Source organism: Phoxinus phoxinus (genome assembly GCF_949152265.1).
Source record: "Phoxinus phoxinus genome assembly, chromosome: 19".
Taxonomy (NCBI): Eukaryota; Metazoa; Chordata; class Actinopteri; order Cypriniformes; family Leuciscidae; genus Phoxinus; species Phoxinus phoxinus.
In genome coordinates this window covers 20,333,540-20,405,628 of record NC_136894.1, presented here as the reverse complement: position 1 = coordinate 20,405,628, position 72,089 = coordinate 20,333,540, and the positions used below count along the sequence as shown (strand labels likewise).

The 72,089-nt window shown below is 38.6% G+C and overlaps 4 protein-coding genes across 9 annotated transcripts; 3 read left to right on the top strand and 1 right to left on the bottom strand.

Moving 5' to 3' along the window:
- The first annotated feature begins 6,986 nt into the window (after window positions 1–6,986).
- On the top strand, window positions 6,987–11,646 carry lye (lymphocyte antigen-6, epidermis). The gene is made up of 3 exons (XM_079589879.1): window positions 6,987–7,239; window positions 9,101–9,211; window positions 10,825–11,646. The coding sequence occupies exons 1-3, from the start codon at window positions 7,185–7,187 to the stop codon at window positions 11,037–11,039; spliced, it is 381 nt and encodes a 126-aa protein (XP_079446005.1). The 5' UTR covers window positions 6,987–7,184; the 3' UTR covers window positions 11,040–11,646.
- An 18,016-nt stretch (window positions 11,647–29,662) lies between these two features.
- Window positions 29,663–45,947, top strand: clic1 (chloride intracellular channel 1). Its single transcript, XM_079590625.1, has 6 exons — window positions 29,663–30,128; window positions 36,960–37,069; window positions 37,400–37,525; window positions 37,655–37,761; window positions 43,803–43,984; window positions 44,066–45,947. Exons 1-6 carry the CDS (start codon window positions 30,090–30,092, stop codon window positions 44,225–44,227), a joined length of 726 nt encoding a protein of 241 aa, XP_079446751.1. The 5' UTR covers window positions 29,663–30,089; the 3' UTR covers window positions 44,228–45,947.
- Window positions 45,948–46,211: 264 nt separating this feature from the next.
- Window positions 46,212–54,467, bottom strand: LOC306986875 (uncharacterized protein). 2 transcript variants are annotated; one of them, XM_079590626.1, is made up of 3 exons: window positions 54,013–54,467; window positions 50,014–50,136; window positions 46,212–46,862 (listed from the first exon to the last, which is right to left on the bottom strand). In XM_079590626.1, exons 1-3 carry the CDS (start codon window positions 54,065–54,067, stop codon window positions 46,648–46,650), a joined length of 393 nt encoding a protein of 130 aa, XP_079446752.1. In that variant the 5' UTR covers window positions 54,068–54,467; the 3' UTR covers window positions 46,212–46,647. The 2 variants fall into 2 exon arrangements, with proteins under 2 accessions (XP_079446752.1, XP_079446753.1); XM_079590627.1 differs by having other exon boundaries at window positions 50,014–50,100; window positions 54,013–54,433.
- Window positions 54,468–55,341: 874 nt separating this feature from the next.
- ddah2 (DDAH family member 2, ADMA-independent) lies at window positions 55,342–68,421 on the top strand. 5 transcript variants are annotated; one of them, XM_079590028.1, is made up of 6 exons: window positions 55,342–55,476; window positions 58,799–59,313; window positions 59,387–59,575; window positions 59,841–59,960; window positions 60,107–60,250; window positions 65,537–68,421. In XM_079590028.1, exons 2-6 carry the CDS (start codon window positions 59,023–59,025, stop codon window positions 65,651–65,653), a joined length of 861 nt encoding a protein of 286 aa, XP_079446154.1. In that variant the 5' UTR covers window positions 55,342–55,476; window positions 58,799–59,022; the 3' UTR covers window positions 65,654–68,421. The 5 variants fall into 5 exon arrangements, with proteins under 5 accessions (XP_079446154.1, XP_079446152.1, XP_079446153.1 ...); XM_079590026.1 differs by lacking the exon at window positions 55,342–55,476 and adding an exon at window positions 57,360–57,597; XM_079590027.1 differs by lacking the exon at window positions 55,342–55,476 and adding an exon at window positions 57,592–57,823.
- Window positions 68,422–72,089: the final 3,668 nt, after the last annotated feature.

Below are 72,089 nucleotides of genomic sequence, written 5' to 3'. Positions count from 1 at the left end.
AAGAGGAGGAGGAGGAAGTAGGAAGCCATGCAAAAACGTATACTTTCTGTCAGGACTTTAGTATTTGAAATGAAAAGTTGATTTTAAAAAAGGAATAAAGAATAATAAGTGTAATATGTTGTAAATCTTTTTTGAAATAAGTTGTTTTTCAAATAAAGTTTTCCAAGTGATATCAGATTGTGTGTTTACATGTTTTTATTGTACTTACCCTGTAACTACATGAAACAAGAGGGTAAGAAGCACCACTTTAATTTACGGCCCGCAATGTCATACTTACCCTGTAACTACATGAAACAAGAGGGTAAGAAGCACCACTTTAATTTACGGCCCGCAATGTCATACTTACCCTGTAACTACAAGAATCAAGAGTATATTTCCTCAGCATTTAAAAAAAAAAAAAAGTTGCAATAGTTTTACTTGCCTTGAAACAACTTAATCAGTGCACCTTTGCAATAAAAACAAATTAGCCTTTATAAATGCACTGATATATAGGCTACCCCGTAATTTGAAAAAAGCCTTTATGTATTTGTATACACTATTATTACAAAAAGGTGCAGTGTATGTAGCCTACTCGCTAAATTGCTCCCAAAAGTAAGATTGTATTATAGTATAAGTACCCCGTAGTTCTAAAATACTTACAGTATAAATAATTTGCCTAAATAAATTTTTTTTTTTCCTGGTTGTTACCTCTTTATTCCAAAACTTTACATTGTTCACCTATATACTTACACGTACGTACTTTATAGGTACACTGTAATTACCGAAAGTTACACTGTAATTTAGTTTTAATTACGCAGTATTTTCCTGGTTGTTACCCCTTTATTCCCAAGACTTTACATATTGTTCCCCTATACTTACACATAAGTACTTTATAGGTACACTGTAATTACCGAAAGTTACACTGTAATTTCATTGTAATTACGCAGTACTTTCCGGGCTGTAATCTAAAGCGTTACCGATTTTTTTTATTAATTTTTTTTTTTTAGGTAAACTGGTTTTACAGTATAAGAGGCAGAACATCCTTAAGACATAACATGCAACGCACAAAACATTAAAACATAAAAACAGGTAATACAAATTAAGTAAAAAACAAGTAACTGAGAAGTGTGCCTAACCAAAGTGCTTATACATTTTGTGCAAATCATTTTATAGTTTGTTTAACAGACTAAATCAGACTAACTCTTTTACGGCCTCTCTATATGCAATCGAGCTCTCCTTCCATGAAATGCGAAATACCTCTCGTTTTGTTTTCTTCCAGTTGCGCTCCATTTTTCTGGCTGCTCTCTTAAGGGCCTGAGTGTGCTCGTTGTGCCACGGCGTTGGACTATGTTCTTTAATCTTCTTTAAGCGCAGCGGAGCAACTGTGTCTAAAGTACTGGAAAAGAGAGAGTTAAAAATGTATGTCACAATATAAAGTTCTTCTAAGTTATCTGGGATGTTTAGATGATGAAACTGATCAGAAAGATTATTAATAAAGCAATCTTTAGTGGCAGAAGTGATAGGTCTAACATATTTGTAACATGGAGTCGGCTTTGCAGCTTCAAGTTTACACGAGACTAGATAATGATCTGAGATGTCATCGCTCTGCTGCAGAATTTCAACAGCATCAACATTTATTCTGTGTGATAGTATTAGATCTAGAGTATGATTACGACAATGAGTAGGTCCTGACACGCGTTGTCTAACTACAATAGAATTCAGAATATCTTTAAATGCCAATCCCAATGCATCTTTTTCGTTATCTACATGTATACTAAAATCACCAACAATTATGACTTTATCTGCAGCCAGTACTAACTCTGATAGAACAGACACAGTCTCTATATTATGATATCTAGGTGAAAGAGTCTCTATGTGGTGGGATTTATCTGACCATGGTGATGTGAGACAGCTAGCAGACGGTCGGTTCAGCCATATTCCTCTTCTTTTCACCGCCCAGAGGCTCTTCTTCAGCTTGACGCAGAGAAAGCCTTCGGTCGTGGTTCAGTCTGCAGGATTGATAATGACTAAAGAAACATTATCAGCAAGATACATTTTTTGTATATATTACCACCCACTGCTATACTAACAACAGAAATAAGCACAGTTATAATAGCAAAATATTAGCTAACAAGCAAAACTTGTTATAATTGAGAAGGTTTAATAAGAGTATTTGGTTTTGGTTACACTTGAATTTGTTGCAAATTAGATGTATAAAATTCTATAAAACACAGTTAATTGTACCCAGCGTATAAGTAGAATGTTACATGAGAGATATAAAGCGAGATAATTTGCGAGAGAGCGAGAAAGTGTAGAGAGAAAGAGAGATGGAAGTTAGAGCTCAGGAGAAAGAGGGTAACACTTTATTTCAATAGTCCACTTTAGACATTCTACTAACTATAAGTAACTTTGCAACTACATGTCAACTAACTGTCATTAGAGTATTAGTAGACTGTCTGCTTAATATTTGCAACACTTTATTTTGTTGGTCCCAGACATTCTACTGACTATAAGTAACTTGGTAACTAAGTCAACTTATTCTCCTATCCCGAACTTTAACACCTAACCATAACCTAAAAGTCTACTGACAGTCTATACACTCTATTAATACTCTAATGACAGTTGACATGTAGTTGAAAAGTTACTTATAGTTAGTAGAATGTCTAAAGTGGACTATCGAAATAAAGTGTAACCAGAAAGGGCAAAGCCCCAAAGAAGAGCGGTTTGCATGGGGAGATGAGCGGTTTGCATGGGGCGGTTTGCATTCAGAAGTGGGTCAAGTGAAGGATGATTAACACCTGTATCTAATTTCAGTAATTGGCGGAGAGACAGAATAAAAGTAGCCCACGGACCTGGGAAAGACCCAAAGAACATGTTTTATGTTGTTTAAAGGACTTTGTTAAGCTGAATGCGCAGGAGCGCTATTTTGGTTTATTTAGCCAGATAGATATAGACTCTGGAAACTCACTGACCTGACTTCTTTGTCCTTTTTATTTGTGAACATTGTTACATTCTCATTTAAATGGGATCCAATTCCATTTGTACTTTACCAACTATCGTAAATTCGGTGCCTATTTTTTTGTACAAATGCACAGTGCTTGCATTTATTGTGCATTTAAATAAAGATACAAAATTACATATCAATTTGTGACTTATTGTGATCTCACATAGCAATAGTCTATACATTTGAGAGACATGTTCTAAAGTGTGACGCATATAACAAATACAAGCAAGGAAAGTTTTAACGCTGCCTTAATCGCCTCCACATTTAACCATTTTGTATTAACTGTTCATTAACTTCTCGCTTATCTACTATTCGCCGTTCACAATCTGCTGAAGCTCCTTTGGCACCTGTACCTTTTCAGCGCTCATTTGACTTGTGTCTGGTACTGAGGCAAAATTGGCGTGCTGAAACGTCTACCGTGTGTTGTGGTCATAAAGAGGCAGTTCTACGTCCAAAAAAAAAGCAAGAACAAAGAGACAGAAATAGCTATTGTGACCTCTGGCCACCCCCTAGCTCCGCCCCTGGCCGGAACTCCCATTTTTTTGTGAATTCTGTTTAAACCAGTTAGAGACAGTTTGATAATTATTAATTACAAAAAGTAATATGGAACCCACAAAAAAAAAGAAGATTTTATTCAGTTTTATTTTCCTGGACTTTTGACCTTCCATAGTTACTTATTGTTTAATTGATTTGATTCACCTGCTCCTTGTTTACCTCTTAACCCTCTATTGCATATAGCGTTGCCATAAGGCAACAATTACTTCATCTTAATTTTCTAAAAAGCTGTGATATGTTTTTACAGTTAGTTGTGAAAAGGGGGCTTTTACTTTTAAGGAAATACAATTTATGAGGTCACATGACCAGGATATCCTGTTTGCCAGTCCTTTTTGATCATGGACATTGACATGCAAACATCATTGTCTGGGGCTCCCAAAGATTCCCTTTTATTCAGAATTTTGGAACATTTTCATCAAATAAAAATTTTTTAATCACTATCTGGGTTAAGAAAACTTTCATTTTTTAACATTAAATTCAGTTTTGATTTTATACGTTTTTCATAATATGCTAAAATACATTTGTTGCCATATGGCAACTATATGCAAATATGGAAACTTCCTGGTGCATTCAACCTAATGGAGTCCCATTGACTTAGCATTAAACTACTCTGAGACTATGTTTACAACTTTTGCTTATATTTTAAAGGTAAAAACATTATATTTTTTTATATTTTGTGATTTAAGCTATTTTGTAGGTTATCTGTAACATATCCCATTTTCTCCATAAAAGATGCATCCAAGCTACTTCTGTGGGAGAGGGAAAGAGAATAGGGCAGAAATAGCTGTTCTTCTAGAGCAGAGTGAGGATGAGCTGGTGGACAGTGGTGAAGACAACGAGGTTGATGTAAACCTGGATAAGAGCAGGGGTAGCTCAGAATCAGAGTCAGACACAGACACAGAGCCAAAGGAAGCAGGTAGAAGTACTAGATAGTTCATCCTCAGGAGTATGTGCATGGTTGTGTGAATGTATGGAGTTGTTGTTATCTAAAATGCAAATTTGTGTTGTTAGTGTCAACAGATGAAGCAATGAGGAATGACATACTAGAGTTCCATAAGGCGAAAAACCACATTGTATTCCACATGCTTGACATGACCCTGGTAGATCGTGGCTGCTTTACAGAAGAGACCGCCAGTCCCAGATGCCAGAAATTGCCCATCTCCCCCTGTTGGACTTCAAAATCCAAGTGGCCTCATGCATGTGCATGGAGAGCAAGGTGAGCAACAAGAGGAAGGGGAGACCTTCACAAGCTGTTGTGGTGGGGAAAAATAAAAGAGGGCCCGAAAGCTTTGTCCCGCCAGATCCTGTCCGCAGAGACCGCACAGACCACTGGCCCTTGCATGCATCTGAGAAGGGCAGATGCAAAATGGCAGGATTATTATAACCTTTATTTTACCAGGAAGAAAACTCACTGAGATTAAAATCTCTTTTTCGGGAGTGTCCTGGCCAAGATAGGCAGCTAAGTTTACATAGACAATTTACATCAAAATTTACAACACACAAACAAATCTCATTACATAAATAAAAATTAAAATATATATATAAAATGCATCTGGTTACAAACATTTACACACAACCAATTTACTCTGATGATTATCCAATAAATATTTAAATTGACCACAAGATACTAAATCTTTTAACTTCATCTCAGTCTGGAGAAGATTCCAATCCGATGCTGCGGCATATTTAAAAGAGGTTTTACCCATCTCGGTTCTGGCAACAGGCACACACAAGGATGCAAGGGCATTGTGAGAAGCAAGTGCTCCAAGTGTGCAGTTTTCCTCTGCTTCACTGCAGAGAGGAACTGGTTTGTTGACTTTCAAAAGCCATGAAGAGAATGAAATGAAATGAAACCGCAAAAAAATGACTGAATGAAATGAAACGAATGAATAGTGTTCAGTGAGACAGGTTCCAGGTTCCTGGTTCCTGGTTATTATTACCAGACATTTCAGAAAACTGTTGAAATTATATAATGTTTTTACTGTATAAATGTTTGTTTAAACATTTCACCATGAGATGGATTTGTTGAGTCTTGTTTTAAATAAAATTAGTTTTTTGAAAAAACATTTGATTTTATGGTACTTTCCACGATTGCATATTGTTGCCATAGGGCATATTGTTGCCCTTTAAACTTTTTCTCTTATATATCTGTTATTTAGCTCATTTTAAGTAATAAAAACATGCAAAACATTTTTTTCCATGTCTAAGTAATATTTCATGCAATAGAGGGTTAAGTTACTCAATGTTTAGTTGGCTGTTTTTTCCCTGCGTTTTGTATTCTCCTGTGTGTCTTTATTTTGTCTGAACTGTTAAATAAATGTTACTGCTGCGCATAGATCCTGCCTCTACTCTCTTTGCAACCTTCATGCGTGACACATAGATAATAACAATTGAGATTTAATTGATGTTGTGACCACTAAACTAGTCAATGACCCCAGTATCCATTTCAGAAATCTGGTCACCTCAGTGTGTGTGTATGTGTGTGAGAGAGGTCCATGGTAAACCCACATTGTTGGAACCAAATGTCCCCACAAGGATAGTACTTTTTGTCGGTATCCATTAGGAAAACAGCTTATAAATCATACAATGATGTTGTGTTTAAAAAGAAAAATGCAGAATGTTTTCTGTAAAGGTAGGTTGGGGGGGGGGGGGGGGGGGGGATATACAGTTTGTACAGTTTAAAAAGTATTATGTCTATGAAAGGTTTCCATAAAACATGGAAACTCAAAGTGTGTCCCTATAGTTAAAAAAAATATAATAAAATGTTTTTGAAATACTTTTGTTTTTGTGTGTGCTAAGTATACTACAAATACATTTACATACTTATGTGCTTAACAAAAAAAAACCCTGCAATTTTACTTTTGGCATACTAAAATGTTATAGGCTACTTAAGGTATGCTAAATTGGAACAACTAATTTTGCACTTAATGCACTTTAATTGTGCAGAAGCTGAGGTCCAACTAAGGAGATGCATAAGTGTTTTTGTTTGTGCTAAACTGTGCAACTATTGCAAGTATACAGAGATCAAATAATCCTTATTGATAATAAAAACACGTTTTAGGTGCAATTTAAGAAATGTGCATTGTGCAACATAGAAATACTCCAAATAAAGTTTAATTATAGTTTTATATAAGTAAGTAGCCTAATGACATGTCAATAAATATGTTAATGGATTTGAAGTTGGCCATATACTTATGAAGTATGAAATAAATGTATTTGAAATAGATTTGGTAAAGGCTTTTTGTGTGTGTGTGTGTGTGTGTGTGTGTGTGTGTGTGTGTGTGTGTGTGTGTGTGTGTGTGTGTGTGTGTGTGTGTGTTTGTGTGTGTGTGTGTGTGTGTGTGTGTGTGTGTGTGTGTGTGTGTGTGTGTGTGTGTGTGTGTGTGTGTGTGTGTGTGTGTGTGTGTTTCAGTCATCTCTCAACTCCCCAAACCAGAATTTTCTGCTCATTCTTCACATTCAAATGCTTCTTTTCACATGCTCATTCCTTTGTCAAAAACTCCACCCTCATTATCATGACCATATATCTAGACGTGTTCAAACAAGCCGTCTAGTCTGCTGCTGTCCAAAGACCCTCAGAAGAAACATCTAAAGATCATCTCTCCTTTTAGAATTCAGTTTGCTCTCTGCTCTTCGCATCGTCAGCATGATGAACAGAATTGTGCTTGGAGTCATTGCAGTGATTGGATTCTTCACTCTAAGTGAGTCTACATAGAAATAGGTCATTATGATTGGGCCTTGGTCTTTTTTTTAATTAGATGCAGGTATAGGGGGGAAATTAAACAATCCATCAGGTTAACAATTTGTAAAAAAAAAAAAATAATATATATATATATTTGAATTTATATTACATTGGTCAATTAATGTCTTTAAACTCAATTGATAGACTAACAGTCAAAAGTTTTGGATCGGTACGATTTTTAATGTTTTTAAAAGAAAAGGCTTCATTTATTTGATTAAAGCTAAAATAAAACAATACTATTGTTAAATATCATGACAATTTAAAATAACCGTTTTCAATTTAAATATATTTTTTAATATAATTGAATTCTATTTAATTTAAGAATAAATCAGAATTTTCTGAATCTGAATTTTCAAATTTCAAAGAACAGCATTTATCTAAAATATAGTTTTTTTTTTCAAAAGCTTTCTATTTCAAATAAATGCTGTTGAACTTTCTATTAATCAAAGAATCCTGAAATAAAAATGTAAATAACTGTTTTCAACATTGATAATAATGAGAAATGTTTCTTGAGCATTAAATCATCATATTAGAATGATTTGTGAAGAATCATGTGACACTGAAGACTAGAGATGATCCTGAAAATTCGGCTTTGATCAAAAGAATAAATTACACCTTATTATATATTCACATAATTGTAATAATAATAATAATTCTCTTTTTTTTTTCTTTTTTTTTTTTTTAAATAAATGCAGCCTTGGTAGGTTGACATTACAAATCTTACCGATCCAAAACTTTTGACTGGTGTAGCTTAATATGGATTATTTAAATAGTGACTGGTAACTAAACGACCTCTGGGTAACCAGCAACACACAACTCTTTATGTGTAGGCAATTCTATATGAATAACACAGCTTAATTATACAAATAAAAAAATATTAGATCATTAAACATTGCTTGTTTTATGCAAATTTAATTTCATTTGATTTATTTTAATTTGATTTATTTTTTTGTCTGCAAAGTGACGCAGTACGTGATCTGCCCTTGTGGCAATTACAGTATGTGGGGCAGAAAAAAAAAGTTTGCCTATATCATCCATAGACCTTAAATGGCTTATCATTTGAAACATGTAAGTAGTAGGCTATATCAGCTTTACTTGGTCACTCGTTTTAAAGTTCACCCTAGATAAATGTACACTATTATTAGACGCATCTTAGTGTGGAAGCTGAAGTATTACTGCATGACATGGAGGCACCGGCGCGATCACTTGCATTTTCCCTGACAACAGCAAAACAACTTAAAATACTCCATAATTTTTGGTCATACAGATGAGAGTAATATATCAACTGTAAAGGGTCTACTTTTATTTGTAGAAACTCACAATAACAGAAAACTTAATGTCTTTGTAAAATAAACAAAACAAACAGGATACGCTTCGCTGTCCGTGAACTGGACTGCGTCTCAAAAATGAATTGAAACTTCGCAGCTTAGGCTACTTGCCTCACACACATGAGATACATATCTAGGCCTGTAAAAAGCTTGGAATGTCTATACTCTCTGCTCAATCCATATGAAAGGTGCATTTCATGGATTCATATGGCGGCAAGCTTTATGCAAGTGCTTGAGCGCGGAATAGGCTACATATTAAAGCTCATTATGGTTTAGTATTCTTCTCAGTATATATTTAAGTAATAAAATTCATATAAACATGCAATTAGTTTAATAATGGCTTAATTCAACGACTACTAGTTGACTAGAAAAATCTTTAGTCTGTGGCAGAGCTGTTACATAAAACATTAAAACATTATTATTATTAATGTAGGGATGTGTCAGAAAGTTTAAGAATGTTCATCTCATTGCATATTCTCTGTGTTTCTCCAGCTGAAGCCCTGACCTGTAATTCGTGTCAAGTGGGCGTTCTGGGAAAATGTTTGTTTAGTTCCAAAGTGGACTGCACTGTCAACCAGACCAGCTGCTTCACTGCAAAAGCAGGTCAGACAACACAGACACACAAACACACACACACACACACACATACACACACACACACACACACACACACACACACACACACACACACACACACAAACACACACACACACTCACGCACGCACGCATGTGCGCACTCATGAACACTGCACGCTATTAATCATTAATTAAGCATTAGTAAACAGTTAATTCATCATTTATAAAGCATTCATATACATTAATAAGCAGTTTATAAACACAGCTAAATGCTTTATTCTTGATTTATAAGCATATATAATGTTTTAGTATTTTAATAATTGTATTGTCATACTTTATTAATGATCAATTTATAATTTCTAAATGAAGTACAGCATTATTTACAAACCAGTTATTAGGGAGTTGTCAGTGGTTCATAAGATCACTTAGAAATTCTAAGTAAATGTAGTAAATTCAGGTAGTTATAAAGCATTTAGTAGTGGTCAGTTAACTATTTTTGTAAGCTCATCTAAAGTGAGGACTATTTATGCCTTGTAAAGCATTTACAAAGGAGATTTAAAAGGCTCATTTGTCTTCTAAACTGAAAAAAACACACAACACAACACAACACAGTGATACAGAACATAGAAATATTAACAGCCTTTAAATCTCCTTTGTAAATGCTTTACAAGGCATAAATAGTCCTCACTTTAGATGAGCTCACAACAATAGTTAACTGACCACTACTAAATGCTTTATATACCTGAATAAATCATGAATTACAGTAGAAATACATGTTAATAAAGCATTTACTACACACTAAGTAACTATTACTATATGTCTGAATAATAAGATGTATGGATGTATATTTAAATAGTTTATTAATCATTTACTTACACTTTCTAAGTGATCTTATGAACCTCTGACTCCTAAATACTGGTGTGTAAATAATGCTATACTTCATTTAGAAATTATAAATTGATCATTAATGAAGTATGAAAATACAATTATTAAACACATTATAGATGTGCTTTTAAATCAAGAATAAAGCATTTATAGCTGTATTTATAAACTGCTTATTAATGTCTATTAAGGTTTTATAGATGATGAACTGTTTACTAATGCTTAACTAATGATTAATAATGTGCAGTTATTATAAAGTGTTACCCATTACTCTTTTGTATAGCTAAGGACCACTTCAAATGCCCTCATATGTCAGCGTTCATTATATTTGCAACAATTTGCTGGACATTCCACAGAATTGTCTTTTTTTATAAAGACTACCCCTTCCTGTAAAATGAAACAAAAAACACTGTATATATTTGTCAATTTTAATTGTTAATCGTTTGTACCTTTAAAGAGACAAAGGCAGTTTTTTTTAAATAGATTTATAAAACTAAAAAAAAAAAGAAAAAAGAAGAAGGCACATGTTCAACTATTTTACATAAGCCAGGACTTTAAAATATGTAACACATTGTTGTAAGTTAAAGTACAATTCTTTGGTTGATTTTTGCAAGTTTTTCTGTTGTTGTTGTAGTAGTAGTAGTAGTAGTAAAATAATAATAAGAATAATAAGAATAACTAGTAATAATTTACATTAAAACAAAAGTCATATCCTGACATGTTTCTTCTGGTGTTCTCTATGGGATATTACTTTACAGAGTTCAATGTGACTGGTTTTCTGAGCCTGTCCACAAGTGGCTGCACATCTGACTGCAACACCACCACTGGAACCATCTTGGGTGCGGGATACACAGTCAACAAATTCTGCTGTGCTACAGATACGTGCAATGGAGCAAGTTCTGTCCAGCTGTCCATGGCTGGGGCTCTCAGTGCCGCCCTATTGGCCTCCATCTGGAGCGGTTACATGCTGTAGATGTAACACCTCCTTGTCTGTACCACATTATGTTCACAATAACTCCTTACTCCAGAATCAATATAAATGTAATTTAGAATGCATAGATCCCATAACTTTCTGTAACTTTAATTGTTGTTTAACTCTCTTTACTTGTGATGCAGTTATTTTATGATGATTTTATTAACCTTTACATACACTGTAAAACATTACTCAATGAACATTTTCAACACATTATTCTGAATAATGCTTTTGTAATTTTAATGAAACCTGCATGCACTCTTTGGAATGAGGTGATAACATATTTGAGCTGAATGATTTTGAATGATTATTTTTCCATGTGATTTACCAAGTGGTTCAACCTTAATGTTATGAAGCTTAGAGAATACCTTTTGTGCGCAATAAAAACAAATGAACGACTTTATTCAACAATCTCTTCTCTTCCACGTCATTCTCCTATGCTGTTGACGTAGTGTAAACAGTGCAGCGCTTACAGGTTCTACACTGTAAAATGTAACTGGTGATCTCTTACTAATAAAATTAAGTTATTTTGATTAAGTTTGTTGACCTTAACTTAAGTAACAACAACTTTTTTGCACAGAAAGTTATTAAACTTTTAAAAAGATTCAATTATCCTCTACTTAAAATAGTATTATGTAATTTTCGAGTGGTCATGCGCAGTTCTAGCTGTAGGTGGAGTCAATTGAGTGGATAAGCACATGGAAAGGTGAGTTGGTCGCTTGTTTGTCGGTTTTTATTTTATTTCTGAATTGCTTAATATATAATATATTAATTATATATAGATATATTCTATTTCACTTTTGTGAATAAAATCATTATTCCCACATTGAAAATATTATTTTAATTATCTGTGGAATTGTGGAATTTAATTGTCTGTGGAATATAGATGAGTTACAGAGACATAAAAAAATAATAATGTTATTTTAAAATCATTAGCAGAGATTCATTAAATTACACCAAAATGTCTAACCACTTTATTCATTCAAGTGAATCAGAGGCATTGGTCTGATTTAATCCATTATGGGCGGATTTTATGGAATTACATTTGTGCCAATAAACATGTACGTAACTTTTCAAGAAACTAATGAAAATATCAAATAAAATGTCTTTCCCAGACAGCAACATAGTGTATGACCCAGATCCGGGCCACATCTGTTTCTATGGATTCAACGCTTACCAGATGTGGGACAGATCTGGGCTGACACTATGAGTGTCAGAGTGTAAATAAGTTTCATAAGAAAATGTTAGGTAATGCAGGTTCCAAAGATTAGATGGCAAATATTAAAGTTAAGACACTCACACACAGATATATAACACATATTTTAAAACGTTTTTTGTATAAAATGTATATTTATTTGCAACAGTTATGTTAACAGCAATAATAAGATATTTTTGGTAATAACAGCTATTCAGCTGATGGGCACCGTGCTGCGTTGTCATGGGAACATCCCAGGTGTAAATAATGAGGAAACTACGTTGTCTTTCGTTGCTCCCTTAATCAAGTGCGTTCCAAACGACTATGGCACACAAGTGCCCAGCTCACTCCAAAGTCCCCACTTCAAGGGCTCTGCCATCTGCCCTTCAAATGGAGTAGGGCATAGGGATGCTCACTAGCAATAAGCACATCCCAGCAGAGTTCGTCACTTATTGTGGTCCCCGAAACATTTCCGTTGTGGTCTGTGCCATTTGCAGCGCGTTTCTGTAATTTGTTGTGTTGTGAACTTTTCTGTATCTGGTTTGTCTTTTGAGTATTTAGACCACACGTGTTGTGAAACTCATGAAGATGTTTTCTTAATTTGCCGGTGTTTTTCTATTTGCATGTGTTTTCTTCAGTTGCAAGGCGTTGAGCTCTCTTGGCAACCGTTTTATTCTCCTCTTTCTTTCGCTGATCTGTACTGTACTGCCAAATGGCAAAAATCCCTTGTGGGGGTGGGGCTAGCAATGGTGTGTTTTCATTGGCTACTGAGTTTTTGATTGATAGCTTCTTGACCTTGAAGTGAAGACAGTGTTGTGTTTACATGTATGGACGTGAGATTCTGTAAGCTCGGCTTCTTATTTAATTTTAGTGATATAAAGATAGGAGTTTTTCTATTATTTTACCTGTATTTATCTGCTGCTACACTACATTGTTGAGATGATTTCTTATGAATAGCACAGATGAATTATATCATCATCATTACCATCTACGTTATCAGGATATTGTATACTCGTGGTAACCCAGCATTTTTTAAGTAAAAAAAAAAAATCAATAATGATAAGTAAGCTGTTTCAATATTCTATGTGTGTTATATTCAAGAAAGAAACAGGCTCGCATGTAATTCCGAACTCTCCACTTTACTTCCTGATTCCTCCCGCAATCTCACCCACATGAGGCATGTTGTTCCAATTTCATCACAGTCCTTCTCAGACTCTCCTGGGTCAGTGTGTTCAACGGTATCTGTATTTGCTTCATCTTTTCCGAGCTCGTTCACTTCCTGAACCTCATCACCAGGTTCTTTGTTCATTCTCAGATGTTTTTTGTTCATTCTCAGATGTTTTCTGTTCCTTCTCAGGATTTGTCCACTTTCCATCTTAATTTTGTACGATCTTTGTTCCACTGGTCTTATCACCGTTGCCTCTGGCCACCATTGTGTCTGTCCTGTCAGCGGCTGAACTCTCACTTTGTCCCTGCAGTGCAGCTCTTTGAGGTCTTTGGCTGCAAAGATCGACTGTTCGGACGTTCTTGCTTACTGCTCCGTGCTTTGCTCTATCGCTTTTATATTTTTATATTTTATCTCCTTTTATCACCTAATTTTAACTTCAGCAAATCAGCACAGTGCTCAAACGCTTGGATGGAAAAAGCAGAATTATTTTATTCGACCAGCCTCCCACTGATTCCGAAGAAGAGAAAACACAACTGCCTACATTCATAAGGATAAGAGAAAATGCCTCTTCTGGAATCTACTTGCTGCACTAACTGCCACAGACTTTTACAAAGGATTGCCGTTCTTGAAACAAAGTTACTTGCGGGAAAACCTAACCAGACGGAACACACAACAGAGCTCCGTCATGGACGCCCTCAGCATATAGCCAGTGAGACCCATGAATCTAGTGCTCCTCGACAGGCCATACTGAGTGTAGATCGACTTACAAATCGATGGCACAAACAGGGAGCGAGACCCAAAGGCACTCGAGACATCAGATTGTCACGAGTATCACATATTGCTGCAGTAGCATCCTCTACCCCAGATACGGCTCTGACAAGGATTGCAAACACTGGTCTCCTACCACCGCCTATACACCTTGAGAACAGATTTGTAGAATCCCCAAATTTGATGAATGTGATCGAACACAGACTGAATAAGCCAGTAGCTAACACTGATGCTAACTGGCGCTCAAGGTCGAGCAGCGGCACTCAGCTCAGAGCGCAGCCGAGCCCAGGACTCTGATAGTGGGTGACTCCATAATCAGAAACATTAGTAGCAGGTGTAGCAGTATTAATTAATACGTAATGTGTATCTGGCGTACTTTTGGCCAATCCTCATGTGAGGCTCCATCCTATAAATATCGCGAGTAGTCCTTCTAACGCGTTCTCTTGCTCGTCAGTGACGGAAGTTGTGTTGTGCTTCCGGGTCGCTCTCTCCGGTGCTCTGCTGTGCTGACAGGTAGGGTAGTGGCTTCGTTGTCTCCACACCAATATATTGTTCTTATCTGCAGTGATGGTTATTATGTGTTGGACGCTCATAGATCTCCGTTTCGGGGCCCAGTTTTCCATCTCGTCAGTCAGCACATTCAATAAACGCTACTGCATTATCGGTGACGTCGGCACGCGTCGAGCTGTCTCCCTCGGGTGTAAATGAATGCCGCTTGATCGGTATGTATGCCATGATGTGTGATTATTCCTTTCATTTTTAATTAGGGTTAATGGTAATATTTGTGTGTAAACAACAGGAATGAGGCCGGTGTAACTGGAGATCGTCGCCAGCAACACTGTTGATTCGCTAGCTGCTGTTTTGCCTTCACGGCTGTTTTGCAGACACTGTTTTGCCTTCACGGCTGTTTTGCAGACACCGTTTGTTTCTTGTACGGTTGTCTTTAAGACACTTATTTTGCCCTGTACGGCTGTCTTTCCTGGACCATTGGTTTCCCTGAACTACTGTTTTATACGTATTTATTGAACCTGTACCAGCAATTGGAGCATATTGCTGTGCGCTCGTCTTGCCATTTAATACTAAACGTTACGGGGCCATTACGCCTGCATGGCCAACAGTATGTGTCATTTGTTTCATGTGGGCTATTGTTTTTATGATGTCTGAATATAGCTCAAGGGGTTGGGGCTTTATATTATAATTTTGCTGATTATGAAGTTTGTTTTCTTGTTGTTTGTTCATTCCAATTTGGATTAATAAGTGTATTTATATTTTGTTTTATTCCTTTTCTTTTCGGATTACTGGATTTATATATCTTTAGATATATATAGTTTTCTTTATACTGCCCTTTTATAACCATTGCTGGTTTTGGCAGTCATTGTCTGTACTTTCTGATAAGTGTTCCTTTCATTTAAAGATTTAGATTTTCTGTATTTTCTATTCTTTTTGGTGAATCCTTGTTAAAGGAGTGTGTGTGTGCTTGTTTCATTCTTCTTTGTTTGTTACAGTGACTGAGAGCCGATGGTGGTGTTGGTGTCTGGGTGGTAGTGTCCCCTTCCGGTGTGCTGTTGACTTTCTCATCATCTTTTGTGTTCACTGTGGTGTGGTTGTGTGTTTACTGGGGAACTTTCCCTGGGATTTCTTACTGCCTCTGACTCCTTTCTCCTCCATCGGTAAGCCTCAGCATTTATACGTTTGTTATTTTGTTTTGTTTTTTTCTGTGTTCTCTTCCCCGAGAGATGGTTTTACAGTGTTTTAAATCATTGAAATAAAAGTAGTTTCTTCAAATTTGAACCCGTCTTTGGCTGTATTGTACGTGTACCTGTGTGTCCTTAATTGTATTAATATAATTCCAATAAGGGAGTAAAATCATTCCCTGGGTGAAATTCCCAGGGTGGCGTAGTCGGTGTTTTGTCTGTTCATATTTCGAATGCCACAATCTGGCGTAGTCGGCAGGATACAATTTAACGCCAAGACGTGTTCAATTTTGTTGTTTGTTGTCTTTCTCGCTCTTTTTTTTTTTTTTTGTGTTATAGGCAAAACAGCAGCTGGCTTTCTTCCTCCGCCCTTCCTATCTCCTAACGGTAGAGTTCCCCTTTGTTGGGTAGGGTTTCCCTTTGTTGGGTAGGGTAAGTATGGAGGGAGAGGTACAGGAGTTGAGCGACTTAATTGAGCAGTCAAGAGCCGATAATGAGAGGCTGCGCCAGGAACAGGCTGCGGCCGTCCCTGGACCTAGTTTCGCACCCTCTAATGCGTTACCCGGTTGTAGGGTTGTCAGGTCCCCATCTTGTCAAATGGTTGGGTGGATTTTAATTTCGTGTTGACCAACAGTAGCGGAATGGTATCTATTGTTACAGAGTGTAATTTTAAAGTTTGTCGAGCTCATGCACGTTTAGGGAGTGACCAGTTCGAGTCTTAAAAATATGGCCCGCTGAGGGTTCTGTTTTTACTTGTATCATGTTTGAGGACTCGTGTATCACTTGTTTCTCATCATTTAGCCGCCATGTTTGAGGACTCGTGTATCACTTGTTTCTCGTCATTTAGCCGCCATGTTTGAGGACTCGTGTATCACTTGTTTCTCGTCATTTAGCCGCCATGTTTGAGGACTCGTGCATCACTTGTTTCTCGTCATTTAGCCGCCATGTTTGAGGACTCGTGCATCACTTGGTTCTCGTCATTTAGCCGCCATGTTTGAGGACTCGTGCATCACTTGTTTCTCGTCATTTAGCCGCCATGTTTGAGGACTCGTGCATCACTTGGTTCTCGTTATTTAACCGCCATGTTTGAGGACTCGTGTATCACCTGTTTCTCGTTATTTAACCGCCATGTTTGAGGACTCGTGCATCACTTGTTTCTCGTCATTTAGCCGCCATGTTTGAGGACTCGTGTATCACTTGTTTCTCGTCATTTAGCCGCCATGTTTGAGGACTCGTGTATCACCTGTTTCTCGTTATTTAGCCGCCATGGTAAGAGGACTTGGGCATCACTTGTTTCTCGTCGAGTAGCCGTAAAGGCAGAGGACCTGTAACAAGTGCCTTACTCGTGTTTTAATCATGTTGGAGGACTTGTGTATCGCTTGTTCTCGTAAATGGTTTTAGGTGCGTGACTTCTGTGTCTACTGTTGTGCTGCCCTCTTTAGGCCCTGGAAGTGAGTAGCAAGAGTTGCTTATCGTCGGGGCGCCGATACAAAAAGCTGGGGTAGATTGTAGCAGTATTAATTAATACGTAATGTGTATCTGGCGTACTTTTGGCCAATCCTCATGTGAGGCTCCATCCTATAAATATCGCGAGTAGTCCTTCTAACGCGTTCTCTTGCTCGTCAGTGACGGAAGTTGTGTTGTGCTTCCGGGTCGCTCTCTCCGGTGCTCTGCTGTGCTGACAGGTAGGGTAGTGGCTTCGTTGTCTCCACACCAATATATTGTTCTTATCTGCAGTGATGGTTATTATGTGTTGGACGCTCATAGATCTCCGTTTCGGGGCCCAGTTTTCCATCTCGTCAGTCAGCACATTCAATAAACGCTACTGCATTATCGGTGACGTCGGCACGCGTCGAGCTGTCTCCCTCGGGTGTAAATGAATGCCGCTTGATCGGTATGTATGCCATGATGTGTGATTATTCCTTTCATTTTTAATTAGGGTTAATGGTAATATTTGTGTGTAAACAACAGGAATGAGGCCGGTGTAACTGGAGATCGTCGCCAGCAACACTGTTGATTCGCTAGCTGCTGTTTTGCCTTCACGGCTGTTTTGCAGACACTGTTTTGCCTTCACGGCTGTTTTGCAGACACCGTTTGTTTCTTGTACGGTTGTCTTTAAGACACTTATTTTGCCCTGTACGGCTGTCTTTCCTGGACCATTGGTTTCCCTGAACTACTGTTTTATACGTATTTATTGAACCTGTACCAGCAATTGGAGCATATTGCTGTGCGCTCGTCTTGCCATTTAATACTAAACGTTACGGGGCCATTACGCCTGCATGGCCAACAGTATGTGTCATTTGTTTCATGTGGGCTATTGTTTTTATGATGTCTGAATATAGCTCAAGGGGTTGGGGCTTTATATTATAATTTTGCTGATTATGAAGTTTGTTTTCTTGTTGTTTGTTCATTCCAATTTGGATTAATAAGTGTATTTATATTTTGTTTTATTCCTTTTCTTTTCGGATTACTGGATTTATATATCTTTAGATATATATAGTTTTCTTTATACTGCCCTTTTATAACCATTGCTGGTTTTGGCAGTCATTGTCTGTACTTTCTGATAAGTGTTCCTTTCATTTAAAGATTTAGATTTTCTGTATTTTCTATTCTTTTTGGTGAATCCTTGTTAAAGGAGTGTGTGTGTGCTTGTTTCATTCTTCTTTGTTTGTTACAGTGACAGTGAGAGCCGATGGTGGTGTTGGTGTCTGGGTGGTAGTGTCCCCTTCCGGTGTGCTGTTGACTTTCTCATCATCTTTTGTGTTCACTGTGGTGTGGTTGTGTGTTTACTGGGGAACTTTCCCTGGGATTTCTTACTGCCTCTGACTCCTTTCTCCTCCATCGGTAAGCCTCAGCATTTATACGTTTGTTATTTTGTTTTGTTTTTTTCTGTGTTCTCTTCCCCGAGAGATGGTTTTACAGTGTTTTAAATCATTGAAATAAAAGTAGTTTCTTCAAATTTGAACCCGTCTTTGGCTGTATTGTACGTGTACCTGTGTGTCCTTAATTGTATTAATATAATTCCAATAAGGGAGTAAAATCATTCCCTGGGTGAAATTCCCAGGGTGGCGTAGTCGGTGTTTTGTCTGTTCATATTTCGAATGCCACACAGGGATACAACTACGTGCTGCCTTCCACAAGCAACAACTTCTGATGTAAACAGGGAACTTCAGAACATTCTGATGAAATATAAGACTGCAAATCGACTCATCATTCATGTGGGGAAGAATGATATTCATAAAGAGCAGTCAGAACTCTTTAAGAAGGATATCAATGAACTTTTTGAAACACTTAAAAGACTGAAAGTTCAAACATTCATCAGTGGACCACTCCCAGCAAGAGGAAAATGATTTTTCTGCAAATTTTTCAATTTGACCAACTTATGGTTTAAGCCAGTTCCACCATTTTTGCATTTTTCTAAATACAGATTCAGACACAAATAAATGTGAGATTTCTGGAGATATTGGCTCTAATATTACTTTTACCTTAATGATTCTGTCAATCTTATTCAGCAAAGTCCCTGATTATGGATAAGGCATGGTCTTCCTCTTCTCCACTCTTTCTGCTCACCTGGAACTGTGATGTGCCTCCTTAAACTGAATTTTAAGGATTTACCCTGACAAGAAACCTGTAAAAACAAAAAAATACAAAATATTTTTCAACTAAATGAAGAGTGATCACAATATCAGCATCTGTAATAAGTCACGTCACAATAATAGGGGATCAACTCTAAACCATCACTTATGCAAAACCCTTGGTGTTACTAATATAAATAATTTTGTAACAAAAGTGTAAGAATATAACAACAACTCTTGCGGGGCATTTCATGGCATATCGACAGGCATCCATGTCTTTCATTATAGTCATTCTAGCTGTATTATAATCGGCTTCATCACGCAGTTTAAGCTTGTGGACTCTCAAGGCGTATTTTGTTCGAAATAAGTAACAGTTTGCACATAGTTAAAACAACAATTACGATATCGTAGCAGACAATAAATGTCACACTTAGCTTTGTTTTCGGACAAAAATGCACACTTATAAGTGCTTCCCGCGGTCCATCAGGTATTAAACTCAGATTAAACTGAAGTTAAAAATGAGCGCGCAGTCCTGGCAGATCACCAGGTCAGGTCCTCACAGACGTGTAAAAGCACGTGAATCAAAAAGAGGAATCAAAATTTTAATTTTATAAATATTATCCGAATCCTAACCTTGGGTAACGTTATCAGATTTCAGGACACATTGATCGATTTTCAATTCCCAACCCTATAAATAATGAATGGGCAGTGCTTCCACAGACAACGTAACAAGTTAATTCTGACCTCGAGGCTACATTGAAATCTAGGTTTATAAAATCACATTTACTAATCAAGTATAAGATATTAACATGAAGGAAATCTGCTTCTAACTTAGGCTATACAGCTGATATCAAAGCTGCGGGCAGTTCTTAAACTAACTGACATTCTGGTTTGCATAAAAAAATAAAGATTCATCACTAACCAGATATTTATGGCGAAAACTTTGCAGGCAGTACTCACACTAGGCACGGTTGCCATGAACCGGGCCCGAGTACGATTGTCCCCCCTCCCCACTCCCCCTCTGGCCTGCATTCACATAGGGTTTCAGCATTCGTGCCAGAGCACGCTTACGTCATTATGATGAGACGGTTTCGGGATAAACAGAGCGGCGCTCTCTGAACACAATGGAGTCCATCGCTTTGTTTTCTTTGTGGATAATTTTGTGTCGTTTGGTCCACGGTGGTCCACGGTGGTCCACAGCCCTCTCACAGCCTGTTGTTAAACAGATGTGTCGCCTTAGAGGCGCGAAAATTTTCACGTAATCGTGCTGCTCGTATGAGGAGGTTTGCAAGGTACCAGCTGAAGTGCAGCAAGGACTTTGCAGCTTTGATTACGGACTACAGTTCCCATTACACGCGTCCTGTTCCGTGCTCCAGCACGGTTAGCGCTCACACTGCATGCGAACCGCGCCCGAGTCCAACTGAACCGTGCTCTGGCCCACCTCTTCCAAGCGGGCCAGGGCCGGCTAATCGAGCCGCGCCCGGGCACGGTTCGGAGCACTCACACTAGTCAAACGAACCGCGCTTTGGTGGTCAAACGCACTCGGGCACGGTTCAAACTGGCTAGTGTGAATACACCCTTAAAAAATGCGCTCTCATGCACCCCCCACCACTGATAGAAATTTAAGAGTGTTATGGTCACCCAGTGCTTTATGTAAGAATAAAGTTAGTTGGCTAGCAATTTTACCTGAAAAATGTTGTGTGGTGTTTTTCACGGTCAATTATTTTGCACTGCTGTATTTAGATTTACAGTAACTGATCATTTCCCAGAATGCATTGCAAATCTACAGTAACTAACTGTCAATTGTGTGCACAGTACAGAACTGTTGAAAATACTAAATAATACTGTGAAAACAAAAAAATCTACAGTAACATACTGTAGGCTACAAATAGGCTCACACATATTCGGAGATCGATTGCTCCTGTCTGCCTCGCTGTGACTTTGTTTGCTGCGTCTAAACCTCGTATTAGCTTCGTATTTCTTTCTGTTTTGAACCATCATTTATTATAAATTCTAGTTGTTTATACTACTAAATACAGCTTACTCAACATCTCTGATTAACCTGACATTGCTAGCTTCCGTTATTGTCAGCACAACACGCTAACTCGCTAGCCTTTTAACGCACCCACCCGTGCGCTCAGTTATTTATTTTTCTCGCGCGCGCCCGCGCCTTTGAGTTCATAAAAGCCCAGGTGAGTAAGAATCAGTCAACAAACACGGTGAGTAATGTCTTCTCCTGTTATTGTCACCTGCACTTCATGTCACATGTTTACCATAGCCTTCTCTGTCGGCAATATAGGATTTATATGTGATAAATGCAAGGAGACAGTCAGGCTGACGGAGAAGATTTCAGAACTAGAGACACGCATCCAAACTTTAATCGAGAATAGTAAGAAGAGTGCTAGAGCTTTAGATACTATTTTGGATGCGCCTAGCCTAGTGAACTCTTTACATGAGTCGGTTCCGGCTGAAGTAGAGCCCGTGCAGCAGGGCAGATGGGTGACAGTGAGAGATCGCTCTAGTCGCGGATCAAAAAAACACTTTTCCGTTCCGATAACAAATCGATTTGCCCCGCTCAGTGAAACACCCACTGAGAATTATTCTGATTGTGCCCTAGTTATTGGCGATTCTATTACACGGAATGTGAAAATAGAGACACCAGCCACCATAGTCACATGTTTGCCGGGAGCCAGAGCGCCTGACATCAAAGCAAATTTGAAAGTGCTGGCTAATGCTAAACGTAAATTCTCTAAGATTATTATTCACGTCGGCACTAATGATGTTCGACTCCGCCAGTCGGAGATCACCAAAATTAATATTAAAGAGGTGTGTGAACTTGCAAGTACGATGTCAAGCACTGTAATTTGCTCTGGCCCCCTTCCTGTTCGCCGGAGTGATGAGATAGTTAGTAGATTGTGTTCACTCAATGGCTGGCTGTCTGGGTGGTGTCCACGAAATAATATAGAATTCATAGACAATTGGAAAAGTTTTTGGGGCAAACCTGACCTGTTGAAAAGAGATGGTATTCATCCCTCCTGGGATGGTGCTGCTCTTCTCTCTAGTAATTTGGCTCATAGTCTTAGAGATAAAACATGACAATCTGGGCCTCAGGTCAGGAAGCAGACAGACTGGCTTAACCGACCGTCTGCTAGCGGCCTCACGTCACCAAGGTCAGATAAATCCCATCACATAGAGTCTCTTTCACCTAGATATCATCATATAGAGACTGTGTCTGTTCCCCGAACTTGGAAATCCAAAAAACTTTCAAACCCATCTAAGGTTAAAAATTTAATTGATCTTCAACAAATAAAAAACAGATATAATACAAATGAGCAAATGATAAAGCTTGGGTTGCTGAATATTCGATCTCTTACTTCAAAAGCGCTAATAGTTAATGATATGATTACAGATTATAACCTAGATGTGCTGTGTTTAACAGAAACCTGGCTAAAACCAAACAATTACATTGCTTTAAATGAATCAACCCCACAAGATTACGGTTATAAACATGAACCTCGTCTGAAACGCAAAGGAGGAGGTGTTGCTGTAATTTATAGTAATATCTTCAAAACCACTAAGAAATCTAGTTGTAAATATAATTCTTTTGAAGTGTTGGTGCTTAATGTAAAAATATATAGTGTAAACGATAAATCACGTTTGAAAATTCTGCTGGCTACTGTATACAGGCCACCGGGGCACCATACAGACTTTATCAAAGAATTTGCGGACTTTCTATCAGAATTAGTATTGGCTGCAGATAAAGTACTAATTGTTGGTGACTTTGATATACACATAGATAATGAAAAAGATGCATTGGGATTGGCATTTAAAGACATTATAAACTCAATTGGAGTTAGACAACACGTGTCAGGACCTACTCATTGTCGTAATCATACACTAGATCTAATACTATCACATGGAATAGATGTTGATGCCGTTGAAATACTGCAGCAGAGCGATGACATCTCAGATCACTATCTAGTCTCGTGTAAATTACATTTAGCCAAGGCTGCAAAGCCGACTCCGTGTTATAAATATGTTAGACCGATCACTTCTGGCACTAAAGATTGCTTTATCAATAATCTTCCTAATCAGTTTCATCATCTCAGCATCCCGGATAGCTTAGAAGAACTTGATATTGCAACAGAAACTTTTAACTCTCTCTTTTCCAGCACTTTATACACAGTTGCTCCGCTGCGCTTAAAGAAGATTAAAGAACATAGTCCAACGCCGTGGCACAACGAGCACACTCAGGCCCTTAAGAGAGCAGCCAGAAAAATGGAGCGCAACTGGAAGAAAACAAAACTAGAGGTGTTTCGGATTTCATGGAAGGAGAGCTCGATTGCTTACAGAGAGGCTTTAAAAGCTGCTAGATCTGCTTATTTTTCAACCCTATTAGAAGAAAATAAACATAATCCTAGGTATTTATTTGAAACAGTGGCTAAACTAAAGAAAAAGCTTCAAGCCCAGAAGTTTCCAAGAAACACAGCAGTAATGACTTTATGAACTTCTTCACTTATAAGATCGATAATATCAGGGACAAAATTATAACTATGCAACCGTCTAATACAGTATCGCATCAGGAAGTGCGTTGTAGTCTCCCTGAGGGAAAATTTGATTCATTCATTGCTGTAGGAGAGGAAGAATTTTGCAAACTCGTCAAATCATCTAAATCGACAACTTGTATGTTAGACCCTATACCAACTAAGCTGCTGAAAGAGATGCTTCCAGATGTCATAGATCCTCTTCTTAATATCATTAATTCATCTTTGTCTCTAGGATACGTACCAAAAACCTTTAAGCTAGCTAAGATTAAACCGCTTGTTAAAAAACAGTAACTTGATCCTACAAAACTAGTCAATTACAGGCCGATCTCTAATCTGCCATTTCTGTCAAAGATATTAGAAAAAGCAGTATCCTCACAAGTGTGTTCCTTTCTTGAAAGAAATGATATCTGCGAGGATTTTCAGTCCGGATTTAGACCGTACCATAGTACCGAGACAGCTCTCGTTTGAGTCACAAATTATTTGCTCTTATCATCCGATCGTGGTTGTATCTCTCTATCAGTATTACTTGATCTTAGTGCTGCATTTGACACCATTGACCACAACATCCTTTTAAATAGACTCGAACATTATGTTGGCATTAGTGGAATTGCACTAGCATGGTTTAAATCATACTTATCTGACCGTTATCAGTTTGTAGCAGTAAATGAAGAGATGTCTTATCAATCACAAGTTCAGTATGGCGTACCACAAGGCTCAGTACTAAGACCGCTGCTGTTCACTCTGTATATGCTACCATTAGGAGATATCATTAGGAAACATGGAATTAGTTTTCACTGTTATGCCGACGATACTCAGCTGTATATTTCTTCAAAACCTAACGAAACCTACCAATTCACAAAATTAACGGAATGCATAGCTGATATAAAAAATTGGATGACTTGTAATTTCCTACTACTAAATTCAGAAAAAACAGAGATTCTAATTATTGGACAAAAAACTTCCACACGTAATAACCTAGAGTACTGTCTAACACTTGATGGCTGCTCTGTTAAGTCTTCGTCGTCGGTTAGGAACCTGGGTGTGCTCTTTGATACCAATCTTTCATTTGAAAATCATGTGTCTAGTATCTGTAAAACCGCTTTCTTCCATCTTAAAAATATATCTATCTTACTTCATATGCTCTCAATGAATAATGCAGAACAATAAGTTCATGCGTTTATGACCTCAAGGCTAGATTATTGTAATGCTCTACTGGGTGGTTGCCCTGCACGCTTAATAAACAAACTACAGCTAGTTCAAAACGCAGCAGCTCGAGTTCTTACTAGAACCAGGAAGTATGACCATATTAGCCATAGACATGTATAAAGGCTAGATGGCTCAAGGCGGAGTCAGCTGTGTCGTCAACTTGGCGGCCATCTTAGGTCAGGAGACTGCGCTGCTGCTCCCTGCTGCTGTGGACGGAAGGTGAGTGACAAATGCTCGTAACTTGCTGAATTCTTGACGGATTTACAAACGGTTTGGTTTATTACAAACCTTATTAACGTGGCTATGATTTGTGCTGATGCCGATGTTTAAATTGTAGCTTCACGTTTTGAGAAACGCTTAACATTGCAGCGTAGCTGTGTGTTTCATGGCATCCCTGACGTTTATGACACACCAAGCCGTTTGAAAATCGGTTGAAAATTGAGCAAAATATAGTTATTTCAGCACTACATGCACAATAGACTTTAATATTATAACTGGACGAGCGGTGCTGTCCTAAGATGGCCGCCGTGTGACGTCGTCGGGTCCCATTGGCTCTCAGCGCCGGTAAGCCATCTAGCCTTAATACATGTCTATGATATTAGCCCCGTTCTGTCAACACTGCATTGGCTGCCTATTAAACATCGTATAAATTTTTAAATATTGCTGATCACTTACAAAGCACTAAATGGTTTAGCTCCGCAGTACTTGAGCGAGCTCTTAACGCATTATAGTCCTTCACGTCTACTGCGATCTCAAAATTCCGGCCAGTTAATAATACCTAGAATATCAAAATCGACTGCAGGCGGTAGATCCTTTTCCTACTTAGCACCAAAACTTTGGAACAGTCTTCCTACCATTGTCCGGGAAGCAGACACACTCTGAGTCTGTCAGTTCAAATCTAGACTAAAAACACATCTCTTCGGCCTAGCATACACATAACACATTATAGACTTCTATAATTAGGCTGCATAGTTTAGAACAGCCAGGACCGGGAACACTTCCCGTAAATCCTGATGTACATCATAAGACGGATGGCGTCTACGCTAATATTAGTCTCTCTGTCTATCCCGAGGTTGACCGCTGTCCACCGGAACCAGGCCGTATCCAGATCTGATGAAGGACCAGCGCCAGGACACGACGACGCCGCTGACCTGAAGTGTCAACCAGTCTCTCCTCCTCTCCACTCCGACTTCAACCAACCGGAACTGGACAAATACTCTGATTCATTCTGAACTTCATACACTGTTCACTCATTGGCCAGAGGAGAACTGGCCCCCGACTGAGCCTGGGTTCTCCCAAGGTTTTTTTCTCCATTCTGTCACCTGATGGAGTTTTGGTTCCTTGCCGCTGTTGCCTTACCTTCTGCTTGCTAATTTGGGGACATTTAATATTTAACAATATTATAGATCTGCCTTAAAGGTGGACGATGATGAAATTGTTTTTTGTATTATTTTCATGTAATCACTGTGAAGCTGCTTTGATACAATCTGTATTGTAAAAAGCGCTATATAAATAAAGGTGACTTGACTTGACTTGACAAAGGTTAGCAATAAACTGTTGATAAAAAACAGTATAATACTGTGAAAACAACATAAATCGTTTACAGTGTACCACCACCAGTAGTTGCTTAGGGAATTACCTGAACGGTTACTGGAGAGCTTGCTGAGCTTCAAGGATGACTCTCTGTTCGGCTCTTATGTAAGATTCAAAAGCAGAGGAAGACCATCTGCCCAGGATTTTGATAGCTGAAGTAGAACACCACATTCAGCTGCTGTGTGGAGGATACCTTGAAGGAGTGTCCAGAATTCTGGAAGGGAGATAGACTGCAGCTTTTGAGGACAGATGAGTCCTGAACCAGGCTTAGAGAGAGGTGCGTGACCTTAATCATAAAATTGATTGCCAAATAAACGTCTCAGAATAACATCATCGTCTGACGAGAAGATCTGCCTTAGTGATTCGACCGAGCTTGGTTAACACAAACAGCAGTAGCTATATGTCTGCCACCACTTTGAACCCAAAAGGACGTTGGCAATCGCTATCAATATTGTGGTGCGCGGATGAACAAAGCCTGAGCAGCTTGGTCATTCATCTGACGTTTGCTGTTCCAATGTCCGTTTGCTATATTTCCAAAAATATAATATATAGCCTATATGAGAGAGGATTTTATAGGTCCACTAAATCTTAATCTTTTTAATTCTTAGTAGCCTACATGCTTGCTTACCTGAAGTAAGGTGACGGCGTCCCGATACTCAATCACACTTTGATATTCTGTATTCTGCGCAGCATACCTGATGTGACTCCAAGTTGCCCTTTGTAGTGTGGCAGGATGTACAGCAAAAGTGTCGGTTTTTTTTAATATATGAACCCAGACTTTATATTCATCACTTATTTATTTATATATATATATATATATATAATATATATATATTATTATATATATATATATATTATTATTATATATATATGTTAAAGAGACATGTGTAGACACATTAATGTTTTTCGATTTGTGAAGTAAAAGTTATAGTTTTTATTATTTATTTTGACGTAAAAAGATAAAATCAGACCCCCAGAAAAGGTGGTAAGTGGCATCTTGTAACTAGTGTTATTATTTTTAAATGTAATACTTATTGCAATTGATGGGGGTTTTATTCAGTTTTTTCATGAATAGATGTACACTGTAAAAAATAAAACATAGATTTTATTTATATTTAATTAATAAAAATGAGGCAACAGATTACAAGCAATATTATTAATTACATTTAACAAATTAGAATTGAGTAATAATTAATCAAATTAATTCCTTAAATGTTAACCATTTAAAATGAGTAAAATTTACCAAATATATGTTATTGCCAACATTGAAGACACCTGATGTTAACAAGCAGAATCACTGAAGGAGAAAACCATAATTAAAGTCACCATTATGGAGATCGGTGTGTGTTTTACTGCACCCACACACCGGACGCGAATAGCGCGTCAGGCGCGAGTGATTTCAATGTTAAGTCAATGCAAAGACGCGTTACACGCGTTTTACGCGCGTAACGCGTCTTTGCATTGACTTAACATTGAAATCACTCGCGCCTGACGCGCTATTCGCGTCCGGTGTGAACGCACCATTAGTTGGGCTCTTCACACTTATATTATTAACTTTAAGTTTTGTTTGGCTGCTGTACATGAGTTATAGCGGCCAGATGAACAAATAGAAACGTTGATCTGATGGTATCGGTTGTGTTTCATAATTTCACAATCATTTGACTTGAATCACTGATCTCATGTAGAGTCCAATTTATGAGTTAAATTTATTTTATTAATTCTAGCTGCATAATATTATTAGCCTTTTCAATGAAATCCAAATGATCAAATCAATAATAATAAAAAATATATGTGGTTTTTTTTTTAGGCGCACACAGACATCAAGATTTAGCGTATGAATCTCAGCAATGGTGACAACCTCTGATCATAAGCTCATTATTTATTCATGCAGCAATACATGATGGGAGCCATGAATGAGTTTTGATTGGTGCAACCCAGAATGCACTGCAACATGCTTTATAAATGTTGAGATTCACAGTCTGATTCATAATGTCTGGTTTTTTTTTTTTTTTGTACAAGAGAAACTTTTTAGAAATTATTTGGATTACATTGTAAAAGTTAAAAATATTATGGTGTACAAGGCCAGTACTTCTATAGTTAATAAAGTTAACTTAAGTCACAAATTGGACTCCATTTGAGTTCAGTGTAGGCCTACTGTATTTCAGACATCTTCGCTTTCATTAAATCTTATAGGTAAGTTGAGTGAAATCATTACATTTGCATTTAGAGTGTTACTATATGTTTTTTTTATATTTAATATTTTACATTTTCTGCTATAAAAATGAATTGCCAATTATTATATATATATATATATATATATATATATATATATATATATATATATATATAATAACGCATTGGCTGATGCATCACCATCATCCTGCCCATGGTAAACTTATATATAAATATACTTATTAGATAATACAACTTGTTCAAATTCATGTTTCAGTTATCTACCACTAGGTGTCAGAAGGCACTCTGTAAAAGTCACACTTCCCCTTTAAACACTTAAAGGAATGTTCATATTAGGCTATAACCTAAACACTACCTATGCAAAATTGTTACTATAGTAGCTAATGAGTTCGGTATATAATTTGCTCTAAATAGATAATTAAGTTGTTTTTTAAATGTAGCCTATTAATACATCCAGATTTGGGCTAGTAAATATAGGCACCTAGTAAACAGTTTATGCTATCTAAAATACCACTATTAGACTACTAAATAGACTAGTAACTAAAAAACTACTTATAAAATATGCAATACACAAGTGACGACTGATAACGTGTATTGATCAAGTGACTGATTTGGTGTAAATGTTAATGTGCGTCCATTTGTGCGCGAATGTTGTAGCATCACCTCCAGCGTCCAGCATAATACGGTTACAAGTTAGAGGAAGTTCAAAGCTTGTCAAAATCAGGAAACGAGAGAGAGAGAGAGAGAGAGAGAGAGAGAGAGAGAGAGAGAGAGAGAGAGAGAGAGAGAGAGAGAGAGAGAGAGATGTATGGCTGATCTTGCTGTAGGCGTTATTGATTTCGATACTAAACTCGAACAGTAAATCGTTTACATTTTATAGAAAGTTACTCAGAAATTAGACACTTGTTGGTGGCCTTTGTTTGGGTTATCATATTCGCTATCATATTCGTAGCCTACCTCAAAGCGGAAAAGTTGCTTACAATTTCAAATTGCCCAAGGCACAGCGGAAGTGAGCTCGAAAAAGGGCGACAGGAATAGAAGACATTAATTTATTGAACTAAACGCTCGCTGTAGTTATTTGGCCTTTGCTAGGACTTGTTTTGGCTCCAGCATGAGTGAGGAGAAACCTGAGGTTGAGCTCTTTGTGAAGGTGAGTTTACCCGCAGGCCATTAGCCTACTCATGGATTCACTTGAAACTAATGGAATTGTAGCAACTTACAATTGAATAACTGCACAATGTAATAAACGTTCTATAATTAATTTATTAAAATATTTATAATGTAATTGTCTCAAAACATAATAAAATCTTGAACTCATAATTTAATAAAAGGGTAAATGTATTACATTATGAAATCAGCAAAAACATTGTCATATTGTAGACATTTCCAAAACAAATAAATAGTATCCTTTCAAGGCATAGAAAACAGTGGCATTCCTTTCATCTTAATCCTACCAATGCTGCGGTCTTAAACTTACCATGAAATGCACCAGATTTAAATATTCATGCATTTATTATTATTACTACTACTATTAGTCATAATTTCGTTTTTATTTTTAGTAATAATATTATTGTGCATTACTTCTAGTAGATGGGTGATCATTTAAAGGAAAAAACAACAGAAAGTATCCAGCACACCAGCACAACTTCAATGCCCCATAGTGGAGGAAAGGAAAACCATTATCCTAAACATTTAATTACATTAATAATGTAATATTTATTAAACTATGCTATTATTACATTATGCTTTGTTATCAAATAAAAAGACATAGTAGAACTAGGCCGAAACAACATTTAATGTATAACCATGTATGCAAAATGACAATAAAAAATAATAATAAAAAAAGTTAATTATATTCACCCTGTGCTACATTGAAAGTGTAAACCCTCTGTTTCTACTCACACCGCTCCAAGTGGGATCCGAACTGAATATCCGGCATGGGAGGCCGCTAACAAGAACGCTAAAGACTGCAAGTCCGCAACCTCTTGTCAATCGCTAGTGCACCTCTTGGGGCCTGTCAAATAATCAATAAATGTAATTTCCTATGGGTTTTTTTTATCAGTGTTTATTTATTGGTCCTTATTAAAGGTGCATTAAGCAACTTTTCATGTTAAAAATACCGGTTTTCTAACCCATACATGCTTAAACAATTGCCTGATGGGCTGAATGAGCCCTTCTCTGATCACTGAGATTGTCTCTATAATCCTGTAAAGTAAAATAAATAAGAGGGATTTGGGCCGGAATTTTAGACAGGGCGTGACGTCATGCGCGTTCACGGCACGCTCACATAGCTATGTCTGGCAGGTTTGTGTATTCGCCGGCATTCTCCGTAGAAGATGGATTGTAAGAGACCTGCTTGTAGTTCATTTCAAACACCAACGCAAACTCCACGTAAGATAAAAAAAAGAAAACTTTTGTCTAGTGTGTGCACATCTCTGGCTGCAGTTTCGCTTGCCGCCAGAAGTGGCATAGTTCTGCAAAAACTCAGAATCTTACTCTATGCACCTTTAATTTAGTTTCAAATACAGTTTCTCTGAATGTTAATAATGTTAAACAACCCCATTTCCAGAATAGTTGGGACATTTAGTAGAATGCAATAAAATCAAGAATCTGTGATTTGTTAATTCTCTTGAACCTTTATTTAACTAACAAATGTACAAAGAAAATATTTCCAACAAAATTTTCACTGACCAACTTAATTTTATTTTGTAAAATGTTTTAATTTTGATGGCTGCAACACACTCCACAAAAGCTAGCACAGATGCATGTTTACCACTGTTTAACATCACCTTTCCTTTTAATTATATTTTTTCATAATTTGAGTATAGGCTACTAATTTTAGCAGCTTTGCAAGTGGAATATTTGCCCAATCTTGTCTAATACAAGACAGCTGCTCAACAGTCTGTGGTCATCGTTGCCTGATTCTCCTTTTCATGATGGGTCATACATTTTCAATAAGAGACCAATTTGGACTGCAGGCTGGCAGGTAGACTGGCACATCCCTTTTATGGTGCAGAGTGTCTAGAAACCACTCTGTTTTAGTATGTGCAGGATGAGGCCTGGCATTGTCTTGCTTCCCAGGAAAGATGTCATCTTGATGACAGTTTATGTCTCAATCCAATATCCAAATATATGCCTCCATGTCAGTTATACTTTCACACAAATGCAATTTACCCATATGCACTAAATCCATTGCACTGATGCACCCCAATACCAGGACAGATGTTTACTCTTGCATCTGTCGCTGATGAAAGTCTGGTTGGTCCTTTTCGTCTTTGGGACTGAGAGCTCGATGTCTGTTTTTCCCCCAAAAGAAGCTGAAACATGGACTCATCTGAGTTCACATTTCCACTGTCTTCTAGACCATCTGAGATAAGCTCGGGCCCAGAGAACTCGCCAGCATATCCGCATAGAACTTTGTATCCTTTGGTGGCCGCACTAGGTTTAACCTCCTAGCCCCTCTGAGGAAGCGGACGACTAGGTCGTTTTCCCCCAGTGACTGACCAGACGCTGACACTAGAAACGCTGCTATGGCCGACACGAATACTTTGAGCGTGGAGGGGGATCTACCCGCGTCCAAAAGCTCTTGGAGGAAGAGTACCTCCGTTCCATGTTCCGTGCTGAGTACCATCTAGAGAACACTGACCATTTCAAGGCGTACAGCTGCCTAGTAGAGGGCGCTCTAGCCTCTGTGATAGTGTTTAACACTCCCTCTGGGAGGTTAACGGGTATCCGTTGAGGGCCCATACATGCAGGGCTGGGGTGGGATGCCAGAGCGTCCCCTTGGCCTGAGAGAGGAGGTCCCTCCTCACTGGGATCGGCCACGGGGCTGTTCCCAGTAGCTGCATCAGCTCCGGGAACCACACTTGGTTCCTCCAAAGCGGAGCTACTAGGAGCACAGCGCACTTGCTCTCCCTGATTCGTTTGTTAACCTGTGGTAACAACGATATAGGTGGGAACGCATAGAGCGGGCGACTGGGCCAGTCGTGGGCCAGCGCGTCCCTGCTCTTTGTGAAGTATGTTGGGCAATGAGCGTTGTCTTCTGAGGCGAAGAGGTCGACCTCTGCCCTGCCGAAGGTGCTCCATACCAACTGAACCACCTGGGGGTGAAGGGACCATTCCCCTGGTGGAACGTTGCCCCTGGATAGCATGTCTGCACCCAGGTTCAGAATGCCTGGCACGTGCGCTGCTCTCAACGTTTGGCCATGGTGTACAGGCTCCGAGATCTGATACCGCCCTGTTTTTGTAAGACACCACTGACATGTTGTCCGATCAGACTAAGACATGGTGACCCCTCAAGTATGGGAGAAAAAACTCCAGTGCTAGCTCGACCGCTCTCATCTCTAGACAGTTTATCTCCGGGTTTTTCTCCGGGCCTGACCAAAGGCCGGAAGTTGGCTTGCCCTCGTACAGGGCACCCCAACCGAGGTTGGAAGCATCTGTTGAGACTACTTTTAGCTTTGAGACAGTCCCCATGTTGACGCCTGACTGGTTCCAGTCGGCTGCCTTCCAAGGTTCCAGGGCTTCGATTACATCCCTGGGTTACCCTGAGACGAAAGTGACCCGAGATCCACGAGTGAGACGGTACTGGAGCGCATTTGTAGCAGACTCAGCTGAAGCACTGCTGAAGCCGAGGCCATGCGGCCCAGAATCCTCCGAAACATTTTGAGAGGTGTGACATTATGAGCTTTGAATGACGCTGCTAGGCGCTGGATGGAGAGCGTGCACTGTGACGTATGCCGCGCTTTCATTGACACAGAGTCTATTTCTGTTCCCAGAAAATAGATTTTCTGGCTGGGTAACAGCGAACTCTTGGTCCAATTGATTCTGAGACCCAGATTTTCTAAATGACTGAGTAGCAAAACTTTGTGAGTCACCAGTTCTGTCTCTGACTGAGCTAGAATTAGCCAGTCGTCTAAATAGTTCAGTATTCGCATGCCCTGTTGTCTCAGGGGAGCCATCGCCGTGTCCATACACTTCGTGAACGTACTAGGTGCTAAAGACCGGCCGAACAGCAGGACAGTTTACAGATAAGCTCGACCCTCGAAGGCGAATCTCAAGAATGGCTTGTGACGGGGTGCTATTTGTATCTGAAAATACGCGTCTTTCAGATCCACTGATATAAACCAGTCTTCCGGGCGAATTTGTGCGAGGCACAATCCTCGTCCATAGTACGGAGAAGGTTGGCCTGAAACACTTGAAGCATCGCCATCGTGTGGAGGCGCGACCGGTGAGAGCTGACGTAGTTCGACTTTTGAGGGGTGAGTGGCCTTAGACTGCCATCCAGTGGAGGGCAGACTAAGGTGCGTGGACGGACACAGCCTCTTCGATAGGGGGAAGATGCTGGTTAGCCTTTTTCCTGAGCGCCGTCAACAATTGAGAGCGTCGAGGAAACTGAAGTTTTCAGCCTGGTGGAAAACGGGGCGGACCTTTGCTTAGGGGCCTGGCGGCGCCCCTGCAGAAACCATTCGTCGAGCCTGTTGCCTGCTGGTTCGTTGGGTGGAGACCACTCGAGGCAGAGGTCCTCCACGGCCTTCATCAGCAGGCGGATAAGCCCACACTGGCTCTCATCCCGCTGGTACTAGCCTGGGTTGAGGGGGCGGGGTCCGGAATAGAGTCCGACCAGTCCTCGCTTCCCGAGGCGGCGAGAGACCCGTCTGGTCCACCGAGGTCCAGCCAGGCGCTGACCATCAGTGAAGAAGACAGGTGAGGGCGAGTCAAAGAGCGAGGTACGCGGGGATCCCACCAGCGTGAACTTGCGTGTTGTTGAAGTCTCCGGTGCTTTCTGAGAGCGGTGCGCTTTTTACGGCGCGGCCCATGAGAGAGAGGCGTAAGTGTGGTGTCCTTGCCGAAAACAGCTACTCTAGCCCGCAGGGTCGATAATGCCATCTCATCGCACTCCGGGCAGCCGCACTCCGGGCAGCCGCCTTTCCCCAGGCAGCAAACGCATAGAATGTGGCGGTCTCCAGCCGTGAGGGGGGCTCGACACGAGCCGCAGGTGTCGCGGGGTATTTGGAAGAACGCCCGCTAATTTGCTCTTTAAGAACGTGTGTGAATGCAGCGGCGACCCACACAGAAGTTTTTTAAAGGATATATGCGCGCCAGATGGCGCAGCGGGAGACGCCGGCTAAAGGCGGCGTATGGAGAGTGTCCGAAGCCGGCTTCCTCAGTCCTGCAGTGCAGTAGCTCGTCCCGCTGAAGTGCTGTTCGACGGCACGAGGCTTCTTCCAGAGTCAGCAAAGAGGATCATTCGCTGAAGGAGATGAAATCAAGGCAACCATGGGCTTATAGCCATAAGCCACACCCATTTTGGCGGGCTGTGACGCACGGAGGGCTTTGTATAGCTGCCTCTCCATAGATTGCAGCAGTTGCTTTAAACGAGAATACAACTTTTTGTTTGTTTGGCTTCAAGCAGAGGCTCTGTTCTTTCTTTTGATATATTGCATATTCAGATATTTATACAACAATATATTCTGGGGGCCATAACATTTTTGTGAAAACGATAAAAAAATGCTGGCGGTGGCTGGCAACTTTAAAAAAAAACCTGGTGAGGAAAGAGTTAAATCTTTCCTGTTTATTATATTAAAATCCATTACAGTGTACAAAACAATCGTCCTGGCAAAAAGATGAACACAGCAACAATATCAGAGCACTAGTAATGGTGAAGTTTCATTGTTAATAGAATCGATAAATATAACAGAGACACAAGGCAGCTGCTGCATTTAAATGAAACAAGCAAGACCAGAAACCCTGATGGGTAGTATGATATTCAGCATGCTATTGAGAATGGTTGTCATTCGGGGAATAACACCTTGGAATTGTCACTGGTAGAGTGGCTGTAATCAAGCGCACAACGGTGGGGATGCTAAGGAAGACTTTAATCCAGGAATAAATAGACAATAGTACAACCACATAGAACTCAAATAAAGCAAGACAAGGAACAGGGAGAACCCGAGGGCTTAAATACACAGAGAACAGCTGGGGCAAATGAACACAATGACAGTAACTAACAGGACACAGCTGAACCAAATTAACTAATGAGGAGGGTAACCATGGGGAACAAATGAATGGCGGGAAACAAAATAGACAAAGAACAGAGTCCAAAAAAACCAACAGACATGTAACAGGAATGTTGTGACTGACCAGTCAGAATCAAGTATTCTAGTGAGCCATGTAATAATTTACAATAATGCATATCAATGCAGTTGATTAGCCAAAATATTTACTCTAGTATGCTGTCTTTATACAATTTTCGTTTTAATGCATGGGATTATATTAAATAAATATCCATGTGCACTCAGAATAATTAACTTGCTTTCACACCGAAAGATTGACATAAATAATTAAGTACTAATTATTCTGACTCATTCAAACTCACATTCATAATTTGGTTACAATATGATAGGGATACATGGGTTTCTGTGCAACGTCATCACGTAGATGCGCGCGCATCTAAGAGGCAGAAAGCAACAGTCTTTACGGCTATATCTAGCAGAAGCAGAGATGACGCGGAGCTGTTGTGCTGTAAACTAACCTAAATGCATAGGGTATGTCATGTTTTTATGATTCGCAAACTTAGTTGGACAATTTCATACTAGTCAACTAACTAACTTTTTACATAATGTTATATTAATATGCAAATGAAACACAAGCAAACAGATTCAACTGAAATTGCAGTTTATTATTGAGTCAACAAGAATTTACAAACAATGCGAAATCTACGTTAATTACAATGTTCTTTTACAGAACTCGGCATAACATATAGCGGTCTTGCCTCTTGGATGCGCGCGCATCCGGTATTGTTTGTATACAAGAAACCTATGTATAGCCAAGGTGATGTAGCTACAATACAGCGAAACTGTACAGCGGTTGCAAAATCAAAACTCAAGTACTTTTTTTGGGATTATGTGTAAGCATAATTTGGGGCTACACAATCTTTCAGAAACCTGTAGTAATTCTCTGTATTTGTATATGTGTGTAGGCAGGAAGTGATGGTCAGAGTATCGGGAACTGCCCATTCTCTCAGCGGCTCTTCATGGTCCTGTGGCTGAAAGGCGTGACCTTTAATGTGACTACTGTTGACATGAAGAGGTTGGTGATTCTGTGCAACTCATGCAGACATTCACAAACCTAAAGCAGTTAAATAAAGTTATCATTTCAAGTATGCAGGGAAACCTAGCATATTGCTGTTTCAACCCAGTAGTATGCTATAATTGTTGGTCCAATAAAAAAAGAGATTTTCATTCACGCTGGAAATGGAAGGTCAAGTGCATTGTATTGTATTGTGGGTTCAGTGTGCAGTGTGCTTTTGGCAAATCAAATAGGTCATCCGGGTATTCCATCCATGCAGAAAATTGCCACAGAATGCATACAGCCTTTTTCAAAAGTAGTGCTATTCCTATTTCTCTGTTTTGTGACTAGGAAGCCAGACATTCTTAAAGATCTGGCCCCTGGTGCTCAGCCCCCTTTCCTGCTGTATGGTACAGAGGTGAAGACGGACACAAACAAGATAGAAGAGTTCCTGGAAGAAACCCTCTCCCCTCCTAAGTAACTCCATTAATGCATGCTTTATTTCCCTTCATGTATCACTCCATATATAACTGTGCTTGTATTTGTATTCCGTCTCATTATGTTTACTAACCGTCCTCCTCTTCTTCATCCCTCTCTACGACACAGATACCCACGGCTGGCAGCTCGCAATCCTGAATCTAACACTGCAGGCCTTGATGTGTTCTCAAAGTTTTCAGCCTACATTAAGAATTCAAACCCTCAGATGAATGAAAGTGAGTGCAATAATGCTTCTTTGTTTTTATTCATTTATTAAAAAGATGCCCAGTATTGTTTAATTTTTTCTGTCAAACCTAATCCAAATCCAGTGTTCCTGGATTACAGATTTACACTACAACAACCTCAGTGCTCTGAAATCATGCCCTAACACAGTGACTGTGCCCGAAATCAAATACTTCCCTACTATATAGTATGTAAAAAACAGTACACCAACAGATTAGTATGTCTGAATACATAGCATTCGAAAAACAGCAGGCGAAATGTACCCAGATGACCTACTACTTCCGCCGAGATTTTGAAGGGCATATTAAATGGACACTTTACTATCCCATGAGGCCATGGGAGAGGATTTATGATTGGAAGTGAATTAACACAACTGATGCTGGTACTGTAGGTCACATGACAGTAACAACATGATGAATGTAGTACGTCCATATTTAATTCCTACTACCCCATTCTTACTATATAGAACTTACTTTTTTAACAGTCGTGAAGAACATAGTGTAGGTAATGTAGTACCGAAATCACCCCCTATACCCTCAAATAGGCCATTATTTGAAGGGACAGCCATTTGATATGGTGTCCGAAACCATAGTGGACGTTATCGAGTACACTCATTCTGTCCCACGTTCTGCACCACAATAAGGAATGTAAAGCCAATGTCCGAATTCACTCTCTCGTTTTCATTCACTCCTTCAAGTGAATTATATTAGTGGACTAGTGATTGAGGTTTTGGGCGATTCCGGATTCAGCCTATGTTTTGTGTTTCTCCCTAATCAAACACACCTGATTCTAATTATCATCTCATTAGAAGAAACACCTCAAATGGTTGTACAGTTGACCGATAGACACAACCATATTAAAACATTTTTGACTGTAAAAAACTAATCATATCAGAACCTTTGCATCTATATTGTAAAAATCACAACCTATGCAGTGCCACTGAAAATCAAAGTGGCATTTTAGTCAGAAAGGACCATCTTGGCCTGATCAGACCATAACAAATTTTTCCACATGGTTTTGGGAGAATGGATATAGTTTTTTTGTACAGTTTAGTCGGGCCTGGATGTTTTTTATTCAGAAAGGGCTTGCATTTTAACACACCGCCCCATAGCCCAGATAGATATATGGTAGATAGTTGTCACATGTAGGAGGAAACCATTACTTCCAGAAAAAGCTGCAACTTTTAATGTTGCTGTAAGTCTCTTGACTGCTTCCCTAACTAGTTTTCACTTCTCATTAATTTTAATTTCTCATGTCTTCTCTTTAATTTTGGAGAGATGCCCTGTTCTTGATAATGTTACTATTGTAGCATACTTTCTCCACTTATTGAGGACTGTCTTCACTGTGTTCCATGGTATATCTAATGCCTTAGAATGTTTTTGTAATCCTCACCTGAGTGATACCTTTTAACAATGAGATCCCATTGATGCTTTGTAAGCTCTTTGTGGCCCATGGCTCTTGTCGTATAGAATGCAACCAAGATGTCAGAATCTTACTGGAACAGCTTCACATCAGGTGCAGACAGGTGTGTACTATTTTGCGTGAGCCTGATGATTAGTTAATTCAGAAAAAAGTCACATGGCAATTTATAAAAGGGTATACACACTTATGCAGTTAGGTTATTTTAAGTTTTTGTTTTTATCTTTTTTCTCTGAAATGTGTCACTTTTAGTGGCATTACATAGGTTGTACATTTTATATTAAATGTGCAAAAGTGCAGGAATGATTTATCTTAATTTTTACATCACACAAATCAGCTGTTTAACGGTCATATAAACTTTTTATATGAAACTACAATCTTCTCTTTTAGGAAAATAGATTAAAAAAATATTGATTACTTCATCTCCTGCTCATTGGTATGTAACAATCCAGTAAATTGCTTTCTAGAATGAGAATTGTTCCTCCCCTTAACACCACATCATCCTAAGTGACATGGGATAAAAGGTATGACTACCATGATGAGCGTCACTACATTTTGGGCCTGTCCCAATACCCACACTTGCGGTTTAGGTGCACACAACAGGAAGTAATTGCCCAAGACTGTCCTAGGTTGGAAAAAATGCCAAAGCTCAGAGCCCTTAATCCACATTCAATTCACAGTATCTCTAATACTTCGTCTGAGCTGTATTTGAGGCTAAGCATATTCCATTATTCATCATGTTCAGGAACTCACTTGCACTGAAATTATGCAATGTCTGGGGAAAGTTTACAGTGTAAGTTAAAGTAATTAGATATTACATAAAATTTGGTTGTAAAATGTAAAGTGTTGCACATTTTATTGGTCCAGAGATTAGTGTGTATTTTGTAAAATGTTTTATTTTTATCACTTAATTGGAAGCATCACAATTAAATTGTATTGTTTGTTACATATGGACTACTAAACTGACAATTAAAGGTTTATTTTAAAGTGTGGAGATGCTTCCAGATGTCATAGATCCTCTTCTTAATATCATGAATTCATCTTTGTCTCTAGGATACGTAGGCTACCAAAAACTTTTAAGCTGGCTATGATTAAACCGCTTATTAAAAAAACTCAACTAGATCCTACAAAATTAATCAATTACAGGCCGATCTCGAATCTGCCTTTTCTGTCAAAGATACTAGAGAAGGCAGAATCCTCACAACTGTTCCTTTTAAGAAAGAAATGGTGTATGCAAGGATTATCAGTCGGGATTTAGACCGTAGCCTACCATAGTAATCAAGTCAAGTCATCTTCTATATAGCGGTTTTAACAATGTAGATTGTTTCAAAGCGGCTTTACACGTGGATAATTTAAGGTAACAGAGATTGTTTTGGCTTTATAGCTGTTCTTGAATAAAGATATTTTCCAGCTAAAGTTAGTTTTGATTGATTCACTTCCGTCGCAAGGATCATTAGTTATTAAATTAGGGGCCGCTAAGACGACACCGTTCTCTCTACACAGACTTTAAATGCGAACCTGTGAGAAACACAGATGACGCTCACGTGCGCATCAAGAAATAATTCTATAGTTATGCGCATTTGAATATATGTGCGCAGGTTTGTAATTCCCTACAAACCAAACCTTAACAAACTACTTGTCTGGCCTTAACATTTTTATACAGAATTATCACTTCGGGGTAGATACGCAAAACCGAAATTATCCCGACACCGCTTTATCTGTGATAAAGGGATCCTCGATAGGGAGAGACTTTGGCACTTCAGCACTGCGTTGTCTTCGGGTCCAGGCGAAGGTCCTTCGTCGGATCTGGATACGGCCTGGATCCGGCAGGCTGCGGGAAAACCTCTGGATAAACAAAGAAACTAAAATTAGCGTAGATTATGATGTAACGAGTACATCAGGATTTAAGGGAAGTGCTCCCAGTTCCGGCTGACCTAATCTATGCAGCCTAACATTGAGTTATAGAAGTCTATAATGCATTATGTGAATGATAGGTCAAAGAGATGTGTTTTTAATCTAGCTTTGAACTGACAGAGTGTGTCTGCTTAATGTTAGGAAGACTGTTCCAAAGTTTTGGTGCTAAATAGGAAAAGGATCTACCGCCAGCAGTCGATTTTGATATTCTAGGTATTAATAACTGGCTGGAATTTTGAGATCGCAATAGACGTGAAGGACTATAATGCGTTAAGAGCTCGCTCAAGTACTGTGGAGCTAAACCATTTAGTGCTTTGTAAGTAATCAGCAATATTTAAAAATGTATACGATGTTTAATAGGCAGCCAATGCAGTGTTGACAGAACGGGGCTAATATGGTCATACTTCCTGGTTCTGGTAAGAACTTGAGCTGCTGCGTTTTGAACTAGCTGTAGTTTGTTTGTTAAAGGGATAGTTCACTTTGAAATTAAATTTTGATATGTTTTAGCTTACCTGAAGTGCATCCAAGATGTAGGTGTCTTTGTCTCCACAGTAGTTTCAATTTTGATATTTTTAGGTCAAACCGTTGTTGTCTGTCAGTCATATAATGGAGGTCTATGGGTACAGACTCCAAGAGCATGCACAGAGACGTCCAAATTAAACAATTCCCCATCGTTAGTGCACATTGATGGCCTAAGACACGAAACGAGCGGTTTGTGTGAGAAAACGAACAGTATTTATATAGTTTTAATCTATTTCAAGCAACCACGTCCTAGTGATCTGTTTACTTAGTCTGCGCAAGCGCCGTAGGGCGCCGGAATGCTCCGGAAGTGCTCTCTCGCGCATGTACGTCACTCATTGTGTACACAGAGATTTCTGCAGTATTACCTTTCACTGAGAACATCTAAAGTTATTTAGACGGAAAAGAAATCGCAATGGAAGACGATTTTGAGACATCAACAGACAACATTGAATTTTTTTCACAACCGTATTTCATACTTGCCAACCTTGAGACCTTGATGCCCATGTTTTATAAAAAGGTTGACAAGACTAAATAAAAACATAGAAATTATGTAAGATAACGTTAATTTAGTTGTAGATTACATTCTCATATCCATTTTTTTTTTTTGAATAATCTTTTTTACTGCTTTGCACGATTCTTTTGTAGTGTGGTTTTGGTGTAGCCTACTAAAGTGTACTAAAATAAACATTCACGAGTGTACCTGACTTCTTCTCACCGCTGATTCCTGATGGTTTAGAGGACAATTACACCGAGTCGCACCCTGTCTTTTCAAAGAATAGTACACCGGCGAGCGCGAAGTATAAATGCCTCGTGGGAAGGCGCGCGCGCAGTCAGCAGAGGCGCGTGCAGCGAAGGCTCGCAAACCCATAGACGGCTCTGACAGCGCATAGACTGCTTCTTTTTCCGTTCTGATTGCCGCGCTTGACTTCTAGGTGTGTAACCTTTATTATTGTTCAGTCTGAAACGGCGCCCAGTGACGGATGGTGTAGCAATATTGTTGTCCAGGTGGAAATCGGGAGAAATTCGGGAGAAAGGTCGGTCCGGGAGATTTTCGGGAGGGGCTTTGAAATTCGGGAGTCTCCCGGAAAAATCGGGAGGGTTGGCATGTATGCCGTATTTATTTGAACCAGAATATACAGATCAAGAACTAAGAGCACTTCCGGAGCATTCCGGCGCCCTACGGCGCTTGCGCAGACTAAGTAAACAGATCACTAGGACGTGGTTGCTTGAAATAGATTAAAACTATATAAATACTGTTCGTTTTCTCACACAAACCGCTCGTTTCGTGTCTTAGGCCATCAATGTGCACTAACGATGGGGAATTGTTTAATTTGGACGTCTCTGTGCATGCTCTTGGAGTCTGTACCCATAGACCTCCATTATATGACTGACAGACAACAACGGTTTGACCTAAAAATATCAAAATTGAAACTACTGTGGAGACAAAGACACCTACATCTTGGATGCACTTCAGGTAAGCTAATACATATCAAAATTTAATTTCAAAGTGAACTATCCCTTTAAGCGTGCAGAATTTGTCAATGAGAGCATATTGCGTCATTTAGATATATTTTTAAGATGGAAAAAAAGATTAGTATCAAAGAGCACACCCAGGTCCCTAACCGACAACGAAGACAGAGCAGCCATCAAGTGTTAAGACAGTATTCTAGGTTATTACGTGAGGAAGCTTTTTGTCCAAAAAATCCAATCGTTTTTTTTTTTCATAATTAAGTATTAGGAAATTGGTGTCAGAAATGTAAAGTTGTGCAGTTTTTTTTATAGCAACATTATGAACAATGAACGTATTAAGGAAATTATACAAATATTAGTCATAGGCTAGCATATCAAATACTGAGACAAACTTTAAAAACAAAGAAAAAATGCAAATTGTGTATATTAGTCATATTGTCCCTGTCAGAGACTGAAATAGCATTTTCAGCTTTGGTCTAAACAGACAAATCGCATGTAAAAATCTGGCCGAACTTGTGTGCTGGTGTGAACAGGTCACTGTGGATACCGAATAGCACCTGTATCCGACTAGCAATGACACATAGAAAATTATGGTTGTATTAGCTTTTGTGTGTATTGGCTATTTAAAGTGGGACAAAAGCCCCCTTTCAATAGGAAATACATCAATGCAGAAAAGGAAATTGTTTTCAAATTAAGTTTCTTTGTGCAGATCTGGAGAAGGGTTTACTGAAGGCCCTGAAAAAGTTGGATGACTATCTGAGCTCTCCCCTACCGGATGAGATCGATGAGAACAGTGCTGATGATGTCACTTCCTCCACCCGCCCCTTCCTGGATGGTCAGGAGTTCACTCTGGCCGACTGCAACTTGCTGCCCAAGCTACACATCGTCAAAGTGAGACAGACACCCAACCGACTGATTCTTAAGCAAAAGAGTTTGAGAATCAAATGCTTAGCTTCTCTTTTCCTTCCTTAGGTTGTGTGTCAGAAGTTTCGAGGTTTCTCCATCCCTCGCTCTCTGACATCTCTGTGGCGATACCTGGATGCGGCGTATGCCAGAGAGGAATTTTCCTCCACTTGCCCCAGCGATGAGGAGATACACGTGGCCTACTCCTCTGTTGTGAAGGCGCTCAAATAGAAGAACACACACACGCATTCTCTTTCCAGTTTATCCTAGTGTTTCAAATGTTTCCTTTATGTCTCAAGCTCCTAAGGTTGTTTGCACCAGTAGGGTCTCACTCTTAAACTAAATGTGGTCTTATAGTTCATATTTTTTTAAAGCACCTGAACTGCAGAGGTCAAGTTCCTTTCAATAGTGGTTATTTTTCAGTATTTTTCATGTCGTGTGGACAAGTGCTTTGCTAGCAGTTACAAACAGGATATTGTGGCCCCATTCCCCTGTCCCTCCCTCTCGCTGTCATTATCTGGATTATGTAACGTGAGAGCTTTCTTGAGTCGCATGCATTTCATAAACTGGTTTCCAAGTGATTGATATGTTACAAAATTATAGAAGTTTCCTAAAAGTAGTCCTTATAAATCAGGTTTTATATTCCCAATCTTCTAAAGTCATACATTATGTGAGATGGACAATCTAAAATAGAAGTAATTATTCACTGAAAATCATTTAAATCAGGTACCGTCCCCAAACAACAGTCTTATCTCGTAGTTGTGCAAGTCGGAGTCACTAGAACAGTGCTTCTCAAACCTGTCTCGGGGACTCCCCACCACTGCACATTTTGTATGTCTCCCTCATCTAAAACAACTGACTCAACTCATTAGCTTAATAGTATCTGCATCCAGAATCTGCAATGGTTTGAGGAGCTTTGCATTTATGCTTCCATTCAAATATCACTGTCAATGTCCACATTGAAAACACTGTGAAGTTTATGCAGGTTTGTTGCTTTCTACAAGAGAAAACCATTAACGGCAGCAAGCAGAAATTTTGTGGGCATGAATTTGTTTATGTTTCAAGGAAATGCAAAAGGAATTTACACTCACCGGCCACTTAATTAGGTACACCTTGCTAGTATTTTGTCACCAGGTAGGATGGATCCAAGCTTTCATGTTGTTTACACCAAATTCTGCCCCTACCATCTTTGACAGCAGAAATTGAGACTCGTCAGACCAGACAATGTTTTACCAATCTTCTATTGTCTGATTTTGGTGAGCCTGTGTGAATTATAGCCTAATTTTCCTGTTCTTAGCTGACAGGAGTGGCTGCTGTAGCCCATCTACTTCAAGGTTCAGAGATGCTCTTCTGCATACTTCAGTTGTAAACAAATGGTTATTTGAGTTACTGTTGCCATTTTATTTATTTTATTTAATCTCTTAAATCACCTTTCTTCCCCATTATGATGCTCGGTTTGAACTTCAGCAGATCATCTTGACCATGTCTACATGCCTAAATGTATTGAATTGCTGCCATGTGATTGGTTGATTAGATATTTGCATTAACAAGCAGTTGAAAAGGTGCACCTAATAAAGTGGCGGTGAGTGTATAAATTAGTGACTTTTTAGTGTTTAAGTTTAATTTTAGTCGTAGATGTTGATGATTTTTTTTTTCAAGGGACCATCATTAACAGGTTCAATGCTGTTTTATGTTTTAGTCTAGTCTGCCTTGTTTAAGTTGATGCAAGTTGATGACCTTAAATATATTTTATATACTGTAAATGTAGTATCTGTATACCCAGCCCTCTTCCTGTGCACTTCTGCTTTCACTTCCGCTTAATGCTCGTTTCCAAACAATTGAGTATTTTTATTGATTAGATGAATTTTACAAGCATACAAGAGTTTTTTAACCCCTGCATATCTAAAATTATTATTCAGCAGATTATAATAAAGATTAAATAAAACATTTAGTGTGGAGTAGGGTTTTTTTCTTGATCCTTCATGTTTAGATATTGCAGGTTTAAAATCTTACATTAAAAGAAATTGTTTACTGAAAAGTACAACATATTTAAAATATACAGTATTTAATTAAAAGATACACAAATGTTTATTAATACAACAATATTACAAAAGAAAATGTGTGTTGTGCTCTATAGACAAGGAACTGGCTCTATACTATGACCTGTTCTTATGAAAATATGTATTTATTTTTCTAGAATTTAAAAAAATGTATTAACATGTTATTTTACTATTGTTAGTGGTTTACAGCAGAAAAAGGCAAAACAAATTAGCCTAAACTCAGTACAACTATTTATATTTAGTGTGTGTGTGTGTGTGTGTGTGTGTGTGTGTGTGTGTGTGTGTGTGTGTGTGTGTGTGTGTGTGTGTGTGTGTGTGTGTGTGTGTGTGTGTGTGTGTGTGTGTGTGTGTGTGTGTGTGTGTGTGTGTGTGTGTGTGTGTGTGTGTGTGGTTGCAGGCACTTCCGTTCAAGCATGCTGCATGAAGCTGCATATTTGGACTTATAGTTTCAGTTGTGTGTGCATTTCAAATTTAAGCTTTATAGATGCATTGGTTTTATACAGATTAACAAGTCTTGTTATATAGTTGTGTTTGTTAATATAAGGCTTTGTTGATAATTTTGTCAGCACCTCCTGTGAGATTAGACCTCATTCATCCCAGCTGGAGAAAGAGGGCCAGACTGCAGAGGCTCAGTGCTGCTCCTGTCCAGCGGGGGGAGCTGATAGTTGCAGCAGTGTTGCAGAGATCCGTGTCACAGCACTTATTAGTGTAGTTGAACTTAAGTCCTGCTGCATGTTTCTCTCCACTCAGGTCACACTGTGATGGCAGGGCACAGCTCCTCTCGTACAGAACGATGCACACTGACCCTGGATGCACACAAACATGACATCTCATTGCTGATGCAGGGGCTGATATATTTTAATATACTACTGTTGGTTCATTTTAAAAGTACATTCCTGGTATTAATTAGTTTCAGCACCTGTATTTAAAATATGTGATGGTGGAAGTCTGATCCGAGCATTTGCACCAAAGAAAATGTAGAGTCCTATTGCACATTAATTGAAAGAAAAGAAAAGAGCGTAGAGAATAGCCAGGCAATCGATAATGCAAAAAAAAAAAAAAAGGCAAAAGGTCATGCAAACATATTTGAGCAAACATGGTTCACAATTCCATCACACATGGCACAAATTTATGAGGGAGGATACAAAGGTGTATCCTTCCCTCGCATCCTAAGGGGGTGGAGCTAAGACGTGAAGAAAGGAAGCGAATAAAGGAAACATCTCTGATTACCTAACGTAACCTTGGTTTCCCTGAAAGGAGGGAACGGGACATCGCGTCATGCTATGGGGTTTCCCCTCCTTTCTCGAATCTACTGAAGCCTTATGAAATCTCACGAGAACTAGAGGCAGGCTCCCCTCTCCATAAGGCAGTGCTGGATGCCATTGCCTCAGAATCTTTGAACTGAAGCAGAGCACAGCTGACAAAGCCTCTGAGCTATGTAACAAGGCAGCTTTACACAATGTCTCGTTCCTTCTCTCAGGGAACCGAGGTTACATCAGGTAACCAGCGACGTTTGTCCTTTCAAGTTCGGTTCACTCGACATTGCGTCAGAGCTGGCACTATGGGTATCTCATAAAATCCCGCTGTGTTAATAGTGAAGGTCCAGCTCAAACTGCAAGCAAAGCCGTTGACCTCAGCTGAAAGCACTTCATGCAACGGAAGACCTCATAAGCTTAGCGGCATAGTGGTTAAAAGAGCAAGTCCCACAAGCATTACACTACTGCAAACACATCACAGAGTAAAGGACGGCAGACTCGCCAGCGTCCTTGATTAACCAGTCACTGCCAGCATTCATGCCAGCGATTGTTTCCAGAGGCTACATTAACAGCAGGTATCCGGCGCCACAATGTGGGTGACGGCACTATCGCCTAGCAACGTTTATCCCAGAGTATTATGTGACATCACAGTGTGCTGGTGCCGAATAAGGCAAACGGCAGCAACAAGTGGCCAGCGGTTAATGGTGGCGGTCGTGCCGACACCATTATTGTATTGTTGTCTTATGCAGCGTTGATGCCAGTGCTGACATGAACATAATACAGATGAGTTATACCAGCACACTAGCCTGATGAAGAGCAGTAACTGGAGCAATATTAGCAATATAAACTCAGCAGCATGCTTATTGGCTTGTATTGTCTATTTCTCCCAATACCCTGTGCAACTGTGCAGGTGTTGTGGCAAAAATTCATCAAACAAACATCACTGCGTAAGGGAGACTCAGAGTCAAATTATAAAATTAAAGTATTTATTCTTGCAAGAAGGAGCAGTCTAATACACAGCTGTTACCCTGTGCAGAAGAGTGACACACCCCCAGACAGACTGAACCAGCTTTTATCTAAGATTCAAGGTCTTCTTCTTCAGAGCCCTCCTCCCACAGTAGTTTTCCATCCAGTGGTTTTCCATAGACAAGGAAGCCATAACACTAGTTTCGATTCGTCACTAGAGCCAACTCCTAAGCCCTCCTTCACCAAATGGCCTTCTGACATCTAGGTCAGAGGTCCTCGTTCGTCTGTTCTCTGGAGTGTCTCTCCCTTCTGCCTTCCCAGGTACATAAACAGAATCTTCTCACACTAACAAGTGAGAGTCACACATGTGACATTCTTTGAATCATCTATATTTTACTAAAGATCAGTGAATATCATAAAATAGCCACTACACAGGGTAAAAAGTTGTTTTACAAATGTATAGCAATATTCTTCTCTTCAGCTGTTGCACAACTGTGCTCCATACTTCTAGAGCGGCTGTGAAAAGCTGCACAAAATCTCTACATTTTCTCATGTCTCCTGCTTTGTTGGGGGTTATTTTGTGGCATGACAGACACAACCACATAAACGAGAACCGACAGAACTTTAGTATAAATAGTATAAAACAGAACAGGGAGTATAAATACACACGGTGAATTCAGGAAACTAACTAGAAACAGGTGGAGGAAGATAATAACCAGGGACTAACGAGAACAGGTGCAGACAAGACAGAACATAATTGTGACAATATCGCTTTTCTAGGTAGGCTACTCAAAGTGCTTTACACTCGAAAGGAGGGAATCTCCTCAACCACCACCAATGTGCAGCATCCACCTCCTAGATGATGCGACGGCAGCTATATTGCGCCAGAACGGCCACCACACACCATCTTATTGGTGGAGAGGACACTGAGTGAGGAAATATCAGTATAGGGAATATTAGGTAGTGGACAAATTTGGCCAAGATGCCAGGAATACCCTACTCCAATCAATCAATTAATCAATCAATCAATTTATTTATTTTTATTTTATTTAAATAAAATATTATTTATTGTATAATAATATTTAAATGACCAATAACAGCCATTCTAAAAGTATAAGACGTTTGTACAATAATAAATAAACAAGCAACATTTCAGTTGAAAGTATAAAAGCAATGCTCTAGGATTTAAGGATTTAAGTTTAATAAATATATAAAGTTATGAAACCGGTATGCAAGAAAAAGTGAGGGAACGCTATAGAATAAAATATATATGTACGGGTCCACTTTGAGCTCTGTGTGTAAATATATATGACAAATTTGTGAGCTTCATGCCATTGAATCTTGAAAAGTTGCATTTCATTTGATAGTCATATTGATAGTCAAATGTCTGGCTTGCAAAACTGAACTAACTAACTAAAACTAAACTCAGGTCGAGACAGCTTATTAGGGAACACACCCCATTACTCACTCACAAATGCAGAACACTCCTTAAAAACATGAAAGTCCTCTAAATCATACTCTGAGAAAACCTTCACAACTATTTTCCCACACAGATACTGATACTGTCAGGATACATACATCAACCAATCAGTCTCACAGTAGCACATTCAGTAGCACATTCACTACATTCAGACTATGCTGATAAATATTCATCTGATTCATTCGTTTTTTACATTGGTTAATAAATCATAGTAGGCCTACAGTGACTGTCTAATCAGTAGTTGGTTCAATTGACCTTTGACTCCTACAGCTGTGCTGGCAAGACATCGCTGACCCTCGGAACATTCCTGGTGGAACATCAGACAGTCCACTGGAGAGATTGCTGGAAACACACACGTGTAGCATGTCAAGGAAATCACTGAAAGAGAGAGGGAGTGTGTCACGGTTTGAGGTACTGATTGAAGTGAGGACTCAACGATGCAGAGGAATATGAGCTTCATTAATATAAAAGTAAAACAAACAGAAACAGAAACTAACCCGTGGGGGAAAACACTGCAGGCTTGACTTGACTGGGAAGGCAGACTTATGACTTATGACTGACTAGGCAGGAATCATCAGACAGGCAGGGTAACAACAGCATGCTACGATGTGCGACAACGATCTGGTCCAGGACAGCAAACACAAGGGGAATAAATAGGACAACAAGGCAGGTAATGAGGGAGGACAGGTGGGGAAACTGAACCAATAATCAGATAACAAGATGGACGGGGTCAGACAATAGGCAGGAGAGCACATGGCACAGTGAAGCATAACAAGACAAGCCATGTGCTCACATCACACATAAAAGGCTTGTTCGACTTGAACCGACGCTGCACAGACCTATCGGTTTATGACATCAAAGTACCGCGAGAGCGAGTCAAAAGCATACGGAGCCATCTGCTCTCTAATCGCTCTCGTGGTACTTTGATGTCATCGGTCTGTGCAGCAATCACTAGCCATGAGCTTAAAAAACGAGACACGAACACGCAGCTAATGAGGGACACTCATAAGTCGCGTGTTCACACATAACAAGATAACATGAACACACATAGCCAGTGAGAAACACTAGCTATGTGCGACACAGCCCTGGAGAAAAGCATGCGGCTGTGGAAACACGCACCTTGTGCAGAACACAACAAGTCACACAGACAAAGACAGGAGAATATATGTGAGTGGCTCTGTGACAGTCTCTGGCAACATCTTTGGACATGACAGGTAATTCAGGAACCGACAGACTTGACGCTATAGAGGAAGCCTTCCTTCTCTTTCTCCGTCTACATTGGCGGGACGATGGCGTGGAGATAGCTGCTTCCAGGGGAACAGCGGCGTTCACGGCCGTCTCACGGAAAGCAGCAGCATAAGCGGCCACCTCCGGGGACGCTGCAGCTTCTTCAGCCACCACAGGGGGCACTGAAGCTTCTTCGACTGCCACCGGGGGCGCTGCAGCATATATGACCACCTCTGGAAAAACTGCAGCAGTCACATACGACATGGGCAAAGCTGCAGGGTGTACTGCCACTTCTGGGTAGATGGAAGATGAGGCGGGCATGTTCCTTCCTCCTCCTCCTCCTCTTCCTCTCCCCGAAGGGGTCATCAGAGGACTGAGGACTTGACTGTTCACGAGGGAAAGCGGGGGAGGATCAAGAGGAGGGAGACTAACTTCACCGCCACGGTTGTAAACAAATACCACAAACCCCCAAAAGGACGAGAACCCCAGCATTCCCATATCCCAATCGCAGACAGGGTCGTTCAGGGTGGTATTAAAAAGGTCCTTGAGCTCCGTGTTGTTTAGGTTGAGCCCCTCAGTGGTAATGATGAATTGGTGGGCAAACTCCTTCTCTGTCAAATCCCCTTGATGAAGTGAGACAAGCTTGCCATAGCGCTCCATCGGCTGACAAGCAGAGTGGCGCGGGCTGGGAGATGGAAATAAGAAGACGCCCATACCTCCGCTGAGTCCTCTTCTGGGCCAGATTGTTCTGTCACGGGCCCAGGACAGCAAACACAAGGGGAATAAATAGGACAGTAAACAAGGCAGGTAATGAGGGTGGACGGGGTGGGGAAACTGAACTTAATAATCAGATAAAAAGATGGGCAGGGTCTGACAATAGACAGGAGAGCACATGGCACAGAGAAGCATAACAAGGCAAGCCATGTGATCACAACAAACATGAAAGGTGTGTCCGACATTGGCTGCGGCTGGATGTAACCGATCGGCGAAAGTTGCCGCGTGCAGGCGGGGAGGAGCTGAAAACAGAGACGTGAAGTCGGACACTTTCTGCTTCCCATAGTGATGCTCGCACTGCGTTTGCCTATACTTTACCACAGCTGCAGTGAAATAAATGCAATCTTGTCAAATACAAAGACTTTTCAGATACTTTTTCATTCAATGCTTTACAGTATGTACTGCTTAATACAGCATCTGTTTGTAAAAGAATAAAGTTCAACATAAGGCTATACTATCAATGTAGTGGGATCAACGTTTTTTTTTAATCAGTTTATTTTGATAAATATGACACAATATAACATCGAGACTACAGGAAAAGAGATTAGATTTGTGAGAATTAGTGGAACCGAAGGTGTGAGAATAAACACGAAACACACATGATTGTTGTCATGCGGTGAATCCGGCCAATCGTGAAACAGCTGTGCTCGTGCAGCCCATAGGGTGCAGCCCCTCTTGAGAAGAGAGAGTTCTGCGTCTGCTCCCGAATCGCTCTCGATGGCATACGTCACGGTCACGTGGCGTCGGCACTTTCTCAACTTGGACAAAATTTCTAACCGCCATGCACTGCTTCAAGTCAGCCACCGATCGGTCTGCGCAGCGCTGCATGAAGTTGAACAAGTCTGAAATCACACACAAAGCACATGACCAGCAATAACCAATCGCTAGTCATGAGCTTACACAGAACGAGACACGAACACGCAGCTAATGAGGGACACTCATAAGCCGTGTGTTCACATAGAACAAGATAAGATGAACTCACGCAGCCAGTGAGAAACAATGCGTACGTGCGACGCAGCACAAGACAGAAACACAAAAGAAAAGACACTCCTGTATTCTCCTGTCTTTGCCTGTGTGTCTTGTTGTGTTCTGTTCTGCATGCGGTGCTTGTTTCAACAGAACACAACAAGACACAGAAAAAGACAGGAGAAATACGGGAGTGTCAGGGCTCTGTCACAAAACCAAGAAACACACTAGACCGAGGTGACAGAACCCTGACAGAGATTAGTCGGGTGAATGTTTTGGAATCAGCATGTATTAAAGCTTTTTCATGCCCACTCAGGACATGAAAAAGCTGTTGACCAGTGTCATGATCATTCATCTTCTCTCACCCTTTCTTTTGTGTCTACAACTGTTAGCTAAAATCAAAGGTTTCTTCTGACAGTTTAGAGCCAAAGAAGAGCAGACATAAGTTCACAAGTAGTTAAAAAAAACATTCTAGAGCACAGTAGATTTGATCTAAATATTGAATTAGCTGCATTTAGTTAAGGAAATCTTTAGCAGTGGTCATGGGATAGAGTGATTCAGCACTCAGCAGACGCCCTTCTCAACATCCTGCAATTCCTCTTCAGGCAAATCAGGAACATCGCAAAATACTGATGTAGTTAGGAAAACATCTGAATCTTAGTCTGTATTTTATTCATTACACCCTGAATGGCAATACACAGGATTAAAAAGTCTACACACCCCTTTTAAAACAGAATTTTTTGTGATGAAAAAAATTAAATAGATATAATCATATCAGAACTTTTGCACATTTTAATGTTAAAAATACAACCCATGCAATGCCACTGAAAACCAAAGTGACACAAAAACTCGCAATATTACCAAATATTACCAAGTCAAGATGTTCCAAGCTGATGTTCCTATCTAAACAGACAGGGTAATAAAATCAAAAGGTGCTTCAGGTAAGTATTAGTTCAGGAGTGTGCACACTTGTGTTCTTGGAACATCTTAACGTGGAGACTGCATTTTTTGGTATTTTCTCTGAAATGTGTCACTTTGGATTTTAATACATTGCATATGTTGTAATTTTTATATTAAACATGCAAAAGTTATGATATGATTTATCTACGTTTCAGGGATATGTAGACTGCCAAGATCTTACCTACGCGGGTCAAGATCTATACTCAACTTCAGCACTACACAACTCAGCACATCAGCACATCTTTAGTATGGGTGAAAGAAAATTTCAGTATCTTTATCTTCTTTGGTTGAATGGATAATAAATCTCCATTTATACATGCACCTTACCGGCTAAAGGCAGACAGCTGACGGTGATGAAGAAGAACCCTTTAAGTTTCATCATGGTGCGTCTCCCTCTGCTCAGCTTTGGCTACTGAAGTCAGGCAGAGTGAATCTTTCCTAGTCTTCCAGCTCAATCACATCAGCAGTTTGCCTTTCCTAATTCCTGGCATACAAGGAGTCAGATGGAGTCAGCAAGTAATCTAAATGACTGCCACTATGAAACTCCTAAATCTTTTGGTTTGCTGCACTCCACCCTGGAGGTATAATTTGATTTAATGGTGACGTGAACACTTAAGAACTGAACTGAAGAGCCTTCTAAAACACAGAATGTCTGCCTTATAGGCAGGCAAATAATATATTTCTATAATTGTTATAATTAGGTGCTACTGCTAGTATAGTTTAAAAAGTTGTGTGCGTGTGAGAGAGAGCACAATGGTGCTGAAAAAACGTACAGCCTGTTTGTTCCAAATTACAGGCATGCAGAGCAGCAGGGAAATCCAATGACAGCAATCTTGTGACACAAGCGTGACAGTCACGATAAACGGTTTACTAGTGATTATGCCACAGACACACACAAACACACTAATGCAAATCTCAGACACACCATGAGCATATTTTATAATAGCGTGTTTACCACCTATACTGGACTGATACTGCTCACTCATGCACTGAATCAATAATGCACATGCATGTGGAGTGGAAGAGGATATGAATGTATTGCTTATGTGACTGTTTGGTGTTTTAGTATGAGAAAAGAGGGATGGACAGATGGTCTGTTCTTTAATCCTGTCTGTCCTCTGCTAGTCTCTATCCCTCTTTTTGTCTCAATCTCTTGCTCCATCCCCCTGTTGTCACATATGTTTAGTTTCATTGTGTTTTGGTTTGGTTCTGTTCATGTTCCCTGTCATTGTAAGTTGACCTAGTTTCCTATTGTGTGCCAGTTTGTTTCCATTTAGTTCGATGAGTTTTACTTGTGTTTCATTTAGCTTCCTTTGTTTGCCATGTGTATTTAAGCCCTTAGTTTGCTTGGTTCTATGTTCAGTCTTGCTTATGCTGGATGTGGTTATGTTTTGTTTCTCCTATGTGTGAGATTTTTTTTAAAGGGGTGGTAAAATGCCCTTTTCACAAGATATAAAATACATTTTTGATGTCCCCAGAGTGTGTGTGAAGTTTTAGCTCAAAATACCTCACAGATATTTTTACATAGCATGTTAAAGTTGTCACTTTTTGAGGGTTAGCAAAAACACACCGTTTTGTGTCTGGCCCTTTAAATGCAAATTAGCTGCTGCTCCCGACACAGAGGGCGGGGTTTCAAGAGCTCTTTTGTGTTAGCAGCTCCGATTACCTCAGGCTGACACACACTAAAATGACAGAAAATGTTCTACCTTTTATGTTTAAACGGAGTCAGACAATGATGGAGAAACTCAAGAAGAAGTGACAACGTAAAATGCAACAGGACGTCTCTGAATGGTTAGTTGATGAATTTATGTAGCTGATGTGGTGTTAACTATCTTCAATTAGCATATTCTGTCATGATAATCTACAAATCGCTCGTATAGGAACTGTTGTGAGATGCACACAGAGTGACTTTCTATTGCATGTGAAAAGACAGATGCAACAGTTTGAGCTGACTCACAAATGTGATGGACTACAACAACTCTTCTCAACATGGACTGCGTGTTCCTGGGGGCGGGGTTTATGTAAATTGTAGGATTGGTGATGTCACTAACCCGTGAGGAATGCGTGTAGTCCATACCAGCCGTTTGTTGTAGTCCTTAAAAAACTATTTCTTTAAAAACAAATATCTCCCTTTGCTTTGAACTTTGAGCGTTGTAACTTTGCAGATTTTGTTTATGCTCAAACAGCAACATTACACACTAACTAAAGTTAGAAAATTGAAATCATATACTCAACCACCCCTTTAAACACTGTGCTTGTATAGGCTACTCCATCATTGTGTGCTTAATTACAGCCACACGCCCACACCTTACACATGTAGCCTGTATGGTTGTCTAATTTTTGAGTTGTTCCAAATATAAGTGGTCTCGTGCCTATTGGCTAATCATATCCATGCTGCTATCTGGTTATTAAATCTGAAGTCATGCGTCACAGTTTCCGGTGTAATGGATCAACTTGGGATCATGCTAACTGAGGACATGCACGTGCATACAGATAATTTTACCTGACTTTCCAGCAGATGTTAGATGGCTGCAGGTTCGGCACATCCATGGAACATAGATTAATAAGAAACATATGGCTCATTATTTATAAACATTGGTATAAATATTAGACCACTTTGATTTCTCGGTTTCTGTTCCAGTGTATTTGACACCCTTCAAAGAAAGTTTAACATACTCTCCTGTTGTGTTCACAAACCACGGCCACTTTAACATGGGACAATTCTACTGTTTAAACTTGTCAGCACATTCTGGTAAAATTTTAAGTAGCATATTTTTTTGCAACACTAGGCATATATCTGTACTGTCGTGTTCTAATCATAAATGACAACATATTCTCAGACACTCCCTTTCATAATTTAACCATGGTTTTATTATAGTAAAAGAGTAACCATGTTTTTTGGCAGATTGCTTCAGCCACAGTGAACACACTCAGCAATATCCCTGACAGCACACGTACATCACGGAGACGTCTATTTGATGTGCATGTTTAGCCTACATCTGGAAGATGTATTTTTTTCAGAGTGTTATTTGCACATCTGCAATACGTCTATAGGATGTTTCCTGTTAAGATGTTTATGATTTAGAATGTAGGCCTATGCAAAACTGAAATCTTAAAGACAAACAGCAGACGCTTCCCAGATGAAGTGATCTTTAACAGACATCTTGCAGACGTATGTGTGCTTTGGCTTGGCACAAGTTGGCAGTATGTTTTTAAACTGCTCCAGAACAACAACATCAAAAAGGCTCTTGTACGACTCAACAGACGGGGCATATAGCCTACACGCCAATGCGTAAAACACAATTTATGTGTTTGAGTGTGATGTTTACTCAAGCTAAAATTTCTGGCGAAGCCTCTGGAACCAAATTCACACAGAACTGCACTTTTGACTTTATCATAATCTATCATCCAGGATAAAAATTAATCCAGTTTCCAAATCTATATTTCAACAAGAATAGGCATATTTACACATAGCTACAGTAATCACAAATAAATATACAGAAGTTTCGTACCAGGGAACAATCCCAAGCCCCTATGCACATTCTCACAAAATCCTGGAAAACATGACCCCATAATAGAAAAACAACAAATCTATGACATGTAGACCTACATTTCACAAATAATCTGTTATTTGATGAGACAGAGGTCACAGCTGAGCTTGAGTCCCGACCTACATATTAAAAGAGTGGATTAGCGAATAGATGTTAACAGAACAAAAACTAGGGCTGGTTATCGTTGTCATAGCTCAAAATTCACTGAACACACATTGTTTAGTCCGGATATGAGCTCTTATTAAATTATTATTATTTTTTAAAATAAGAAAAAGAAGAAGAAGAATGTTTAGTCTAGCTACACGCTGGAAATGAGGAAATAGGGAGCATTGGAGGTGTGGCACTGTAAACAACCGGACGGGTAAGTGGAAAATACTGAAAGATGGGTTTTTCTTGCGGGTCAGAGTTAACAGGCAAATTTAAAGAACTTCTGTCTTTGTCTCAGAGGTAGCATTTCGCTCCCTGCTATCGGGTATGTGTTCCCTGTTTAAGTCGTTATTTAGTAAATCCCCCATATAGTCACGCAGGAGAAAAAGGATTCCAGCAGGATGGATGGATTGAGGGGGAAGGGAAAGGAAAGAGTGGACGTGAGTAGTAGCCGATGGTGTTTGTGTATGGCCGAGTTCGTGTCGATCAAAACAATTCAGCGCTTTATGCTGAGGGGAAACTGAGTTAACGTGTTTAATCGTATCACAAGGTAGGATCTTTTTTTACGATTTGTCGTATTTCATCAGGGCGTCAACTTTGGCAGCCGATGCACTGTTGAACAAACTGTGGAACCGCAAACTGTTGAACCGTTTTGTGTATCAACGTGACTTTACAAATACATTTATTCGAATCTTTTCGGAAAAGTTATCTAAAGTGGAATGAATTTATATTTTAACTGACTGGCTTTTGTTTTATTTTTGTTAATGTTTGCACCAGCGTGTGTGTGCTGTTTGTAACCGGGACAATATGATAATGTTGAATGTGCCCAAAACAGCCATAAGATAATTTGTTTAATAGATGTACAATAACCGGTATTATTGTCTTTGTTTAGAAGTTACCTTTTATATTTTGATTGTTTTCTTTTTAGTTGTGGACTACACTTTAGCACTAGGCATGGCAACTGAAACAATGCATGGTTTTACTGTTTTGGAAAACATGCTACAGAATAATTTTTGCTACTTTTTATTTTTATAGGTTATGTTATGCATGTCACACGTGTGTAAGTCCTGGCACTGCAATGCACCATAATATGTTTATAATAACTTACTCCAAGTTCAAAGCATTTGAAAACAGATAATGTGCCTTATCCAATGACAAGACTTTTAAAGAATCTGGAACATACATTGAGATTAATTGTTCAGTTCATTATATCAGTGTGGACTGATATAAAATGACAGTGCTTCTTAAAAACCTGTCCTAGAGACTGCACTAGGTGTAGTAACCTCAGGGTGTAAGAGTAGGCTAGGTGTACCTGGACTTTAAAGTGGACTATAAGCCAATGCAATGCTCTCAGATATGATTAGTCAGTTTGGTTGATAGCTTTTTACGATATAATTTTTCTCTCTCTATCCTAGGCAGTATTAGAGGGACAAACACACTTCTTGAGCTTTCTACCCAGGGGATTCAGGGATGTCAAGAATGATTTGCTGATCCAGTTGTTGTTGTTCAATAACTTTCACTCAAAGTCTGTCCTTCATAGACTTAAACTTGCTCACGTACATACACCCATATACAGTCAAGCTCATACAAACATTCAACAGACACCTGTCATACAAGCATACCTCATACACACGCCGTCATGGCCAATATTTATCCGTATGGCTGCTTCACTCATGCTGTCGTCAGATGTATCCCAGAGTCCTTTGGGAAGTTGGCAGAGGGTGGAGAAGGGTTTCAGACAGACCTCGCCAAGGCCCAGCGTCAAATGGGGGTGCTGACAGGTGCACTGAGGCAAAAGGTGGGACTGCAGTTGATTGAAATTCCAGCAGACTCTGAGCTGCCTGAGAGCTGGCGGATCGAAGACATTGTTGTGATCCAAGGCGACACTGCACTCATCACACGACCCTTCAAACAGCAGAGACGCGTTGAGGTAAGGGGCACGCACATGGCTGTTGTAGATGTAGTAGATGTTACATGGTCATAAGTGTGTAAACTTTCTTTAGGCAGAGGCCGTGCGGCGAGTCCTAAATGAACTGAACATGACAGTGGTGGAGATGGGCGATGAGGAGGGGGGGTCTGGTGGAGCCACTCTAGAAGGAAGTGATGTCTTCTTTACTGGAAAAGAGTTCTTTGTGGGCATTTCGAAATACACTAATCACAGAGGGGCAGAAGTCCTGGCCGACACCTTCAAGGTGAGCGGTGCGCTTTGGTTTAATTGGTTTCTGTTAGCATTGGCTGATTAGAATTCTGTAACTGTATATTTAAGAATCATGCACATTAACATTGTAGATATCAAATGCAGACATATTTTAATAATGAATTTCATTTATCAATGTGTTTGAACTGAATTCTTGCTGTTTTGTTAAATAATCACACTTTATTTATTTATCAAGCTGTGTAATTACAAGCAAAAAGAAAATAACAATTGTGTGAAGTTGCTTGGTGCTGTGTGTTCAGGACTTTGCTGTGTCCACTGTGCCCGTGTGTGGAGGCTCTCGTCTGAAGAGCATCTGCTCCATGGGCGGCCCCGACACCATCATCATAAGTAATAGCGACGGGGCTAAAAAAACACTCAGAGTGAGTGTGTGCGAGTAAAATACATACATGATCTCTACATAAATGTGTATAGATGTATGCACTTTTTATTTAGAGGAGATAATCACATTATCACCAAGGATGTGCCAAAAGCACTTAGGCAGAAGTATTGTGTTTTTGATTTACAGGTGATGGAGCAGCTGACTGACCATCACTATGAGATCTTGTCTGTACCTGAGGAGGTTGCTGCTAACTGCGTATACATCAGAGGTCCTGCAAAAGTGGACTACCTCCTGCATCCCACAGTGGAGGAGTGTCCCAACAGTATTCCTGTGAGTGAAGGAGGATGTACAGTAAAAGCATTTACATCACAGAGAATAATCAACAACACAAGCCTGATTGACCAGCAGATTTTTAAGACTAAAAAGAACCCAACAAACTTTTTTGGGTCATTTTTGCATGCATCACGACAGATTTTTGTCAAGTTGGTCTTTGTGATTAATAGGAAAAATAAAACAATTTTTCTAAATATTTTGTTAAAATTTTAGTGTAACTTTGCACTTCCCTACATCTTTGATTCAGAGCAAAAGCACTGTTAAACCATGACAGCGATAATCTGTGCATTTGGGTCTACTCCGTGAGGAAACAACAATAATCGATTGAGGACAGCTGAGACTTCCACTGTGGCCACATGTAGGCAAGATACTGCAGGTGTAGATAGACAAACAACCAATGAATGTGTTCCAGTGATGTTTGCCACAAATTAAATATTGAAATAATGAAATATTGCTGGTACCAAACAGTGCCAGAACTCCTTATTGCAGCTTTGATGTTATATATTTTTTATATATATATTTGTCTCATTTGCAGTACATTACACTTAGGGCTGGGTGATGCATCGATTATTAGCGATTATATTGCAATATCTTTGCTGACGATATAAAATATTAGGGAATATTGTGTTAACGATGTTAAAAGTTTCGTTTATAAAAGCATTACGCCGGTTTCATCACCTTTTTGTCTCATGACTGACAGCAGATAGGTGCTGCTTTCAAATGCTACTGTGCGTATTTGTGCAGGCTTTTGCAGCTTTAAGCATTGCAAGTCAATCACAGACATGTCTCTTGACCACGTGAACAATATGGCCAATCAGAGCTGTTTAGGTCAGTTAGTTGTGCATCCATTCAATTCCGCTCAAAAGATAGGAGTTGTCCTTTAGACGACGTCACTGATTATAACAGGTGTTTTCGCAAGAGTGCAGAGCTCAGTGACTGATGATATTGACAGCTTCAGTGATTATAAAGGGAGCGTTCATTGCTCACGTTCTGTTTGTAACCTATTCCCAATTTGAATAAGAATATTTCTCATGCTACTCACTTCACACTGCAAAGTTTCTGGATTGACAACCGTATTTTAATGTGGAATTGAATTAGAAAATGTGGTAATTGACAGTGATTGCACATTTTATATAATTTTGCTGCTGTGCATAGCAGGATCATTGATCACAATACATCCTTGGACTGGTGAATATTGTAGTTGCTTGATTATAAGTGTAATATTTAAGTCCTGCATCCATTGAAATTCTTCTGAATGTTTCGAATGCCCCAATGTCTAAATGTTAGTGAATTACTGAGTAAATTAAAATCTTAAGTCTAGCATTTGCATCAGCTGACAGTTTTGTCTGCTGGCATGTAATGGACAAACAGATAAAAGTAAAAGGGGAAAAGCTGCAGGTCTTCAGGTCATCGTGATCATAGTTAAACAATCAAATAATTAGTCCACAGACTCCAGTTTAAGTTCACCTGGAACAGTAAATAATGATTTAAAACAATGTTGGGAACAATTACACATCAGGAAAAGATGCCATATATAAACATTTATTAACGGTCATTTATTACCTTCTCAGTGCCTTTACATTTAAGTTGTTCAAATCTGTGATTATATTAAATGAAATGTCTAGTAGCAATCGAAGAGGTTATATCATGTCTGCGAATGGCTCATTTATGTTGACTAACTCTAATCCTCAAAGGTCTCTATGTTTTTCCAATATATATCAATGGACATTGGAGTAGGTTGATTACATTCTTACTCGAACATGTTATGGATTTTGAGATCTCTTATAGTTGAACATTGGAGGATGTTTAAAAGTGTCCTTTAATTAAGAATCTGATGCTAGAATAAAACAATATTTGTTGATAATAGATTTAATCAGGTAACCTTGTTCGTGAAAGTAAGAATGTATTTTACTGAGAATGGCTTTTTTTTAATCGTTATTCAATAATTTAATTATTTTAGAATTTGTTACTTTATCAAACACTGATTTAAACCAAGTGTGTGGGTATCCTCTTGAGTTAAAGCGATTGCCAAGAATCTCAGATTGTTTAACAAGTTCCTCTTCTTAATCCCACTATAGATTACAAATACCAGCTAGACAAGATGATAAACAGGTTTTGAAGAAAAATGGATAACGGAACAAGAATTCAAATGTCTAATTAATCGTCATCCAGTTGTCCCAATACTTAATGCATTACAAAAATACATAAATCTACCATAGATCCTCTTTATCGACCCATAGTTTCTGGTATTGGCTCACTCACTGATAAGTTATCAGACTCTCATTTACAACAAATTGGTTAAGCAATTACCTTCCTACTTAAGAGAGACTACAGATTGTTTTTTAAAATAAATTACCCACTATGCAAATCTCTTTATGGGTAAATTCAAATTAGACTTAATTTACAATAACAATGAGTTTGGGCACTGCATTAAGTACTGGGCAAGATACATTGATGACTGTTTCCGTATTTGGAAAGGAAGCGAAGAGGAGCTGCATGAATTTGTGCTGTTTGTGAACACCAGATTAGACTCAATTACATTATCAGTTGAAAAAGACTTGCCTATTAATTTTTATGGATTTTTTGATCACAACAACAACACAGTCTCCACCACGGTATTTCGTAAACCAATTGATAAGAATACATTATTTTCTGCCGATAGTCATCACCCGTTACTTCTGAAAAAAGGTTTACCTTTAAGCCAACTCTATAGACTGAGCGAATTTGCACTTCAGAAGAGGAATTTGATGAACAATCTGAAAGTCTTGGCAATCGCTTTAACTCAAGAGGATACCCACAAACTTGGTTTAAATCAGTGTTTGATAAAGTAAAAAAATCTAAAATAATTAAATTATTGAATAGCGATAAAAGAAAGCAAAAACAAGCCATTTTCAGTAAATTACATTCTTACTTGCACGAAACAAAGTTACCAAAATAAATCTCTGGTCAACAAATATTGGTTTATTCTAGCGTTAGATTCTTCATTAAAAGACACGTTTAAACATCCTCCAATGTTCACCTATAAGAGATCTCAAAACTTGGCGAACATGCTAGTCAGATCAGATGTCATACATAATGACCAAAAAACATACATACAAGGTTGTTTTCCATGTCGGAATTGCACATCATGTTCTTCTATTTTGCTATGTAAAAATTGTATGTGTTCTTCCACAAAAAGAATATACCACATTAAATCCTGCATAACATGTTCGAGTAAAAATGTAATCTACTTACTCTAATGTCCATTGAGATATGTTGAAAAAAACGTTTATAGAATTTTATTTTTATATATGGCATCTTTTCCTGATGTGTAATTGTTCCCAACATAGTTTTTTCTAGACAGACTTAAACTGGAGTTGTGGACTAGGCCTAATCATGTGATTGTTTAACCTACAGCGTGCTTTCTATATAGTTATTGAGAATAATTGAAATTGTCACACTGACGAAGGCAAAGTCCTGAAACGTTTGTGTAATCTTTATCTCCTGTTTGTAATAAAGTATTTTTAGAGTGCAGACCTGTTTTGCATTTTTGTTCTGTTATATTTGTAGCAAATGATACAAATAATATAATGTGAACACAGTCCATCAGGGGGAGGGGGGAGCAATCGAACTCTGGTTCGGAACAGGCAATCGAACCAAGTGTGAAAGCGCCCTTAATGTATCAAACAATGAGACTTAAGGGCACTTTCACACTAGCACTTTCGGTGCACACCCGGGTTCGAATGATGTCAGTTTGGTTCGTTTGGATGATGTGAACGCTGTCTTCCAAACTCGAGTGCGCACCCGTGAACCGTACTCGAGTCCGCTTAAAAAGGGTGGTCTGGGGTAAGGTTCATGTGAACTCCAGTACGGTTCCTGCTGATATGCACGCAATCGTACCAAATCGCGGAAGTGAACCGCTTTTGATGATGTATAATGTAGTCGACAGGACAGTCGTCAGTGCGCTTCTGTGTGTCACTTACCTTGGCGAAAAGCGGGATTGACGCACTGCAAGCAGGGAGATGATTTATGCTTGCCTGTTGCCTCCGCAAAAATTGTCTTCGGCGGACAGCCCGCTGTCTTTGGAATGATTTTAGTACTTTTTTTTGTGGCAGACAGACGCAAGTGTGTTTCTGTATCTTTTCTTTGAAAACAAAACCAAAGGTTTAAAATAAAAACAACAAATGTGAAGTGAGCAATTCTATCCATTTTGATGCCTTTTTCATTCATAGCGGCGCCGGTTACCAAGCAACACGATTACGCGCCAGCTGCAGCTTGATGACGCAAGCATACCGCGGTTCTGATACAAATAATATAATGTGAACACAGTCCATCGGGGTTCTGAACAGGCAATCGAACCAAGTGTGAAAGTGCCCAGTTTGATACTTGCATGATACATGCTCGTCCATTTTGTTGAGGCTCCAGATCTTTGCTGATGCTGTCTTGATGAGAGAGAACCAGTGGGAGTCAGAGGATCTTTGGTCAATGGAAAGACAAGGCCGCACAAACTTAGGGGTCCTTAGAAAAATTCTAGCTCAGCATCATCTTCACATCAGGATTTCTCAGAAAACAGGGGTGATCTTTTGATCAGTGATTTTTAAAGTGTGAAGATGTCACACCCTCAGGATTTTAGTGTGCCAATAAGAAGGTGTTTCCTTGGGAGGGCAATTTTACGATCCTTTGTGTTCTAGCAGGGCTATTGATTATGTAATTTGATTGGGTGTTTATGAAAATAAACCTTCAAGATTATTATAATACTAATGCAAGGGACGCAAGTTAGCAAAATGTAATGTAAATTAACAAATGGGGAACGAAGATTGTAACTCATAGACACCAAACATGCTAAACATAATTTTGGTTAACCATCATATGCAAGTCAGAAACATTAACCCAAAAGAGTTTAAAAGATAGAATGAATACATGGGCCAAACCACATAAAAGGAAAATCATGAGATGGGAAAATTAGATGCATGCATATACATTTCTCAAGTTGTTATATATAGAATATATAGGATTAAAAGGGTTTATTTGTCCTTTTCATCAATATTTAAGTGAGAGTCACAACTCTCTGCAAATTCCTTTTGGTCATAAACCTTATCAGTCTTCATGTGTCCTGTAACCAGAGCCCTGGTTCTGCCTGTGTGTTAGCTTAATTTAGGATGATAGTTGCCGCTTTTCGGGGGATGGCTTACAGACCTTTGTTTTGTAGAGCGAGTTTGTTGGATTATTTTTTAAATATAATGAATAATTTGTGTGAGTTTGATTGGTCCAGGTGCTACATATTTACTTATCATTCTGTTTCAGGCCTTCCAGCGTTTGACAGACTACACCCTACTGCCCACAGCCTGCAGTGAAACCTCCAAACTCGGGGGAGCACTGTCCTCCCACTGCCTTCTCATCAACAAGAAATCCAACTATTAAGACACTCCAGTACAATCTCTGCATAATCAGATTCTCATTTACTTTGTTTACATCTTTTCTTATACAGTCAGTTAAAGGAATAGTTCACCTAAAAATGACAATTCTGTCATCATTTACTCACCCTCAAATTGTTTCAATCCTGATTGAATTTATTTTTTTCTGCCGAACACAAAGATATTTTGAAGAATGTCAGTAACCAGGACAGTTGATGGACCCCATTGACTTCCATAGTAGGAAAAAAATACTATGGAAGTCAATGGGGTCCATCAACAGATTAGTTACCGACATTATTCAAAATATATTCTTTTGTGTTCAGCAGAAGAAAGAAATTCCTGTGATATCAGTAGCAAACAGCCAATCACATGACGTAAAAACACAAACTGATTCACGTCTCTCTTCTGCCAATGATTAAGAGATAAATAGGAACAATATAACCAAAATTACACAGCAAGATTTGTCCATAAAAGAGGACAACTGAAAGAAAACATCTTGCTATATCAGTGCAAGTGAAAGGTTTAAAGTTTATATATACTGTAAACCTGAATAAGTTTCTATCTTTTCCTTTGGCTCAAGTCTTTGTATTAAAGACAGCAAGTTGACAGGAGTCCATGTTGCTGGTAGAAAACATTTTGATTAGCCAGCTCACAGATGATACAGTCCTGTTTCTTAAAATTAATGATTAAGTTCAACTTATTATTGAAATGATTCAGTTGTTTTCTAAGGTTTTAGGCCTATTCTTTAACATTCAAACATGACAGATATTTGCTTTAAAGGACTACTCATTTGAACCATTCATGCTATTCCCATTAATGAAACCCGGTTAACTATTTTGTAGTTATTATTCCCAGAACACAGTTTCTTTTACTGTTAATTAATAAATAAAAGTAATCTCTGGTTGTTTCTCAAAAGTCGTTCTCTTTCGACCAAAGCTGAAGGCATTTCAAGATTGATATTTGTTGCTTCCTCCATACATCTAGATAAAAACACTGCCACGTATTGACCAATTATTATTATTTTTCCACTCAAATAATACATTTAATTACATTGGTTAAAATACTCTCTGAAAAATCTATCCTCTACTTTTTTCCTGACTGGTTTCTGGTTAATGTGTGACTAAAATAGATAAAACTGTAAAAGTTTGTGCCTTTCATGGTCAAGATTTGTTGGTATGGAAGCAGATTTACAAGCAAGTAATGGTTTTGGGTTTGTCAGTAATTCAATTTACAGGATGACTTAAGGATTTCTTTAATTTTTCTGACTTCATTCTGGTGTTGTTTCTCTATGTACAGGTGTAATTATTTCCTTGACTTTTACCCAGTCAATACTGTATGTTGTCAAAATCAAGTTAAAAGAGACGGCGACCAAATCGTACACTATTACTGGACCAAGTATGTTGGTGATCTTAATTGGGAGAATAGTTTGTTATTATAATATCTTAGAGGAGAATGGGGATGGTAGTAACAATGTTTGTTTGAGCATCAGTAACTCAGTGGTTGTTTGTGATAGATCTCTCAAGCTTTAATACATTTGTGTACTACAAATACAACTCACGTAATCTGTAATTGTATAGTACATCCAAGTGAGTTAATGTCAAATTCAGCTACCCCACAACTAGGGTGAGTTGTAACACTAGCCTGGATAGATGTAACAATGAGAGGTTATTTGCTGAAATAAGATGAATATCTAATTTATGCAATAACTTTATTGAAGAACAAAAAAAAATCACTTTTGAATAAAGTTAACAATTTAAAGTAACAAAAACGTATATTGTATTTATTTTAAGATGTTAAATTTAGTACAAAACAACTGCCTTGCCCTTGAGTGTTTTGCAGCATCACATACATAAAAAAAAAAAAACGCTGAATGAAAATGCCAAAATACAAAAAAAATAAAATAAATTGAGACGGATGTTTTTATCTGATAAGAGGCATAGACTACGGTGAAAACATTTACCATATAAATCCTTAACAGGACGTGATTAATAACTGGATTCATTGGAATCATAAGGGGTCGATTGTAACATTTTTAATGAACTATTACAACTATGTAATGGTTGTAACCTAAACATAGCCAACTCTTATAGCGTCAAATTAAACTACTAGAGAAACAGCTACTTTAGGTTAGGCAAATCTAATAATTGTACGGTATCTATAATGCAATGGTTGCTAGGCAAAATATAATCTTAACAATTTACTTTTCTTCCTGTAAATACATTTTTTGTGCATAAAATCTTCAATATTGCTCAGTCACTTCTCATGTGAGCTAAAAAAAAAAAAATGATCGGAGTGTATGATATTGATGATATCACCACAGCTCTTGTTAACTTGTAAAACTGACTGTTACAACACTGACTGTTTTTTTTTGGTCATCATATTTATTCAGGATTATTTTGGAGGGGTCTAGAAAACTATTATCCGAAAACTAGACTACATGACAAATTTGTATATTTAATCTGCTTTTTATTTTCAGACAGATGATTAAAATGAAAAGAACAATATATTTATATATGGTAATCTATGGACTATGACGCTATTTTCTTCTAGATCTGCTGTACACTTACCACTGTAAAGCTGCTTTGAAACAATCTGTATTGTAAAAAGGGCTATATAAATAAAGGTGACTTGACTTCTGATATCTAAAATCCTTTTTAATGACACACTGACAATCATAAGTTTATTCAAATTTAGTTATGAAAACAACAGTTTTGAAAAACAGGTGGGCATCACAACATTTTTTTTCAGGTCATCTTTCTTGATGGCATTTGATGATCCCTAAGACAATATAAAACAGGTGTTATACATCATGAAATGCCACAATCTCAATAACAAAAAAGCTGATGTTTGCGCATGTTTCTGAGCTGGTGATTGGCTGGGCAATGGAAAGCAGCAGCCAATGAATAAGCAGAGAGTTACTCTGCGAGTACTATAGCACACCAGGGGGCTGTTCCATAAACCAAGATTAGAGTATAAGCCAGACTTATTTTGGTTAGTCAGACTTATTGTCGGTTGATTCTGTTTCATAAAGCAAACTTAAAATAGTTCAAACTCAGTTACCCTGGCAACTTATGCTGGGAAACTAGCCTGGTCCAGGGCAGGCTAACTGTCAGGCTAAGCCTCAGTTGTTACACAGATCCTCTAACACTGACCAATAGGAACACAATTACTGACAATCTCTCATACCATTATTTGACTTTATTAACCACTATAAGTCCAAAAATAAATATACAGTAAAGAAAATCAACTTAAATAAGGCTACAATGATAAATTAGACAATATAGACCTACAAACATATATGTCGGGGTCTATATACATATACATATATATCCTACAGGTTTTCTTTTCTTACTGGCTGAATGTTTTGTGATTTAATTCGATAGTTTTAAAAATGTATGAAACAACATTTAAAATAAATGATTACAAAAGCACAGTATACATTTAAACTGGTAAGATGAATCTGAGCTTAGTAATTGCTATATTAACCTACACTTGATTTACCCCATTACAATAGTCCCTTTACAGTTATTATCCTAAAAATACACTAATTGTAGGTTTAAAATTCTAAGGCACATCTAATGTCCAACAACCAATATTTTAGCATATATATATATATATATTTTATGTACTTTATTATGTCTTTCAATTCAAATACATTTAACACAATTATACAAATGGATAGTTCCTTTAAATATTTTCCCCCGATAAATCTTATTTTTCCTTCTACTTTTTTCTTTTGTGATAATACCCACCAACACCTAAAAACTATTAGAACAACAACCATTAAGTACATAGTTAGACACTTTTACATATGAAAAAAAATGGAAAAAATAAAACATTCACATATTTATATCAAACTCTTATAATGACACATAATTCATAATAAGTTATTAAAGTAATTTATTTAAATATTAAATAAGTAAATAAATAAAATAACAAATAACTAGAATTAAGGGAGGGAAGGTTATAGTTATAGTTATAGGCTAATATGTATTCCTTTATTTTATGGAATATTCTTTGATTTTAGAGTTGCACATATCTTTTCAAAATGTATACTTTTGCTCTTAATTTCATGTTATCCTCTCCATAATGCACTGTATAAACTAAATCTAACCAAACATTCTTGCTTTCTCCAAAAAAAAAGAAAAAAGATTGCTTTAAAAGCTGTAATTCTCAGCATTCTAATTAAATAAGTATTAATTACTTATTTCTTGCTTTTTTAAAGTAGCTTAGGTCCTAAACCCAAAACTATATTTTGTATCTTTATTATATTATATTTGGTTTCTTAAAAAAAAATTCTTCCCCGAATTAGGCCTACTTCTGTTCAATTGTTTTATTATAAGTATAAAATATATGAGTTTAATGAGATATAAGTTCACTGCAACTGCAACATCCTAAAGATAAATTATTATAATTAGAAGATATTTCTGGTGTTATAAAATATCGCATAGCCTATTAATTTTCCAAGCAAAATGTATTAGTCAGAATTATTGCGCTCCTATTTGGCGCGCATGCGCGCAGCAGCGCTCGTTCAATGTGAAGTTTACAGCAAAATTGAACTATTTGCACACCTTTCTAAGATTTTCAGATGGAGAATATTCCTGTGAAATGTAAGTTTTGCAAACACCATGTCTCAAACGCATAAAACAGCACAAAATATATGCAGTTTGATGGTGGATCGATTTGATCTATGATCGACCTCCAGGGCTGCTTAAGAAACGCGTACACACGCAGTTATCTAGATTAGATAAACCTGGATCAAATTAGTGGGATTGCGTGAACTTGAATTACCTTTTATGAAACCGCTTTAGCCCCAACTTATTTGTTAGGTTTATTCAAGTCGGGTTTTGGACTTTAATCCCCGCTTTTCTAAGCGGCTTTTATGAAACAGCCCCCTGGACAATGAACAATATCAGGATGTGACTCTAGTCTCGCTTTACATCAAAAAGTAGTATGATCACAAACATCAAATTAGATTAAGCTAAAGACAAGCAATTCATTTTCTTAACATGCATTGTAACATGCAATTTTTGTCCGACAAAGCGGACTGAGTTAACTTGGTAGATTAACGTTGTAGGATTTGAACTTGAAAAACTGTGTACTGACGCCTTTCGCGCGGTTAAAACAACATTCCTTCTTACGTTCATTCATGTTTATTTGATGCTATAAATTAACTAGAAGGAAGAGATGATCGGTTCACGAGCAGCTTTAACTGAGGCTCTACAGCGATCTGTCAGACACATTAAAGAGCCACAAAACGGTATTTATAGTTTAAATTTGACAATGGCCAAATTTGAAAGTTGAGACTTTGTTTGATATCAAAAGTAACCTGGTCTATCCTGTCTGTCGGCACGTTGTCAGCATCCTCTTTGCTCCGCAATGTATTTTTCACTGCGTGAGAACGTGTGGCGTGAGAGCGGTCTAGCTTGTTGGACATAGCAACAGTAACTAAACGGGGCGGGTCTTTGCGAACGGTGCCGTGCTGAGAAATGTGTTTAAAAATGATATCACAGTTATTGAAAAATTGTATTATTGTCCAGTCCTAGTCTGTAGCATGAGGTCGTTTTCTGCACTGAACACCAAGAAGTTTAAAATACGCAGCACGGACTACAGTTCATATCCGGACTGTGAGCGTGTTTCAAGTTATCGACATTTCATATACTCTTTAAAATCTGTAAATGAAGAAATTAAAACGCAAATATAAGTATTGAAATTTGACAGTTTTACTATTAGTTTTATTCAGGGTTCTTGCAGGTTTCAGTAAGTCAAATTTAAGACCTTTTTTAAGACATTTTAAGACCATACAGATTGAAATTTTAATATCTATTATTTGCATTAACCAGGAAATAACAAAAAAAAAAAAAAAAAGAATTAATATGCAGTTTTTGTTTACATAAACATTAAAAATGATGGCCAGATTTTAAAAAAAAGTGTCTTGCAACATGTTATCTACTAACAAGTACAAGTTCAAATCAAGTTGACAAAATGTTTTATAAAAAGATAAACCTCACATATTTCAGCCTTAAAAATATTTTTTTATAAAAAGGAGTAAAAAAAAATAATTACTGACATTTACAATGCACATTAGCTTATCTTTTATTATTAATAGCAAAATTCAGTCCAATTTTCACGTGGTGTCTGTCGTTGCTATGCAACAATGCACTGTGCTCTCCACAACGAGTCAAGACAAAGAGGTTTTAGTAGCTAATGGATTTCCACCAGCTATAAACGCTTGCTGTAGCTCTGCTACAAGATTTATTTACGGAGAAAAGAAAAACACCCATAGTATTTGGCTGCACCCCATCCTTCATGTTGACTGAGCTTTCAATGTTGTTACGGAAAGAGTGAAGCTGATTGGTTGTCACATGACCTGCGGTGCGCTTGCGGAATTCTGAAAAGTTTAGATTTTTTTCCCATCTCGCTCCGTCTGTAAAAAAACGCCC

Excerpts from the sequence above, each read along its gene's own strand:
- lye (XM_079589879.1), top strand. The coding sequence starts at position 7,185 with ATGATGAACAGAATTGTGCTTGGAGTCATTGCAGTGATTGGATTCTTC. Across the intron at positions 7,240-9,100 it reads GATTGGATTCTTCACTCTAA|CTGAAGCCCTGACCTGTAAT; the intron begins GTGAGTCTACAT and ends GTGTTTCTCCAG. Across the intron at positions 9,212-10,824 it reads CTGCTTCACTGCAAAAGCAG|AGTTCAATGTGACTGGTTTT; the intron begins GTCAGACAACAC and ends ATTACTTTACAG.
- clic1 (XM_079590625.1), top strand. The coding sequence starts at position 30,090 with ATGAGTGAGGAGAAACCTGAGGTTGAGCTCTTTGTGAAG. Across the intron at positions 37,070-37,399 it reads ACTACTGTTGACATGAAGAG|GAAGCCAGACATTCTTAAAG; the intron begins GTTGGTGATTCT and ends TTTTGTGACTAG. Across the intron at positions 37,526-37,654 it reads GAAACCCTCTCCCCTCCTAA|ATACCCACGGCTGGCAGCTC; the intron begins GTAACTCCATTA and ends TCTACGACACAG.
- LOC306986875 (XM_079590626.1), bottom strand. The coding sequence starts at position 54,067 with ATGATGAAACTTAAAGGGTTCTTCTTCATCACCGTCAGCTGTCTGCCT. Across the intron at positions 50,137-54,012 it reads CAGCTGTCTGCCTTTAGCCG|TGATTTCCTTGACATGCTAC; the intron begins GTAAGGTGCATG and ends TCTCTCTTTCAG. Across the intron at positions 46,863-50,013 it reads CACAGCTGTAGGAGTCAAAG|GGTCAGTGTGCATCGTTCTG; the intron begins GTCAATTGAACC and ends GTGTGCATCCAG.
- ddah2 (XM_079590028.1), top strand. The coding sequence starts at position 59,023 with ATGGCCAATATTTATCCGTATGGCTGCTTCACTCATGCTGTCGTCAGA. Across the intron at positions 59,961-60,106 it reads GGGCTAAAAAAACACTCAGA|GTGATGGAGCAGCTGACTGA; the intron begins GTGAGTGTGTGC and ends TTTGATTTACAG. Across the intron at positions 60,251-65,536 it reads AGTGTCCCAACAGTATTCCT|GCCTTCCAGCGTTTGACAGA; the intron begins GTGAGTGAAGGA and ends ATTCTGTTTCAG.